We start from the raw sequence: 72089 nt of genomic DNA, 5'->3' as shown, positions 1-72089 counted from the left end.
GACGTGACCTGACGTCATTCTTTAAAGATACTACGACAGTTGCGGCAACAGTGTGAACCCGGCCTTACACTTGCCATAGCTATTTATGCATGATTTGTATTTCTTGTTCAAGAAGCCGGCAGAAGTGTCCATAAAATTTCTGGGTCACTACTAGTCTGCTTACGTGATTTGAAAGCGAATGCGTTACGGCAACGGGAATGGGAATCGGCGGGTGCCTCTTACGGCAGCTGTCATCTTCACTCTCCGATCCTCCGAAGTTGTATGAGGATATTGTGGATGGCTACGTTGAAGTTGTGGCAGAACGGGAGGCGTATTTGAAAATCCTGGCCGCCTATACGCATCACACGGTCGCCTCTTTCTCTCGTCGTACTAGAAGAATCGAACAACTAATAAACGCGTTGGTAGGGTAAACTGACCTATAGGATACCCGCGCAAATGTCACGTGGTTTGGATTAGCGGAGAATACAACAGGGCCTGGGAACGTGTCAGGGGGAGGGCGCTCCTTGGTGGTGACGCATGAGACGTGTGAGGGAAAGGCAGTGAGAGAGATGACGTCGTAGCCGCATCTGTCGTATTCCATCTCACTCTTCGCTAGACGCTCATCTCCATTTTCTTTCTTTCGTCGCTGCTGCGTTCCCTCACTCGGTTAAGCGGCCAAAACAGACTCCGCTCCCGCGAGGATCGGGTAACGGCTGCCAAAGGGGAGGCACCTAAAACGACCGAAACCAGCCGTCGCCGTTTCCGCAGAAATTCCACTTCACCAAGTAGCTGCAAATCCCTCCCGGCTGACAAGAATGTTGTCTAGTAGGAACGGGGGCGTGAGCCCATATTTCTCTTTTAGCTTCGATGGCCTCCTGAGCGGCATTTTCGCCGGCGTCTTTTACGCTTAAGTATGCGCCGTCACCGCTTGCCGGTTTATGCGCGCACTGTTTGCGGGCGTAAAACGGGGGGGGGGGGGGTGCACACACAGGAACGCTTCATGCCGCTGCCCATAAAATTCTGCTTGTGCTAGTGGGAGATTTAGATGCCGAAATTACATGGTTCAATGCGCTTAGTCGGCTGTCCTCCTTAATCGAGTAGTTCGGTGTGGGTTGATGAGTTGTACAGACATCTTACAGAGACAATAAGATGTCTACTAGGGGGAAGAGAAGCGTACAGCCACATGTTTGTACGCGAGAGTACAGCTAAAGGGCTTCCAGATAGTAAATCTTCACGGAGCCGTATGCATGCCGTTCGTTTGAAGGCAGAACAAGAATCGAAGTGTTGTTCCACACACAAGCGCGAACGGGCGCGAAAACAAAGAAAGCTGCTGGCGCAGCCATTACCGCCTCAAGTTCAGCTCGTCAAGTAGCGGCGAATCCCTCCCGTATGAAGAGCAACTTGCCCGCTTGGAACGCCGGCGTGAGCCAATATCACTTCTTCACAGGCCTTTCAGGGGATACTATAGACCGCGTCTATCACTTCCAAGCACGCGCACATGAGCGGTTGCTGGTTTATGCATGCGCAGGTTTGTAGTGGAGAATAGTGGGAGGCAGTATGGGAGAGCGTGCACGAGCATCTAAAGGTTTCATGCCCGTAATGATGGATGGCACGTCCGTTGTGGTGGTGCGATGTTTAAATAAGGGCGTTAAACGGCCCGATTGAACCTGTACAGAGTCCTTAGAGGTAGAGCGGATTGTGTTTGTGTGTTACGCAAACACTAACATCCTTACGACACGGGAGCGATACAGGCAGCTCCATGTTTGTCTGCAAGTCAAAGCTTGGATCCTTCAGAGGTTCATTCAGCTAATTGGCTAGGAAATATCCTTCATTGCAAGTTACAACAAACGTGTTTTGTTTCGTGCACTCCGTGGATTGCGTCCAGCTTTGCAGGTCATCCTTCTCCACAGAGTGGAAGGGCACTAATTTTAAATGTGTGCTTTATTTTTTCGTTTTGCTGTTCACCGCTCCCGTTCGACGAAACTCTCTAAAGTCTTTGGTTTTGTGTATAGGGTCCAGCCCTATCAGTTCCGTCGCCCTCTTTCCGCTCTCACTCTTCTTCTGGCGTCACGCTGTTACTTTCGGCCTCAACTCTCCCTTCGCAGGATTTGCATGCTCTGCTTCCTGGCAGACGACGACGCTCGACAAAACCCGCTGAAATGTGTAGATATCGTCCCCAAAAATAGATACGCGCCGTTGATTGTATACTATCCGGCCAGTAACGTTTTCACAAGAATGGTGTGACACGGACCGCCTCAAGGGAAACTGTCTGCCGCGCTGACGATAAATGAAACGCACGGTCATGCAACGCCTCGTTCAAAACAGTCTAGCGAGCAGACGATAACTGAAACCACGCTCCGGTTGCACACGGATAGAAGCGTGGTAGAACCTCGGAAGCCATGTTTAGCGAACCACCTAAAAAAAGCGAATTCGGGAAAGACATCTGCAGTGATCTTATTGCGCACATACCGGCTGACTGTAGACTGGTGGCGGTCGATGGCGCGGCCCCTACCAACGCTTCCGTGGAAGGTGGCCGTCCCACAAAACCAAAACGCACACACTTGCTCCTTGGCGCTCATGGAGCCAAAGCTCCCTCCAAGTCGTCGCAAAGGTGGTCGGTCGGCAGATGACTGCACAGCCAATCCACAGTACTTTTCGAGAGACAAACATGAGCTGAAAGTTCGTCCTCTGCTAAATAAAAGTTTCTGGCAGGCTAGAAATACGCCTGCTACGGCGACCGTGAACAGTGAACCAGGTTGCAGCAGCCGCCATCACGAGCCTCACGAGTTCAACACGGCCGTGCAATATCAATTCCGAGTTTCCTCCGAGTTTTCGTGTCAATCAAACACACCCAGCTCATTCGCTGGCGCGGCGTAGCGAGCGAAGCTCCACCCAACCATGGCGTTGACTTCGCCGGTGGGGCGGCGTCGCAGCCATGAATTCACTAGCATTTGATGCTCCAGTAACAAGGTCAGCAGCAAACAATGAACGAACGAAGTCTCCAGACCACCGACAGTCAATGCTGGCACAGTCGCCGGTGTGTTCGGTTCAAATTAAAAGTTCGCTTTACTCGAGACGATAGGAGTGGCGAAGACTGCAATATTTTCCCACTGCAGCCGTCTTCATACACAGTGAAAACACAATCTGTGACAGATGACACGACTTCAACACCTAAAACACGCTCGTCTATGTCCAAACACGCTCATGGTACGCTGAATTGGGACGATTTCTGATACTACGCCTGCCGTCCGCACGTAAAAAAATTCGGCCATGTTTGACAGAGTTGGAAAAAAGGCGCGTTCCCATCGCTACAGCTAACTCCTTCGCTTTCTTGCTTGGGTCTTGCGATTAGCTGCACTGGAGCTATTCCCAAACCAGGTAGCGAACACAATTCAGTGGAAGAGCACAACACCGAGTAAATCGGCGCCACCCGCCACACAATTAGGGGTCGGAGCTTTAAAATAAAGCTGTAGCCAGGCCGGAACTTTGAAAGAAATAGCGGGGTGATCTACTTTTGGCAGCGGTGTGCATTTTGCAAGGGAATTCTAGGCGGCGCTGCACGAGGATATTTGCAAGAGCAGGGCTTGTTTATTGGGCGCGCTGATAATGCCACGCCTGCTCTGCGCGACTGCGCCAGTTTCGCTTGAGGTTTATCGGATGCTTCACTAATACTTCTTTGTTAACTCCAGCAACTGCAAACACGCGAGCGCGTTATCTCGGGCCTTCTGGAATAGCACCCCAGACTTAGCAAGGGTGCTTCGAAATCGGGTATTCGTGTGCCGTAGATGTATATTAGCGGTTTTAAACACTTCATACTCACCGCTTGTACCAGGGTTTAGTTCCCGTTTCCCGTGTTGTTTTTATTATTTATTATTTGGGGCCCGTGCAATTTTAGGACCATCCTCTGCTCACAAAGCTAGGTTTTTAGCCCGAGGGTACACGAAATGATTTCACCTTATTAATGCCTATTGCAGTGACCACCAAAGGCATGTTTTTTTAGCACCGACGAAGAGAGCCGAGGTCATGTCCGCGTTTACCAGACCGGGGGCACCATTCCAGAAGGCCCGAATTCTGCCTAGTCCCGAGTTTCCACCTGCTAGGGTGAAGAAAGTAGTTATAGTGGAGCATCCGATACACCTCGGCGAAACCGGTGCAATCGCGCAAAACAGGCTTGGCATATTCAGCTCACCGTATTGGGGCCGCTTACGTTGAGGAAGTCCGGCTTGCGATAACATCCGCATGCAGCGCTATCTGAAATTCAGCAACAGTATTCACTCCCTTGCATAAAATAGATACCTCCACTTCTTCATTCAAAACCCCAGCCTGGCGGTAAACTATGCCCGGCGCGGGTAGGTCCGTTTTTCTCGGTGTTCTGTAATCGACTGAATTATGTTTGCTACGAGGCTTGAGGGAAACCCCAGTGCAGCTCTGTTCAAGCAAAAACCAAATAAGCCATAAGCAAAAAAAAATTAGTACCCTTCCACTCTGGTGAAGAAGGATGACCTGCAAAGCTGGACGCAATCCACGGAGTTCACGAAACAAAACACGTTTGTTGTAATTTGCAATGGAGCATATTTCCTAGCCAATTAGCTGAATAACCCTCTGAAGGATGCAAGCTTTGACTTGCAGACAAACATGGAGCTGCCTGTATCGCTCCCGTGTCGTAAGCATGTTAGTGTTTGCGTCACACACAGACACAATCCGCTCTACCTCTAAGGCCTCTGGACAGGTTCAACCGGGCCGTTTAACACCCGCATTTCAACATCGCACCACCACAACGGACGTGCCATCCATCATTACGGGCATGAAACCTTTAGATGCTCGTGCACGCTCCCCCATACTGCCTCCCACTATTCTCCACTACAAACCTGCGCATGGACAAACCAGCAACCGATCATGTGCGCGTGCTTAGAAGTGATAGACGCCGTCTATAGTATCCCCTGAAAGCCCTCTGAGGAAGTGATCTTGGCTCACGCGGGCGTTCCAAGCGGGCAAGTCGCTCTTCATCCGGGAGGGATTCGCCGCTACTCGACGAGCTGAACTTCAAGCGGTAATGGCTGCGCCAGGAGCTTTTCGTTGTTTTCGTCCCCGTTCGCACTTGTGTTCGGAACAACGCTTCGATTCTTGTTCTTCCTCCAAACGAACGGCATGCATACGGCTCCGTGAATATTTACAATCTGGAAGCCCTTTAGCTGTAATCTCGCGTACAAACATGTGGCTGTACGTTTCCCTTCCCCCTCGTAGACATCGTATTGTCTGTGTAAGATGTCTGTGCAACACATCAACCCACACCGAACCGCTCGATTAAGCAGGACAGCCGACTAAGCGCATTGAACCATGTAATGTGTACATTTAAATCTCCGACTAGCACAACCAGAATTTCATGGGCAGCGGCATGAAGCGTCCCTGCGCGTGCACCCCCCCCCCTTTTCCGCCCGCAAACAGTGCGCGCATTAACCGGTAACCGGTGACGGCGCATGCTTAAGCGTAAAAGACGCCGGCGAAAATGTCGCTCAGGAGGCCATCCAAGCTGAAAAAGAAATATGGGCTCACGCCGCCGTTGCAACTTGACAAGTTTCTTCTCAACCGGGAGGGATTTGCAGCTACTTGGCGAAGTGGAATTTCAGCGCATACGGCGACGGCGGGTTTCGGTCGTTTTAGGGGGGGCTTTGGGAGCCGTTACCTGAACTTCGCGGGAGCGGAGTCTGTTTTGGCCGCTTAACCGAGTAGGGAACGCAGCAGTGACGAAAGAAAGAAAATGGAGATGAGCGTCCAGCGAAGAGTGAGATGGAATACGACAGGTGCGGCTACGACGGGATCTCTCTCACAGCCTTTCCCTCACACGTCTCATGCGTCGCCTCCAAGTTTCCCTGACATGTTTCCAGGCCCTGTTGTTGTCCCCACTAATACCAAACACGTGACATTTGCGCTTGAAGTTAAAACCCGACTTGAAACAACGTGCTCGCTGCTCCATTGTGCGGGGCTAATCCGAACCACGTGACATTTCCGCGGGAGGTTCAAACACGATTTGCAACATGCTGGCCGGTGGCTGCAGCGCGCTGCGAGGTAGCAGCAGAGTAGCGCATGCCGCCGGGCGTTCGCTGATCACGCGAAAACTTCCTGAGACGCAACAGAAATGCACTGTGACCGAGAAGACTGCAGCTCGCGCTGCGCACAAATTTCGTATTAGGGAGTATAGTAATCGTCAGTGCAATTTTTCACGCCCACCCGTGCTTCTGTTTATTTTTCGCAGTCATCTGATAACCGCACTACGGCCGTTAGCTGCCGACTGCGCAACTTGACAAAGGGGCATCGGTGAAGGCGAGGGGAAAAATAGTTGTGAAAGAGTTCTCAGCGTGGCGAGAAGGAGCCCGAGAGTGGTGCCGAGTAAATCGATTAACTGTAATGAGAACTTGAGGGTTAGACATATACTGCTTGGCAGTAAAAGTTCACTGCAACGACGGGTACGCGCCCTGCTCCCGAATGTCAAATATGGCTTCGTTTACACTTTAGGTGTGTTGGCACTGCAAGCGCTTATCAGAAATTGTACCAATTCAGTGAGTCAAGAGAATGTTAGAGCATTGACGAGTGCGTTTTAGACGTTGAAGTCATCTCATCAGTCGTCGGTTGCGTTTTCACAGTGTATGAAGAAGGCTTCCGTATGAAAATCTTGTCGTCTTGGCCGCTTTATCGATTTGGACTTGAGCGAACCCCAGCTCGGACTGGACATCCCAGCGACTGTGGCAGCATTGGCTTACGGTACCATGGCACTTCGTTTTTGTTTGGTGCTAAGTCCTTGTTGCTGCTAACGTTCATCAAATGAAGACTTCGTGGCTACGACGCTACCCCGTCGACAACGTGGGCGCCATGGTTGGATGGGTGTCCGATCGCTACGCCACACGCACGCATGGTCTGGGTGTGTTTGATTGACTCTAGAACTCGGAGAAACTCGTTAATGGTTTTTCACGACCCTGTTGTACTCGTGATGCTCGTGGTGGCCGCTCCTACGGCGTGGTTTAGTGTTCATGGTCGCCGTAGCAGGCATATTTCTAGCCCGATAGATCTTTTTGTTTAACCGGGGAGAAATTTTTAAATATTTTTTGTCTCAAAAAGTACTGCGCATTGGCTGTTCAGTCATCTGGCGACCGACCCCCGTTTGCGCCAATTTCGAGTTCCCTTTGGTTCCATGACCGCCGAGGGGCAAGTATTGTGTGCGCTGCGGTTTTACGCGACGGGCAGCTTCCACGGAAGCGTTGGTAGCGACCGTACCATCGACCATCGGCAATCAACAGTCAGCCGCTGTGTGCGCAATAAGATCACTGAAGCCCAATTTTTTCTACAAGGGGCGGCCTTTTGTATAGACTAGGTAGCGCCATGCAAATTCGTGTGTTCTCAGGCCTGGGCGACGCTTTGAGGGTTGAAGAAGGACGAGAAAAGCACTGTCGCAAGGGAGCCAGGAGACAGGCACTGCCCCCCGTCGTTTTGCTTGTGGATTTGCGCCCGTGCCACAGTGCTTTTTTCGTCCGTTTTCACCCTTCAAAAAGGTTCCCCTGCAAGAGAACACATGCATTTGCAGGGCGCTACCGCGTCGTTTCAGAACGACGGCCTCTCGTTTCAGAGAATCAATCCTGGAGACGTGTTTCTCGGACGTCGCCTTTTTTAAAGCAAAGCTTTCTACCTCTACCAGCGTACGGTTCCTTCATGGTGTGCGCAACAAGAAACTCCCAACGTGGCTGAGGAGGGGCAGGGCGCATTTCACTCATGGAGTCCAGTGCAGTTGGCGCGGCGAATGGTTACCCAGCATTCCCCCCCCCCCCCCCCCGCAGATGCCTCCTCACACCGCCGGGCGCGTCTGCGGGACGGCTTTGTCGTCGGCTTTAGTGCACGGTTGTTTTGGGCCTGTTTTGGCGCATCTTTGCGTCCATTGCGGCTTCCTTTGCACGGCTTGAATAACATCTTCCACAGCACCTCCTGGGTACCCAGACTAGACGGAATTAAGTAGTCATACTGCAAAGATACGTTAAGGATTGGTTTGCCGAGCGGCAACACAAAATGTAGAGACCACATGCAGACATCTAGCCGCTAGAGAAACCCTACCTTTTGAGCACAGCTTGCCACGAATGGTTGAGCGTTTTCTAAATTGGCGAATACCAATTCGGCTGTCTTTAAAAGGTATTACAAAAGGGGAAAGGAGCAATGGTTCTGACAAATAGCGATTACAAAAGTTCCCTCAACTGTGTCGCCATTCTCAAACGTACTAAACTCACTAGTTTAAATCGACATAAATGGGAATCACGAAGCTCGCATGCCGAATTGTTTCGGTGTCGGCGTTTGTGTCGTGCGGTGGTGTAGCCCCGAGCTAATATATCAGAATGGCTATGTTCCACTGTCTCAACCTTCGAAAGACGCCCCTCTCCGGTTTCTCTCTGCCGACGCATGGCCGGGCTACAGCGGCGGCGTCCGCCGCTCTAGTTCGGCCGTGACCGACGCTGCGGTGTTCGGCACGCCGCCCCCGCAAATTCCAGGTAACGGCTGAGAGAATCTCCGGTTTCACTTTTTGTAGAGCCGCGTGTTGGAATTCAAGTGACGTCGTATGGGCAATTGTTGTGGGTGTCGTTTAAAGCTTTGCTTTGCAACCACCTTCACAGCGTGGATTGGAGCCAGTTTTTTTAGGTGGTTCACCGGACGCGGCTTCCGGAGGTTCTACAACGCGTCTATCTGTCTGCAGCCGCAACGTGAGCTTCAGTTATCGTCTCTTTACAAACCTGTCTCGACCGAGCCATTGGATGACCATGCGTTTCATTCATATATCGTCAGTGCGGCTGACAGTTTCGCCGGACGCGTTGCATGTCGCACCGCTCTTTTGAAAAGGTTACTGGCGGGATAGCTGAAATATATATATATATAAATATATATATATGTGTGTGTGTGTTGCTTATTTGACACTTTTTAATGACTTGTTACTATAAGCAAATGAGCCTGCAGCAATTCACCAGTTTAAATTCTTCTTATTCACGGAATCCGCCGTTTCATGGAATCCGCCGACCTAAGTAACAGTGTGACGCCAGAGGGAGTGTAAGCGGGAGCGCGAAGGGGGCGAAGGAAGAGAGGGGAGCTAGGGGATTGGTCAATGAAAAAAAAAACAAGGACGGTAGAGAGCTTTGTCGAACAAAACCGGTGCAGATAAAAAGGAAATAAAAAGACATGTTCTGAATGTTCTTGTGTTGTTGCTATTCCTTTCTTCCTAGCGCATTCCAACTTGTGGGATTGGCTTTCAAGTTGGAGCTTTGAGCACCTAATGTGTCCGGTTTGCAAAATTCATAAAACTGTGAATTGGAAAAGCAAAAGTTGTAAATTAGTGTGTTCCGCGTGACACCGTAACGTTACGTGAGGCACGTGAGAAGGACAGGTGCACATTATCCGTGCAGAACCTCGATTCTAGGGAGGCTGTGGAGTGTGCTAGTCTTCTTGTTGACGTAATTCCCAAAGAAAGGAAATTGAAGAAATTGACGCAAATACGGAATATCAGAAAAGAAGCCAGTCAAAGTGATTCATGTCAAATCACCAAGAAACGGAAGCGAGGAAAAAGAAGCAAGTGCAATGTATCAGTAAAGGAGGAGAAAGAAAGGCCGGAAAGGCTGGGAGGTCAACCAGGTGTAGAGCCCGGTTTGCTACCCTGCACTGGGGGAATGGGGTTCAGGGGATAAAAGAGAGGAAGGGAGAAGAGGAAGAGATAGGAGGGAAGGCGCACTCTCTAGTCCTATTTTGGGCACTACAGTCCATGCAACTTCGTTTGGCTCAGGAAACGTAGAAGGGCTTTCGTCGCCTTGTGTGAAGTCGATGGTGGAGACCGATGACCTAGGATAGTCTCTACTGTAAGTGGTAGATAGTCCAATCGGCCGAGCACGGTGGAAAGCACGCTCCTCTCCGAAGAGTATTCAGGGCAGCGACACAGCACATGCTCTATAGTCTCTTCCGCCGCACAGGTGTCACATTGGGCAGTGCTGGCCATCCCGATGAGGAAGGAGTAGGCTTTCGTGAATGCCACTCCCAACCATAGTCTACAAAGTAAAGTCGACTGGGGTCGAGACAACCCATACGGAAGACGGCACTGATGAAGGGGATCTTGAATATAGAGACGGTGATTCAAAAAGTCCGGTGTGGTCCATGGCTTCATGGTGATTCTACGAGCAAATGAGCGAAGAGTCCTCGCGGCATCGGTTTTTGAAAGCGGAAGCAGGATAGTGCGTTCGCTCCTGTGGCCTGTACGAGCAGCTTCAACCGCCAATACGTTTCCGATGATTGCGCAGTGATCTGGAAGCCACTGGAATATTATGTCATGGCCGTTTTGGAATGGCTTGATGGAATTTTTCTCTAATCTCTGTCACCAGTTCATGGAGGCGGCCGTGGCGCAGGGCTGCGCGTAAGCTTTGTAAAGCAGCCTTGGAATCCAAGAAAATAGCTGAGTTTTGAGGAGTAGCTCCGATAGCGTGATAAAGATCGTCACGAATGGTTGCAAGTTCTGTAGCTATCGTGCTCGTGGTATGGGCAACATGGAATCGAGTTGTAGTAAAATATGCTGGAACAACCACCGCACCTGCCGAACTGGATGACGTTACTGACCCATCCGTGTATACATGTTTCCAGTCGTTGTACCGTTCATGCAGTAAAGATATTTTAAGGTTATGAAAGGCCAAGGATGGCAAGGCGGCCTTTCTGCCGATTCCCGGAACGCTGAGACAGATCTCAGGCAGTGCCAGACACCACAACTGGGAGGACGATGTAACCGCAGGGGCGTACCTCGGCTGAAAATGGCTGAAAACGTAGATCGTGGTCGATTCTAAAGAAGCTGCGCCAGATGGTAAGATGGCAGCCTCGTGAAAAGCCTAATGTATAGGCTTAGTGTTTCAGTTGCCACATACGTTGCTATTGGTTATTCCTGAGCGATGCTCAATCGGCAAGCAATTTCTGTTTCCTTGGAAGCCATTCTGCCGGGGAAAATTAAGGAGGTCAGAATTAACCACCCGAAGAATATTTTGGCTATTGACGTCGAGCAACGAGACGCAGTTGAAACAGTACATCAATTCAAGATGCTGGGACAAATGGAGGTTCGTGCCTACGTATCTCCAGGCCAGGGCGCTTCCCTGTGTGTCATCTATGATGCTGACGTATCCATGCCGGATGCCGACTTACTCATACTTAATAAACCGGCAACAGGTGGCGCAATCATCAAGCAGGTTAGTCGCCTGGGAAAATCACGTTGTGTTATGCTCGTGTTTCAAGATGGCACGTGTGAAGGTGGGCCACTTTCGGCACGCAGTGTGACCTTTCGTGCCGAAACCGTTGCAGTGTCGGAAATGCCTTATGGCCAGTAAAGAGAAGTATCGCCAGGCTTTCGCCTTCGAAGCACGTAAGCAGACTTACGTGCCTCGAGGAAATTTGCAATCGGAAAGTGGGCAGAAGGTTTCGATAACGCAATACCGAGCATCAACGATTTTGAATGTGGCGCGTTTCCACCCCGCGCTTTCTTTTTTTGCTAGTAGGCCATCGCCACGTGATTGCATTGTGTGGCACTGACGGCAGAAACTGCTTCTTATGACCAAACTATCTATACAAAAAGCTCATATTAACATCCGAAATAAAATATAAAAGACCTTTGTAGTGAAATACAGATTAATAAAATAAAAGCGCGATAAAGTAAAGCAGTTGGATTTTCTTGCCCCCACTAGCCACCAGTGCAACAGCGGAGCGAGAGAGCGCGCTGAAAAATGCCGCCACGACTTAGCGGCTGCCCTGGACCGGTTACGTCACCATTAGTGTTCCTTGTCTGGGGCGCGGCCCTCACGTGTCAACCCCCCCCCCCCCCTTCCATCTGACAGCGGTAAGCGTCAATCGCATTTTTAAAACATTGCAACTCCGGCTAGAAATATTACCATCACGTTACGGGGGCGACGCCAGAGCTCTGTATCCCGAATTTCGAGCAACCTCAGGCTTTATGGAATAGCACCCCAGGATAGCGCTAATAACTCGTTCCGCCTGTTTTAAAACAGCGAACTCGCTTTCCTTCTACATGATCCGCCGGCTCTTCACAGACTGTCAGAATAATGAAAAACAGTGCAAGTGCAAGCCACGTTCGGGACTAGCTCATCGTATGTTATTTAGAGGTGCAACCACGTTTTTATTCCTTCAGTGAACTCACCTCCAGGATGTCCGTCCTTTCCTCCGGCCGTTCATTTGTCTGTCAGTCTGTCTTTGAGGCACACTTTTATTACAAAACAGTTCTGGCTCGCTCTGTCACAGTTTGTCGCACATGTTGATCATGTCTCTTAAAGAAATGGTCCCGTACAACAGGCGCGGTCATGTCGCGATAAGTTCATGCCAGTTTTTCCTAGACTGGCCAAGAATTTCGCAGCTACACAAGAGGTGCAGTAAATAAATACCCAGTGCGGATGTCGGAAATCATTAAAAGTACGGTTTTTCGTGAATATGCTCATTACTTTTTTATTAGCAACAGCACATACGGCAAACAGTTTCAATCCTGTGAACTGGTTTAAAAATGAAGAAAAACAATGTCTGGTAAAGCCGTGCGAGAAGCAGCACGAAAACATGAAAGGAGGACGGAACACTTATGGTACAACAATAAATAAGGTGCCAACGTGAGCTTGTGACGCAAGCACAATGGTGGTAGTAGCGGACAAAACACTGCTATACAAGACAGATAACATGACTATTCACATAACAGAGCACTAGAGGTGAACCTAAGGTCCAGAAATACAAGCTTTGGCGACGTCTCAGGGAGAAGCGTTGCAGTTGTCAGCTAAGTTGACACAAGGACACTCAGGAAGCACGTAAAAGAAAATAGGACACTCTCCCCGAAACCACCTGCTTACTCGCAGTATTTCCTGAAAAGCGCGAAAATAACCGGATGCTTGTTAATGCAGTTTTACGATGTCTAGTACAAACGTTCCAATGCCTTCTGTTGAACACGGACATGATTTTAAACACTGAGGACATTGAAGTGTTAGTAAGCTTTGGTTTTGTGCATGTTTCTGGCATTATCAAGTTTACGGTCAAGTACTTTTAAAACAGATGGGCAGCTTTTCATCTAAAAGACAGTAAATTTTGTGATCTAAAATTACTCTTTTCTGCCAATCGATAATTGCGAGCCATGTTTATGAAAATGCCGTTCGCGGAAAGACATGTAAGCAGCACAGGCAAGCTTTTTTTTCTTTATTCTGACCTATTGAAGTCATCATCTAACTTGACACATTACATTCGCTTGACAACCAGTAGAAGCACGCACATTAGGACACTGTAGTTGCATCTTGTAAATACACAAAATGCCACAGCGCAGTGGCTTGAAGTATAAATGGCTGGACAAGAACAATGATAAAGTTACGCCGTTACTGCTCCCCGAACTGGGCGTCTCTGGGAGACGGGGAAACCCAAATGGGGTTTTGCGCCAGTTGCTTCAATGGAGGACGATTTTGCAGTTTTTCATGCGAACGCGCACTACTATATGCCTGCGTACTATTATAGTGGAGATTTCATGTATCAGGCGGCACACAAGCGTTGTAATATTACTCTTGCACATTGCTGCATATCTGCTTAACAAAGATTGGTTGGAAAACTGGCATGAAATAGATACATGGGAAATCGTAGCCGCTATGAATTGTCATAAAAACACAAACATGACCGATCTTGGGACATGTTCCTAGATATTCGGCAGCCAAATATCAGAGAGGCATTGTATTCTCTCCAGCTATCTTTCTCCGCTTTTGTTGTGCTACTAATACCTTTTTCTAGGGTTATTTACCCAGCTTTCCTCTTTTCCTTCTCTTGATATGCCTCTTGAGCTATAAACCGGTGTTGCAGGCTTGGTCCGTGCCTATTTCGAGAGGTTCCCAAATAAATTGTTTCGCCTCGTATGATTAAAATAAACCGAGCACTCAGCAGTAGTTTCCTGTATAATTCTTCTTTTTTTATCTATTTGGAAAATTGGTTTTATTGAAGTAATACCCCTATTTCCTCCGTAGTAACTGCTGTGGTACACCACAGCCCTTTGAATATCAAAATACTGTAATATTTTCACGGTACCACGTGGGTGTCTGCTTTATTTGAGGGGTAATCATTACAGTTAGTGCCTTTTTTATAATGGAGCTGTTATGCGTATAGTGCGCATGAAAACCTCGAGAAACCGCAAGACACCACTTTTTGGCGGAATAAAGAAAGTCTTTGATCGATATTAGCTAGAGAACAAAATATCAATCCTGCTTCTCCGTTGTTGTCATTGAGCAAGACTGTTATTTGGGGTTTTTAGTTTTGTACACAGCTATGCGTATTTAATTCATTCCGATGCCAATAACTAACACTACAAGATGTTCGTAACTTAACTTTCTTTACAATATGCGCTGCCACACCGCCTACACAAAACGAAAATATCTCTGGGATAAGGGCCTACATTGGAGCGTCCTCGTTGATTCTGCGGCTGCTTATTGTAAGAGCAACACAGCGGATAAAGCCCAGATTTGCACTCACGGCAAACCTTGACTATGTAACGTGATACGTAAATCCTTACTCTGCGAAAGAGCGACATAAAAAAATAATTAAAAGCGAGGCACTCTGTTTTCGCAAAATCCGAGAACTGGCTATCTGGTGATGTAGTCGATGATAGGGTGATAGGAGAAGTTGATTTTCTTGGCCACGTCCCTGGTCGTGGACGGCTCGGTGGTGGTTACCACTTGGAAGCGCTTGCCGTAGGGTCTCTGGCGCACAGGCTCCACCAACAAGACGTCGCCTCGAGAGGAGGTCGTCGCACCATTGCCGAGTCTCACGTTGGCCGTGCCCTGCGACGCTTGCCCCACGTGCGAGGACGGTCGCTCTCGCGCTGGTTTGTGGTACCTGCGCGACAGTGGCTCTATCTGCCTGAGAACCACGAACGTCGTAGTGTCGCCCCCGCTGCTTCTTCGAGTCGGAGTTAGAGGAAGAGCAGAGGCCGTGCCAGGGGAGAAAAGACGGGCAACCGTGAGTCAGGTCAGTGAGGAGGGAAGAAAAACGATTACTGTGTTCACAGGCTGTTATGTGTTAATATTATCAGGGTGGGACGTTCTCTACTTGCCTGTAAGAACCGAGTTAAATAAGGTGAGAGCTGCACTGGAGAAAGCGGGAGGTGTAATGTGAGGCATGCAGAATGACCACTTCCGCCGTATGCTTTACTAGATTTCTACAGAGGAACATGCTGGAGCACATCGAGCAACTTTTGCGAATTTAGGGGGGGGGGGGGGCAGATTTTGGTACAAGAAATGCTCAGGCTATGTGACAGAAAAGCGTGCTTGTTGTTGATATAACTCACGAATGCCAGTGTAATGGCAAGCGTAATAAGAATATCACGTTGAGGTTCTGACGTAATAACAAATGATCAGTGGAAGGAAACTGTGCAGGTTGATAAAATTGGGGCAACCGTGTAGTTGATTTACCTCGCCTCGAACGGCCGGTTTAATGATCTCTGTGCCTTGCAGCATGGGCTGCATAGTTCGGTTAAGGGCCATCGTAAGAAGGTACATGTCTTATGGACACTTCTCATCATCATCATCACCAGCCTATCTACGCCCACTGCAGGGCAAAGGCCTCTCCCATTATTCTCCAATTACCTTTGGAGTTGGCACAGGGCCGAGGTAATTGGACACTTCTGCGAGATATCAATTGCAGTTTCCCGCATGATATACAGATATCAGTAATTTTCCCCGTTTTTATTCGCGTCGCCTTTTAAGGGCTGCTTTAACAGAATGAATAAGTTTTGTGGCGGCCATAACTTTCTATACATTTTCAAGTGAGGTAGGCTTTTCATTTGACGTAGGGTCGATAGGTTTGAATTTGCGCAATTTTTTAAAATTTTATTCAAGAAGCTCACAAATTATAGTTAGAAATATATAAGCTCAAAATACCGAAGCTCACAAATTCTATGTTCTGTTGATATTTCATGACCCCGTTGATTTAAAAGAAAATCAATGTGTGGGGTGCCTTACGTGTTAAACAGACCTCAAGGAGAATCCGTGTGCAGGTGGGGAGCCACATACGAGAGTGCGGAATGTGCAAGAGGGGAAAAGGCCTCCGAGATGTTAATTTTGAATTAGTTAACCAGAATTAGTTGGCTGCCGGGAAAACCTAAGGAGAGAGACACAATGAGCAAATGGCAAACCCTTATAAAGACATAAATACATTTTACTTGGAGTACGTAAGTGGGTAAAGGCGGCCTGTGAATATTAAGTAACCCGATACTATACGATGACAAAATATAAATTTTACCACAATTCGGCCGCTGTCGCCTAAATTCTTAATCGTGTGATAACCCAGCCGCCAACACTTATGAGGATCACTCTCCTCACTAGCGGGTCAAAAAACAAACTCGTCAGGCTGCTTGGTGTCGTTCGTAACACAACTGTTTTTCACACCAATTTCTGCTTTTCCGAACAACCTTATAACGCTGTCAGAATTCCGTAACTACATTGCCTAGAGGTAACGGAAGCGCCACCCACTTTTATGGCTTCCTTCGGAATGAAATGAAAAAGCGGAGTCAGAATCCTACTGCTTATTCGGGGTGTAGGCGCCGATATATATGCGGCTTGGACCTCCGTGCGCACGTAGCGATATTAAACCAGGAGAGGCAGTATACACGACTCATGACCGACGGGACTGCGTGAAAAGCGGAAAGAAGATTCCGATACTCATGGCGGACAGAGAAGACACGCCACGCATTATTCAGAAGTGCACTGAAGACTCGTAGCGTGACTGCCTTCTCGTAGGAAGCACGAGACGCGAATCACTGCGTCCACATGACACTGCTACACTGCTCCTCACCAGCATGCCAAAGAGCGCAAGGAGCAGGGTTATGACCTTGCTCCTCTCGCTCCTCAGTATAGACTGCGGCGTGGAATCCCGCTGTTCATTCGAACCGCACACCTCGCGGACACAGAAGCCCACACACAGGAAACCCTGTGATAAGTACCCCCGTACAGCATGCTTTTTGCATTAAACCTCGCCGACAGCCCTACCGCAGTAAGTAGCCCCAGAACTGCTGCGTAACGTAACCTGCACGCTTTATGATACGTTACAACGTCATACTTTTCTGCTTGCTGCGCATCCCATGTGTGGAAGGATATAAAAAAGCATAATTAGGTACCTGGTCAAGTGCACACTGCGCGCAGCCTTCCCGTTACACCGTCGCTGGGCGAGCGCGGTACGCGGGCCTCCAAGAGAACATGACCATCGACTCGCCAACCCCATCCCCCGCCTCCCCAGTCGCATTCTTCTAGTAAGCACGTTCGCAGAGCCATTAAGATTGATACACATGTCGCTAGGTGCAGTGACCGCGCAGCAACCTAATGGGTAGCACATGCTTCCTGTGGCCTCCTAGACAAATCAGGGGAGGAGCACTGCAGTCGCGGAAATGAGCGAATGAGATCAACACCAACGCCATTGAAATCCCAACGCGCCGCCTTCTATAAACCTCTCGTCTAGTGCAAGGCGCCGAATGATTTCGGTGTAGGAAGCATGGGCACAATGACGTGTTTCACTTCCCATCCACAACCGCACACAGCAAACGACATTGGGCAAGCACATGAATATCACTTGATACATCATCTGGCGGCTCCCAGAAATTTCTTTTCTTTTAAAAGGCACGCCTTCTGGGGAATAAGTTCGCGCTGTGCTGGAGGCTCTAAACAGGGTTCAAGAGGGAGTGGGGTGATGTCATTTGATTTAGTCGCTATGTAGTTTGACCCTGATACTCACAAGTCTGAGAAGTGCAGTGAGCATCAGACCCTAGTCCTCATTCAATACGTCGATGCATACGCAGATGCGCGCATCAATATACGAGCCTGCCACCGTGAAAAAAATGTTTAGCATTTAAACTCACTGCATGGTACAAACAGTGTCTGGTTTTAAATTTTCATCTCTGCGAGGTTAGTGGGCAAACTCCTTCTCACTCTCACAGTAAGGCTCTAACGCAGCTCAGCTCCCCTCCCCCGTCACCTTTTTCTTCCTCTAAAAAAGTGTGAAGGTTCCACGAGCCAAAGCTACACCTGGGTTTTAAGGCGCGCCCTAGTGGGAGGGCTGCGAAATAATTTAGGCCCCCGGGATAATATTTAGCATGAGGAGAAATATGGATTGGCGGCTCTCTTTTTGTATGTAGAAATTATGCGTACATATACACGCACGCACAAACAAACACACGCACACACACATTATAATATTGTAAGAGGCATTCAAAGAGGTGTCGCTCGCTCATAGAGCAGGGAAAGCAGACACCGTTCATTTGGCGAACGCGCAGTAAAACCAACCTAGCCTCAGCGATGATAATGATCGTGTACAGGGGAAGAAGATAAAAGATTACTGAAAAGGATGACATGTGATGCTGATTACACAGAAGATTGAAATAAGTGAATTAGTGGGAAGCGGAGAACTCCAGTACTTACTATATATATATATATATATATATATATATATATATATATATATATATATATATATATAAATGTGTGTGTGTTGGTGCAATAAATATAACAATAACCACTCATCTCTGTGTGACATATATGCACTAAATGTTATCATTGAATTAATTGTATGATTCGAATTCTTAAAATTACCAATTCCCGAACCATTATTTCATTACAGTGCCAAGGAACAACCATGCAACCATGCGTTCTTGGGGCTGGTGCACCTTTCCTGTCGACATGTATTACAACATGGACTGGGCCACCAGTGGCAAGCCGCAAGGCTCCGTTGTTGGGCCTCTTCTGCTTTCTGTCTTTATTAATAACGTCTCGCCAGCTAACGTTCATCGCTGTTGCCTTACGCACAAAAAAATTTAAATATTTAAGGAACTCCACGTCTCACACTGCGCGCTTTTGAAACCTGCAATTGCCGTGTTTTGGGAGTCGGGAAACGCACATAGGTTAATACTTAAAGGGGCATTAAATTGATTTGTAAACATTGCGAGGTTGCTGGCGAAAATTGTAGTCTGGAGTCTCTAGGCCATGTTTCGACCACTTTCGCTGCGTTTACGCGACTTTATTCAGTAGAAGAATCAATTCAAAAATTCTGTGCTCTTCTCTGCATCCTCCTTGCCGATTTGTACGACGTTTCGCATGACGTCAAAAAATATGGCTTGGCTTGACTGCGCTACTGCCGGGATCGCTGACCCACCGACAGAATCAGTCGGCCGACCATTTAGTCGGCCGGCCGCCAGCGCGTCGTCGCAGTTTGTTCGCTCAGTTGAAACTAAGCCACGACACGATTTCTGCCTGGAGTATTCTGCTTTTAGTTTGTTAGTTTGTAGACTGTATTAAGCTCTAAGTCCGAGTAGTGCCATGCAAGCGCACATTCCACTCTTCGCTGACTGGTACGCTAGTGGAAAAATCTAAAGCCAATTGAAGGCGGGAGAAGAGTCATCGAAGTTAATATAGGTACTAAGGAAATAAAATCAACCGAACCTTTTTACCGTACGTCGCAAAACTAGGGTACAGGAAGCACTTTTTTGGCGCAGGGTGAACAAGAACAGCGGTCAGCAGCAGGACCCCACATCTGCAAACGCTTTTCTAAGAAATGCAGTTGCTGGGCATGAGGTACTGTGCGAATTTGGAGGACGCTTACTGGACGAGCGCAATACAACAAATAGTCATCTAAGCTGCTTGAAATGCTAAAACTTAATAAAAATTTATGCTGGATATACATTATGTACTTTAAATTTCCTACCCTGGCAGCGCTGGCTCGTGGCCGAGTAGTCTGGAGCTGAATGTATGTTTTGCAAGTCGCAAGTTCAAATCTCCGAGAGTGCATGCATTTTTTTTTTGAAGCTGATTTCTTTGTTTTTGGCCGATGTTTTCTATACTGAATTCAACATTTTTGCGCTGTAACGTTCATTGCTCTACGAACGAGTTCGCAGAACGCGCGCAGACTGACAATGACGCGCTGGCGAGTTCTAGTTGGCGTGTGGTGCTGCCATAAGCAGCGACTGCTTGCGGGCACAGTAACGAATCAGCCGAACTTCGGCCTGCGCAAACACGCCTGATACGACACAGGAACGAGCCAGGAAAGCTCCAAAGGGAGGGGAGGGGGGAAGCGCATCGCATTTGAGCGTCTCCGGGGGCGAAGAGGGCTTTCACCCAATGCGTACGCCTCGGCTAGTGATTGTTACGATTCCAAGCCGTGATGGTAGGCTTATCTGGCGCAGTTTACAGACGACAACGCGGAAGAAGTGCGGCATGCCAATCACTGAGGTGTCGAGCATGCCCACCCAACGATAACGTCGGATGCCATGCATGTTGTTTCACAGAACCGAAACAGAAACTTGTTTGAATTCTAATCTTGGGCATCGTCCAATCACGTAGCACATTTTACTGACGTCACTGCGGTTAGTTGGTGTGGCCGCCGCACACCGAACATCGTAGTTTTTCTTCGTTCAGGCTTTATAAAATGAATACCGCCTTATCGCCCGGATGAACGATGAAAAGCGTGTTTATTTGATCCAGTCTACGCAGTGCAAGAAAAAACAGGAACTTGACAAATATACTTCAGCGTTCAGCCTCCCTTTAACTGAACAAAAACCAGAGGGGTGTCATACACGCGTAGAATAACTGATATATGATATCTATCCTGTATGTGTCGAAGTGTCCAAAAGGGAGTTTTTTTTAAAATTAAATTTGCTTTTACTTCTAGCTTACCGTTACACCCCGTACTAACCAGATTACCCGTCGTGCGTTACGCACACAAGGTGCCAAACCCAGTATTTCCAAGAGTTCAACTATCCAGCCACATTGTTTAAGCTCTATCCTTCGTTCTGACGCTCTTTATTAGAATATGCATTGGTTGCATGGAACAGAATGCATCGATCCAACGCGGCGGCCATTCAGCGAGTGCAAAAACATTATCTCCATACTAAAACATGTGCGCCACGGCGAAGGGTAGAGCTAGACCACTTAAGGAATCGATTCCGTCGCCTAGCTTCCAATTGACCTATTTCCCTGCCCGAGGACGAAGTCCGACTTGCTATTTCCCTATAAACTTATGCATGCCCTCATTAATTGTATTGACCTGCTGGATGCTTTGCCTCTGAGAACTTCGAGAGGTAACATCAGGGTGTCTAGGCCGTTCCAGGTACGAACCCGAGGCGTTAACCCGAATACCCTAGAACGTAATGAGCTCCTCCACAATACGCTCGCGGAAAGATTCGACGTACTCAATCGTCTCCTTTCAACGTTTCGTAAAGCACTGCTCTCCTTGACCAACAAAAACAATTTGCAGGTCCGAGACCGTTGCGTAGGTACTAAAGTACACATCTCAAGTGAGCTGATTGTTTCTCAGTTTCTTTTTGTGTTCAAGTTAACGTATTTCCTTCACATGAACGTGGTTATCAGCGGTTATTTGGTACAGCTTATTTGTTTATTCTCTGCAGCAGTGAATCGCGTTTTAATTCAGTCTGGGTTTGCTTCCAACGGGTAGCCTCAATTTATGTTTCAGTATGCTTTGTCACGCTGCATAATATTACGCTGGGGTTATCTCTATTCGGCTACACTGATACGGGCCATTTGTGCCTTTCTTTGTTTTTGTGTTGCTCTCTTCCACCCCCTTCAGTTTCCTGGGCCCCTTCGCCATGTGGAAATTTGCGCCACTGCAAGACCGCCTGTTTGTTACTGGCACTTTTATATAATATTTATAGGATTATAATATTAATATTATTGTGATTAATACCCCGAAGAAACCATCAATCAGTTCCATATTTATGAATGTTCAAAAGTGCAGGGGCCATTTATACTGTCCTCTGTTAGGGATTCTTATCCCAATGTGCACACGCGGGCAGATTGCAAATGCTATTGTCCATGGTTATTTTCTGCTTGTTAGTGTTCTAGGCTATAGAATCTGCTAATTTTACACAAGTTATCTTTTCTGGCGTAACAACGCGAACCGTATCTGAAAAGAATTTCAAAATCTTTTTTGTACGGTATGCCCATAGACACTAAGAACAGTGTGTTTTCTCTTGCGCGTATACAAGTTTGTACTTCGTTATGTACTACAACTGTCGAGAGGACTTTTATTTGGTCAAGAGAGTTTTCGATTTTTCTGCCTGTAGTCGCGCACTTCGTCCTCGTTCGTGACCGACTTGTTGTATCCCGGGCATGCGCACGATACGGAGAACGTGCGCGTTCTTTTTGTTGTTGTTCTTTCTCTTACCCTAAACGAATCCCTTGACAAAATGTTTAGAGCGACTCGATAGGAGCGGAATAAATCCAGTCTTATACAGTTATAGACCGAATAATATCGACATCTATATTGTACTGCTTCTAATTGCTTTTTTTCTCTCTTCGTTTCCCTCTTCGCTTTCCTCTACTGTACTATGAAGTAGTAAAACTCTTACGGTTTTCGTGCTCGCACTGCCGACACCCATTGTTTTGCTTTGGCAGGCCTGAATTTGTGACGCGGTGTTTTATGAATGAAGGAACATTTTATTAAGGCGAAAGCCTTAGGTTTCCCATGGTGGGAAAAAGTGCCGCCATCGTTGTTGTTATTGTTTGTTGTAATTGCCCGGCCAAGGAAGTGACAGCCGCTGTAAAGCTTAAATACATGTGCGATCCAATGGGATTTCAACTCGGGTCTCCGCACTAGCAGTCCTGTGCTTCACGAACTGTGTTATCTCCGAACGTTGCGAGCGTAGACCAAAAGTTGTCGCTGTTGTTCCTTTCCTCGTGGTACATACACACTGAGGGATTGGATAAGAACCGCGACTTTGAGGGGTGATGTGCCACCTTCACTAAATTCGCAAATCTATAGTTTCGAAACGTAACAGCTGTAGAGTAGTGCGCGCCTCGTAACACGAGAATGGGATGACACGTCAGTCGAACAGGTGCACACTAGCCGCGCAAAACCCTGACTCTAGGCAAGCTGCGAAGTGTGCCGGTGTGCTTACTGACGTAATTCATGCCGTAAGACGCAGAAAAAAAAGTCAAGAAAGAGACGCGTACCCGGTGTAGCAGGAAAGAAGCCAGTCGAAGTAATTCACACCAAAAGACAAAAAATAAACACAGAAAGAGTTGCAAATACGATGTAGCAGTAAACAAGCTGTTAAGCGTTTCCAGGCTTTATCCTCAAACACGTAATCAGACTTACGTGTCGCGAGAAATTTTTGTCATTATTAGTGTTATCAAATCAGCAATATTATTAATATTACTATTATTTATATTGTATTTGTTGTCCTTATTTCTGTTGTTATTGTAATTTAATCCGAACTCCGTAACAAGATATAACCTAATCTAACTACCGGTCTTTTCCCGCCTGTACAATTTGCAATGTTAAGTTCAAATTTATCTCTAATGTATTCAGAAAAAACATAAACGTATGTATACATTGGGTATAATGTTCAGGAGAGGTTCCAAGGTTGCCAAACCACATGCGGAACCTCCTAGTTGTCCATACTTGTATGCACACGTTACTCTGTCGTCCCTTCGCAGATTTCATTTTTTGCTCAGACCACATCGTAGCCCCTGTCATTCGACGAATTCCCAAATTTAGGAACGCTGATTTGTTGTCCTGGAACGTTATAATGAACCCGACCTGTAGCTGCTTTTAGAGGGTATTGTAAATTTTCTACAAGAATCGAACTGATTTTCTTGTGTCGTTAGAATATAAAGCTTCGCCCAGTGGCGAAGATTACTTTATGTAATGAGCTACAAGTATTACCCCTTAATTCGCTACCCCCTTTCAGCTTTGCTAAAGTACTAACTTTGATTAGTTGCGGTGTTTAGAACTCTAATAATGGTATTTCGTCCTTTTATGTGGCCTAGAAATATAAAATACAACATTATGTCAAACGAGGCTTCACATTGAATTTGATTTTTTTTAAACAAATGTTTTGGTTTGTGGTGTCGAAGCAGCGGCTCAGCTACGAAGAGCGCTGGGTGTTTAATGACACCCATGTATTTTAAGCCACACAGGGATTCTTTAATCTGTATGAAACCGTTTTCACACGCACAGGCTTTCCTTGTTTGTTTGTCCCCAATGGGCATGACTGCCGCAGCAGCGGGGTTTCACACGTGCCAAAGTGCTTAGGCTACATGCAACGGGCCTGGCTCTCCACTTTGCACGACCGTCAATCACTCGCACCATTCCTCTCAGGATGGTTTAGTGTAAGTAACAGCCTCGGTTGTAGCATCACGAATGAGAGGAGCTCCTGCCTTCATTGTGGACGAGGTCCCCAGAGGAAAACAAAGAGTTTCTTTCAAAAACACTTTTTACCGAGATGCGGACCTATTATTTATTTGCCTGAATCCATAAAGTAGTGTCCTAAGACATATACATGAAAAACAAAATGCGCTACGTTTCCACTATAGAATATTTTTTTCTAGTTTCAAAGCGACCGATTTAAAAACACCAGCGAATTTGTTGCTTCGAAAGCCAAGAGATAGACGCTGATGTTTTCCTGGGAAGTAACAACACTGAAAATTTGTACGACAATGATCGGGAAACGCCGTGATCAAACGCAGCTTTTTCACTCTTTCCAGCAAGTTCTCTCGGGGCGTGCTGTCATTCGGTATTACGTGCGCCCGTGCTTTTGTGAAACGACTTCGCCTAGAGATTTACTGCAAGTCAATGGCCTTAGGTAAGAGAAATAGACGTACCTCCCGCGCCTGATTAAAGGGACCCTGCAACACTCTTTGAGCAGTGCAAGTAAACCTGCGCGACGTTTAGATTACACTGCCAGGAATACCTGAGCCAAATATTACACGTGCACGTGAAGCGGTGAGCGCGCAAATCGATGTGAAAGACGCGGAAAAACCAACCGCTCTCTCTTCAGTTGTCCTCATTATGCGTGGCCTAAGGGACGTCACATAGGCCATGGCTGCCCGGTCGGCTGTCACTGGTCAACTTCGCGGCTAGATTGTCCCATTTCCGTCGTCGTCATCACTGTGTACGAACCTCTTCTATGCCTGAACCTGTAGGCACAGTTTTGCCGTTTCTTTTGTATTTTGAGTGCGCGCGGAGTTTGAGTGATGAGCTCAATACTTCCCTTTCAACGGGACCACTCGACTACAAACGTTTATTGCTTCAAAAACGCCCTACCAGCCCGAGCGCGCACTTGCGAGCAGGCACCTATGCCTGCTTTTTTGTGGCACCAGACCGGAAATAGGCCCCTCCGCGTTGCGGAGAAAAGGAGAAAACTACTCGGCATGTGATATATCGAAGGCCGCCGAAAAGAACGCCGCGAGCCGCCCCCCTCTCCGGGAGAGAGCGCGCAGCTTTCGTCGCGTGGTTCGCGGTCGAGTTGAGAGGGAACGATTATGCGCGATTTCTCATCGCGCGTGATTTCGTTAATTGTGAACGGATTTTCATAATTCTTGCGGGAGGAGATTTCTGGGACAATATACTTTATCCCAAAACACATTACTAGTAGTCGATGGCAAGTGTTGCAGGGTCCCTTTAAAGTTTGAATCTACACGGCAGGCTGGTCGTTACTTATGTGCAAGACAAAGTCTTCTTGAAGGTTCTGCTAGCACTGTTAGTTTGTGTGACTCCTTTGTTCTTCAGAAATCTAGCAGATAGGCTGGCGTGTTCAGGATACGACACCGACAGATCCTCGAGGTTGTAAAAAGAAACAGCATCGTGAAAAACACCAGTATATTCTAGGCTACAGGAGCCCAAGAATGCTGCGCTTTGAGAAAATACGCAAGTAAAGTGTACTGTATACAATAATGATCTTTAACTGTGCTCGTAAATACCAGCATAGGCGGTGCATACGTTTTGACGAAGAAAAATTAAGGGCTTCCATTCATTCAGTTGCATATGGCATCTCGCTTCTTTCCGAAGGTAGGTAGAAAACGAGATGACAGGGGTTTATAAATGTGGGAATGTGTGACTGTTTTACATAGTCTTGAGTCGTTACAAGTATACGTAAGGAAGCATATAAGCATGATATCAAGTTCTAATTGATATCGGACCTAACAGAGTGTTTTTTTTTTCCTTTCGAGGGATCAGTGTGGTACAACGTGACTGATTTTATCGCAAGTGTCCTGCTTTTCACTGGTTCCTAAAATACATTCACAGTATTGCTTGCTATCACACCCATATTTCGATTAGCGAATGATAGGGATGGAAGGACATCGGAAGGCTATTTTGAAGGAGGTTTCTCCATGGCCGCATTACGTCCTTCTGTGACATTTTGTTAATGTCCCTTGCAGCGGCCATGAAAACAAAAAACAGGTTTGATTCATTAGAAACACTGCTATATCCCTAAACCAATGATCACAATTTTATTGCAAACTTCGAATAAGTAATGGAGATACCAAAAAAACATGTGAAGCAGGGGCGACTCCCTATCAACTTTTATGCACCTTCTTTGTGACGTCACAGAATCTTGTTTGTGCAATTAACGGCCGCAGAACTCACCCATCGTTAAGACACATTACTCTACGATTGTAGTGGGGACTCTAGTACTGTGACCTTATCAATTGAATGCTAACGTGCGGTGAACACACCGAAAATTATGTTTTTAGTTCTGGCTCATATGACGTCTCTGCTGTTCATAACGCGTCACTGTAGCGCGAAATCTGGATATTTTTCAATACTTCTTGCGTTTTCTCGGGTGAAAACATTTTTTGTCGCTGGAATAGAGCGAGTGAGGTACTAAAGCTTAGTTCCCTCAAAATAAGCAAAGTTGTATTTTATCTTCATGGCCCCTTAAGAGGATAACAGGAAAGTCATAAGCCCTTCACGCCGTTGCTGCAGTTACTATGCTCTCTAAATTCTTCTGGAGGGAACCCGTTGACGTAATATTTCCTGTCTCATTCAGGGATACGCAAGTCCACTACAGCAGTACTGGACTTGTCATGAAGGAGATTGGCTTAGCGCTTGCTTGCCCAGTGGGGACCGAATTCACGCCTTTCGACAGGCGGGGGTTCGGTCCCCACTTTGGGTGCGTGTTTTTTTTCTTTCTTTCTTTCTTATGTATATTTAAAATGTTAACTTCACTAACCGTAGTAAAAAAGAGCCTAACAACACCCCTATGCCTCCTTTGGCGTTGTAGACTGCCTACCTATGTTTCTGTATTTCCGTATTTCATCAACGAGCCCCTTATTTCCCAATTATATAATATATATATATATATATATATATATATATATATATATATATATATATATATATATATATATATATATATATATATTTATATTTATATAGACAGAAAATAAGGGTTGGCAGTCAAGAAAACCTCGGAAAGCAAAGGGGAGGTTGTGGTGGGTCATAGAAACAGATGAATTTTTTGAGTCAGAAAGAAAGTGGTGAATATATATATATATATATATTGCTGAGCACGAGGACGCGGGTTCGATTGCCGGCCGCGGCGGCCGCTTTTCCGATGGAGCCGGAAAGCAAAAACGCCCGTGTAAACGAGATTTCGGCGCACGTTAAAAATTCCCAGGTGGTCAAAATTAAGCCGGAGCCCTCCACTACGGCCCGCCTGATCGCCTGTGTTGCGTCGCCCCGTTAAACCATACAATCATTCAATAAATGAAAAGTCAAGAATGCGTCCGATGTCGACCAGCTCAGGCTTGGTACGTGTCTTTTTCGCTGCTAATTTGGTGGCGAAGCTCTACCAATTGAGCTACCGCCGTGACGCAATCCGCCTCACATTTGTTGTGTACTTTTGAGTATAGATGTACTTCCTACATTCATTGTTCTTTGCGAGGGCCGCTCCGACAACTTCGCGTTGTGAGGGATCACCTTTTTACGCCCCGCAGTAGTGACACGAGTGTCTGCGCCGTGTCAGTACTGAGTAGCCGTCCGCTAGACACGAACTCGCGTGTGCTACCTGTGCCACCAAGACTGGCCGAGCCGAGGCCCTTCGCTATGCATGTAGCGTTTGATAACTGCGAATAAATGGCTGGTTGGGTGAACATATTCAAGAACGCCAATGAAGGCTGAAGAGATGTCATTGTTCTGTTTTGTGTTGGGCTAGAAATTTCGGGGTTGTAGAGAAGAAGGAAGGAACAACAAGATTGCTTAACATTTTTCAACTTCTTTCAGCCTTCTATGTTGGAGTCATTCTCAAATATATATAGCCACGGGGAGAGGAGATGAACCACTCCCCCATATGTAGTCTCAATGGCGTTCTTGATTGTATGGTTTTCTTACTATGTTCATTCAACAAACCTCTTATTCTCTTATTCCCAAGCTGCCGCCTTTGGATATCCGTGCGTAAATCCCCGCTATCTTATACGCCCGAATGTCACTGTTTTTGGTTCCGGTACTAAATTGTTACAACTCCGCCTGTCCGATTCGCTATTGGCTCCTGACTTGTGAACCTGAGTTTCTCAATCTGCTCCTTCGTTTTCCGAGATCGTTCACCCGCTGTTGTCCAGGTCCTCCCCTTTATAGCCTTCCCCTGGGTCTGTTGTTATTTTAGGTTGCCGTTGAGTTTGTCTGCGGTTTTAACCTCTTCCTCTACTCCACGAATTTGTTCTGCAGCATTTGTGGAAACTCTTCCAATCTTTCTGTCACTGATTGCATGTTTAGTTTCGTTCATTTAACCGGTTTCACACTTTCTCTTTTTCATTCTAGTCTTATTCTGCTTCTTACCAACCTGTGATCACTGACTGCTCGTGACTTTGCCTAGCACTTCGACATCCTTAAATCCTACGCAATTCATAGATTGGCAGTTAGAGGAAAGCCAATATCATTTTTAGTTATACCGCTTGGGCTCATCCATGTCCGTTTCTTGCCCATTCGCTTGCAGAAGAATGTATTAATTTCCTCGGGTTGTTGTTGTTTCTCCCCGAAAATCCAACGAGTATATCACCTCGGCTATTCCGATTACCCCTTCCCAAGTGGCACAACTGCGCGTTAGTCTACCGGCTTCTTTTTTCTACCTTTGCGTGAAATTATCTAATCACAAGTGTGTACAGTTCGCCCTATTCACCGCCAATTCGACATCCTCTAAAAACTGTCAAAGTCTCATCTGTGTACGCTAGGCATTTTTGAATAGGCTTGCACAACGTTTGGCTCGTAGCCTCCATTTAGGTTGACCGCAGCGGCCATAACCCTATCGCTAAAGCTGTAGAATTATTTCCCATTCCCTGCATTCTCTCTATGGACCAACAATATTATTCCCAGCTCCTTCCTCCCTTCATGCCTTGTGTAGCACACGATATGCCCACTAGTCAGTACCTTAAAAGGGCCATGAAGACAAAGTAAGAGTTGTAACATTATAAAAGCTGCTCTGTCCCGATAAAAATTATACGAATTTTATAGCGATCTTAGAAAATAGTGCAGATATTAGGGGAAACAGGTCCAGCAGTGGCGACTCCCCATTATCTTTCCGGCAACTTTTCTATGATGTCACAGAATCTTGTTTGTGCGATTGGCGGCCGTCGAACTAATCCATCGCTAACTAACATGACTGGGCTGTGGTAGTGGGGCCTCTAGTTCGATTTGATCGCATCAGTTGAATGCGAACGGGCAGTGAACACACTGAGAATTAGGTTTTTAGTTCTGGACCATATGACGTCTGTCTTGTTCATAACCCGTCACTGTAGCGCGAAATATGAATATTTTTCAATACGTTTTGCGTTTGTTCCGGTAAAAACGTCTTTCGTGGACGCGATGGAGCAGAGTGAGGTGCTGAATCTTTGTTCTATCAAATTAAAAAAGTTGTATTTTGTCTTCATGACCCCTTTAAAGCCCTCCCTTGCTCTTTCATCCACGCTTAATCCCATGATATCCCATTTAATGCATTGAAACTCCTCTAGCGGCAAAGACACACAGCCCTTGCTCGGCAGAGTCTCCGTATTGAGCGTCACCAGGTACAAGTTCCAGCGTAGTGAAGGGGAATACAGCCGTTCCGGGAGCCGAATTAGTGAGGAATTGGGCGCGTGGTACCAAGGTTTTGTGTTCGGGTCCCACCCGGGGGGCATGTATGTCGCCATTTTTTTTATTTCAAACAATCCAAACGTTTCTATTCCTACACATAAAAATGACGAAATACTGCCCCGTATGTCGTGCTTGGTGTTTCTATTCTGCTTGCTTTTCTTTCTTTACATATGTACACCCGCCCAAGTTTTTACCAATATCACGGGAGCGTCGACCGTTCGGTCGATCAGCGCCGCGTGATGGAGTGATACGGCAAACTCGGCTAGAGTAGCCGCATGCGCACTAAGCAAAGGCCGCTGCTGCCATCGGCTGCTAGGCTGTACCAAGAGCAGGCGGCCGCCCCCGATTTTTGTTACTTGCTTATCACACTGCCTAGCTGCCATACTCGAAATCTTTCTTCAAGACCAGGCACGTGGCGCCAACTGAAAACAGAGTAATCAGCGTTGCCAAAAGCAAAGTTCGTTCAGCGCAAGGTTCGTTCGGCAATGCTGATTACTCAGTTTTCAGTTGGCGCCACATGCCTGGTCTTGAAAAAAAATTTCGAGCATGGCAGGCAGTGTGATAAGCAAATAACAAAAATCGGGGAGGGCCGTCTGCTCTTGGAAAAGCCTAGCAGCCGATGGCAGCAGCGGCCTTTACTTAGTGCGCATGCGGCTATTCTCGTCGAGTTTGCCGCATCACTCCATCACGCGGCGCTGATCGACCGAACAGTCGACGCTCCCGTGATATTGGTAAAAAATTGGGCGGGTGTACATACATACATGCATACATACATACATACATACATACATACATATATACATACATACATACATACATACATACATACATACATACATACATGCATACATGCATACATGCATGCATGCATACATGCATACATGCATACATACATACATACATACATACATACATACATACATACATACATACATACATACATACATACATACAGATCCATAGTGTCTGAACAGAAAGGCCGCTGCCAAGGGCGGGGAATAATAGGATGAGTATAAAGTCTCTCGCAGGTTGGAACCACAATATCGAAATTTATTAGCGCTGTGCTGACCCTCCTCGGAGTTCTTCCGAGTCTATAACTAACCCTGATGAAGGCGAGTCCCCTGGCTGAAGCGTTAATAATCGCTGCTTTCTGAACTTCAGCTTGAAGTTTCATAACTATATTCCTGTGTCTACTAAGGGAAGGGGATGTTCTTGCGGCCTCCTTAACGAAGAAAGAATAAATTTCCTCAGACATCCACTTTGCATTACTCGAAGTCAACTACAATACGCTTCTGAGTGGGACGCCAAGAACACCGGGGGGTTTCTTTTCCGCCTTATATCCTTGACGAGCAATGCGACCGCCTTAAACCAAAGCAATACCCTTGACTTCATTCAGCAAAGCCTCTACGAGGCAGCTGGCTTTCCTACATTGTGAAAGTTCGAACAACGCCGGGGGCGTGGAGAATGCGCCAATGTCGCCGACACCGCTTAACAAAAATAACGCGATTGAGGCCTTTTTTATCGCCCTACGACTTTTGGCGAAATAAAATTGGATGGATGAAGCCAGCAGTTTTCAAGGACCCCTTGGCGAATGTGTCTTGATTGGCAGGCCTCCAAATTTAGCGTTCTAATTTTATTTGCTATCCAATCTTTTGGCCACAGCGCATCGTCCTTTATGGACGTCCTTTAAACTCGGCTACTCCCAAGGCCTCAACGATCAATACTCTTCCCTGAGGTGTTCTTGATTATTTTTATAGTAGATTTGGAAGCTCTTTGTGGCACCTGTTTGTGGTTTTAAGTTCACAGCGTGCGGTGTCTCGAGAATCCCATCACGCCCTGTTAGGACACGAAGCTGGTCACACTGGCTGACCACCCTGTAGCGCTGCAGTTTACTGCTATCATAGAGTAGTAAATATGCCTAAACCGAAATTTTGAATCAGAATAAAATCATGTCTTGCGGATGTGATCTGTAATGTTTGCAAGGTCTTCTGAATCTGTTTATGCCAATACTGGCTAACCCAGGGCCATACCCAGAGGGGGGGTTTGGGGGTTCGAACCCCTCCCGAAATCTTTTCCAGGCAGCACGTAAGCAATACTTAATGTTGCTTTCAGCAAAACTACCCCCTTCCCAAAATCCATAACCCCCCCCCGAAAAAAAATTTCTGGGTACGGCCCTGGGCTAACCTTCTTTGATAATCAGGCATCGAGACAAAATCTCCTCTTGCTTGGAATGTCACGCCCCGTGGTAGCCTGTAGCTGCGAAGGACCACTGTTCCTACTTACGAGGGCACCTACCCGGTTCCCCCGCAATGAGGCTGCTGCTCTGATGAATGTTACAAGCAAAACAAATGCTGTCACACCTGAGCTATTCACTGAAAATAACATAGGAAGACGAAAGTTTCTTATTGCCCCTACCACGCATCTCTCCCCCTCTCCCCGTCCTTCCCTCTAGCTCTTCCCATGAGAAACACAATCCTGGTATTTGTCTTTAGGTGGTGGTTTAGCATGTGGAGTGAGCCCCGCACTGACCACGTGTTTGTCCTAGAGTTTGAAATTCCGTGTTTAGGTTAAACACGTACGTTTTCATTGAACGCTTTGTGTGGTAGGTGCGCGTCATTCTCTTGGTTAATTGGTTGGTAGCTGTTTTTGCATAGATTAGTTTGGCTCAAAGTTGTGAGGGTGCTGGGAGGGTTTATGTCTGTTACGAAATAAAATTTAAAAAGTCCGTACAACTGTTACTTACAGCCAAATTTTGATAATTAAGGTGTGGTGTTGTTAAGAATAACATCGCCAATAATGTATTTCCATTAAATTAAAACAGTGGCACGACCGGGTGGAGTTTCAACCAGTCATAAATGTCGATGTTTTGTTTTCAAAGTTTTGCGCTAACTTAAAACTCAACGACTGAGTTAAATAAAGAAGAGTACGACTGTACAATACGAATAGAGTTGTGTTTCATAAAAATAGGAAAAACGCGGACGAAGTTATGACATCAGAATGATCTGACAAAAAGAGAAGGTAGAGCATGCCGTCGGAGCTTCCTCAGTGCGTCCTCCGTCGATTGCAGTCAAGCGGAAAGGGGTTGGTTCAATTTAGCGACAGACAGACAGACAGACAGACAGACAGACAGACAGACAGACAGACAGACAGACAGATGGATGGACGGACGGACGGACGGACGGACGGACGGACGGAAGGACCACAATTTTCGCGTTTAGGTAGCCCAGGAAACACTATTGTCTTTGAAAACGTGCACATGTAGAAATCTCACTGCATGTAACGAACCCTGGCGTTTAAAACTACCGCGCGCCCTTCTACACCATACATCTACTAGTATGTCGCCACTCAAACCCTCGTGTGTCAGGCGTTAAATATTCGGTTGTTGTGATGCCATCGACCTGGCGGCGCATGCGGCAACGGTACGGCCCTGGACAGTTGGCGCTATCTCACCTCGTGAACAGTGCCTCCTCTTCGGATGCCTTGAACGGTTTCTGGTAGTAGCGAGGCCTGGCGTTCGGCGGAAGGGCTTCTTCGGCCTCGTAGTCGCTCGGAGGAGGTGGCCTTCGGACGCGGTTCGGCCGCGCGTACTTCAGGCCCGTGGGCTCATCCCAGCGAGGCGGAGGAGGCGGTGGAGGTTGCAGAACCGCAGCGGCAGGCACCACATGCTGTGGTCGGCCGTCCTGCGTCTTGTGGGCGTAATTGACGCCGTAACTTGGCGGTCGCTCAGCGGGCCTGGCGTAGGGCCGCCGGTATTCGGCCTCGTCCGCCTCGTTCACCAGCTCACGGATGCGCTCCCCCTGTGGGAACTGCTCAGCCAGGTGCGGGTACTGCCTCAGCTGTTGCACCAGCCGCTCCTGCGTGTGGGACGCAAGGCAGAAATTGGTCGCGCGCACTCTCGCGACTATACAGTCTGCACTCTTGCAATCCATAGCTCGAGCAATGAGTAAAAAACCGGGCCATCTCCACTAACCTGAAACCTGGGGAGGGGTGAAGGATGCAGTGTATAAGTGTATGATGCGGTTTCGATGATGCGGTTTCGATGTATGATGCGGTGTCGAAGTTATGAAGTGTATAATGCGGTTTCGATGCTGAGCGCTCGGCGTCTTAGGCCTTGGAACTTTGGCGTTTTTGCCCACGGAGATGAAACCGTTGGGGAGTAGAGGTATACAGCTTTGCTATAAAAGTCTCGTGTCATTGATGCCCGAAGCGTACTAGCGCGAGGCGTTGGCAAATGAGTGTCCTGGTGTGTTCTTTTAGTACGCATTACGCCCTAGCGCGAGGCGTTCAAAAAAGAGTCTCCCGGTGTTTTAGTACCAGGACTACATAAGACGCCGACAGCCCGAGTCCCTAAGTTGCTTCGCCCCTAAAACGTTCCAGCTCGATAAACCGCGAACTTATGCCGCAAGCCTTCGGAAGGAGGGCCCGGATGTTGAAAGCAGCGGGACACGCGATGTTACTGTCACCGATGCCAAAAAGTCTGGTTTGTCGTTTTTGAAAAAAAAGGGCAGAATTTCACAGACCCACACTTCATGATGGGCGACGTTATGTAAATAAAGTGCTGAGAGAAATACTAGAGGAACTCAGTTCTGCTTGTAAAAGGCGGTCCCGGTAAGAAATTTTGAAATCGTGCAACAGAGTGACTTGGACCATTTAAATTATTCCTCGTTCTCCTCATTTATATTTGGTGCATTCGTGGAAGAGCGACTTTTTCTGCTCCCCAGTTAAGCCTTTTCTTGTTTCGGTGCGATTGGCTCTTTTTTTATTAGCTGGCATATCATCGGATAGAAGCATCGATCTTCCTCACAAAGGCAAATTAAGTCGTCGTGTTACCTAGCACACTCAGATACTCAGCTCTCCCGTTGAAGTGTTCACGTCATCGTCCGCCGAAAGATCGGGCTCCACCTATCGACGCTCTCTGTACCCCCTGAAACTCGCCAATACAGACAGGAAGGTATTGGTGCAAATCAACCTCGCGGGCCTTTCCTCCGACATGCCATTTCTTGTGTTTTTGCTTCGGTTTTGCGCGCGTAGCCGACACCAATGTTGAAGGCGTTACCCCTTCCCCCCCCCTCCAAAAAAAAAAAGAAATTAATTGAATGCCTTGCCGGTTACCTTCAAATCAAAGGAACGGGGCTTACAGCCATATGCTACCTCCGATACGAACCATTTACAAACACAGAAAAGAAAACAGAAACAAGTTTCGTGTGTTACTTTGTAGTTGCTATTTTTTTCTCGTGAATTAAAAGTGCAAAATTTTTGTAACCATCGGCGACAAGCATTATCTTAATTGCTGGAAGGCGAAAACAATACGTTCACCCCAGAAATGAAATTTATAACCGGAATAGTAACCACCAAAACTCAAGTCAGTAGGTGAGGAAGCTTCGCAACAGCTTCGCTTGCTCGTGCCTAAATAGAGGCTGGGAGTAACAGCTGGAATAAAATGAAGTGGATAATGGGGAAGCAGACGCATTAGCGCCTTCATTAAAATTTAATTTATGACGTTAATTTGTGGGCCTTACCCGCCGAGGTGGCTCAGTCGCCAGGATGTTGTGCTGCTGAGCCCAAGGACGCAAGTTTAATTCCCGGCCACGGCGGCCGCTTCTCTCATGGAGGCGAAAAGAGAAAGTGCACGTGTGTTCGAGATTTCAGCGCACGTTAAAGATCCCCAGGTGGTCAAAATTAATCCGGAGCCCTCCACTACGGCGTGCCTCATCGTCTTTGTAGCGTCGGAGTGTTAAATCCTACAATCAATCAATCAATCAATCAATCAATCAATCAATCAATCAATCAATCAATCAATCAATCAATCAATCAATCAATCAATTGATTGATTGTAGGGTTTAACGCGGCGACGCAACGCAGGTGATGAGGCGCGCCGTAGTGAAGGGCTCCGGATTAATTTTGACCACCTGGGGATCTTTAACGTGCGCCGAAATCTCGTACACACGGGCGTTTTTGCTTTTCGCCTCCATCAGAAAAGCGGCCGCCGCAGCCGGGAATCGAACCCGCGACCAATCAATCAATCCATCAATCAATCAATCAATCAATCAATCAATCAATCAATCAATCAATCAATCAATCAATCAATCAATCAATCAATCAATTTGTGGGCCCCCGTGTTTTCGCGTGCGCGCGTGTGTACGTTCGTGCCCACGCGCATGCGGGGTGCTTAGTTAAAGACGGGTTAAGGTGAACGCCCGTCTCTCGAAACGCGTGCGCAGCGACAGAGGCACTCGTCGGGAAAACTTGCGCCTTTTTACTGCGAAGCAGTATACGTCTGCCCCCCCCCCCCCCCCCCTCCTCCTCCTCCTCCCCAGTTCTCATTCCGGTGAAGCCGATTTACTCGGCGCCTCTGCGGCGCTCCTCCTCGCCCCCTTCGACACTGCTTTCACAACTGCTATTCCCCTCGCCACCATCGATCTCTGTATCACAAGCGGGGCAATCGGCTGATAATGGCAGAAGCGCTCTTATCAGGCGTTACAGAGCAACTGGCCCGATTTGAACGCCGACGTGAGCCGATAATTCTTTTTCAGCATAAAAGGCTTTCCGCTGGACAGTTTCGCCCATGTATTTGACGCCTGAGCACGCGCCCATCACCGGTTGCAGGTGTATGCGTGCACTGGTTGGGGGTGGAAGCCGGTGGGCGTGCATGCAAAGCTACTCTTCATGCCGCTACCGATGGCATACGCATTGTGCTCGCAGGAAATTTAACCTGGAAGTCTCGCGCCTCAATGCTACTTGTCAGCTTTCCTCAATGGTCGAGCGGTTTCGGTTTGGGTAGGCGAGTTTGTTTACGCCAGGCTAATCACTGAACTGAAGGATTTGTTTGTTTAGGCAAGGCTAAAGGCTTCCGTAGGCCGTTTTGTTTTCTCTTTCTCACCGTCGGGAGTACAAAGTTACCTTTCTATCGTTGGCTATCCTAGGCTACCTTGCTACAGCAGTAATAGAATACTAAAAACTAAAAAAAATATTAATAAATTACTTTTTGAAGTCTAAGTTTAATCGCGAAAATTTATTTTTGTAATTGCAGCATGCCGAAACTGCGCCCGATAGTACGACTTCGTACTCTCGGCGCAGTTCGCAAATGAAAGGCTGTTGAGGATTCCAGAGGTCAGTGGTGGTGCTCGTTTGACTCAACTGGCATTTCAAATCAATGCCTTTGGAAAGCGCCGTGTAACAGATCAATGGTGGCGTTTGAGTGAAATGGTGTTCCGTTCAAAGGTCTTTGAAACGCCCGTGTAATAGTGGTATGAAACCTGAAGTATACCCGTGAAGTGCTATCACTAAGCTCCTTCGAAGTCGGCTTCACTACTTCCCAAAAATGCTTTGCCGGTGATGCATTTTTATGCCAATTTTTAAGAGGTCTGAAACCAAAATGTCGTGGTGCTAGCAGCGTTTATTAATAGCATTTTTCAACTCGGCGAAATTGGGATACATCAAGGGTTAAAGACGGTCAGAAGAGTTGCTTTGTCGAGTCCAAATATACGTGTTTAAGCATTCAAAAGACCGACAGTGATCGCATCTGTCAAAAATACCCTACATGCTCATTTTTCTCTTCATAAACGTCGCAGGAGGATAAAAACGGCTCTATTATTAGTACACAATTAGACAAAGCTACCGTAGTAGCAAAGCGAACACATGCAGAAGATTATGATAAACTCGAAACTTAAATTTTTCACGACATCGATGGTTGCGCCTAGGTTGTGGACGTCTGCATTTACCCTACGCAGCAGACGTGAAGTGGAGCAGATACATCGAGAAGATGAATATCCTTCTGTTTACCATGCAAACAGTCGCAAATGTTAGTAACGAAAACCGCGTTAATTTGGTTGTGCCCCCGTCATTGCTGAGCGTGCAAACTGTTCATAACATGGGAAAAATCCCATACCTCCTACTTGCTTCACTCCACAGGACCAAGAATCGGTCAATAAAATGCATATACTGCTTCAGCTCAAGCATCGCCCAGCGGGGTGGATCTTAGAAGATGGAGTACCAGTGATAAATATGCAGCGGCCTACGCGCTACAGTACCGACGCTCATTTTAAATTCGACGGCTGCCATTTTTCCACCTCAAAGAAACTACTATGCATTTTTTATCATCTTCCGTGGGCTTGACTTGTTAAGAAAGTATAAAAACAGGACGTGCTATCCAGTTTTTCGATAAGGCTGAAACAAAAGAAGAGCTGTTGGAAATCACAAAGTTTCGTCATGTAATGGCCACTTTATCATGAGAGATTACTTCGCATTTCACAATGTTTTTGGCCATAATAAGCACCTTCACTTTGGGATTCAAAACTACGCGTTGTGTGACAACAATGCGAACGTGGCGTGCACAAGCCATAGAAGTATTTTCTTTATACGCGTCCACTGCGCCGAAGGAACACAAGTACGATTGCAACGCCTATGTCAACTGGTTGCACAAAAACATTCCAGCAACAGCTCTTGGTATCATCAGACTATTTAGAAGCTAGCCATCGCCAAAAAATGCCCTTGTCTTCCCGGTGGCCATGTAGGGGTAACGGCTGATGATATGCACACAACGCCACCCTATGCAATTTGCTCTTCCAGGCATGTTACTCAAAGGGGACATTAGCATTTGTAAATGGAGAACAGCGAACGGAGAGAGAGAGAGAGAAAATACTTTAATTTGGCCCGGACGTGGTGAATGTCTAAAGCAGCTCAAAAGAAGCAATGGGCTTGTACTACCGGCTGCGGCGGCCGTTTTGATGGAAGCGAAAAGCGAAAACGGCTGTGTGTTGGAGATTTCGGCGCACGTAAAAGCTTCTCAGGTGGTCAAAATTAATCCGGAGGCCTTCTCTACAGCGCACCTCATCGCATGTGTAGCGTCAGCGCGTTAAAATTCATAATCAATCAATCAATCAACAAGAATAAATTGATCGCGAAAATCGAAGCTTGAGGCTTGCTGTAAATTCGCGCCATTATAAATTATCTGTTATTGCACAGCAAAGATCGTCGAGATAGTTCATGGAGCCATACAGTGCACTGCTGGCCTCAAAACTGTTGATTCCGCTGCTGTTACCAACAAAATTAAAATTATAATTGCTGGCTTTATATTTTGCTCTCCCAATTTTTCCCACAGACGGCCGGCTGTAGGACCGAGCCAATGTTCGTTTTTCTCTCTGGAAACTGGTTTTATTGAGAATTTGTCAAGAAAAAGAAGAAAAATAGAAAGAAATGAAACCGAAACCTGTCCCAGTCCTGACTGCTCCCACGGAATACTCTGCGAGATATGACATTATCGTTTAGTGTCAATGAGTGCTAAACTTGTCATACACGGGAGTGCTCGTAGAGCCGCCGTGAAGTGTGAATAAAGATCCCTGCTGGTCAACTCAAAGTTAAACTCATGATTGTAGCTAGAGGTTGGTGCATAGCCTTGTATCACCTTTAAACTGTGCTTGGTGTCTGGCTTGATTACAACGCTGCGACCATTTTGCGCATGCTGAAAAATTCCTCCCCACCGCCTGCTACCACTTTGGGGAGCCAGAATGCAACCCCGCGTTCCCCATTTGCTCTTCATAGCGCAGAATATGTGCACCATTCAATTCCGTGAAACCATCATCTGTCCTTCAATCCTCGCTCAATCCTGTAATATCTAATTTAATACCTGAGAGCTTCTTTAATAGCACGGCTAAGCTGACCCCTCTAGACAGAGTTCGCGCGTTAAACGTTGTGAGGTTTCCATCCTGGGGGTGGCCTCCCCGCACTCAGGGATTCGTATCACCTCTGCTGTATCGCCGACTGGTCAGATGCTCTACAGGGGCTGAGCTCTGAGGGCCGCAAGTTGGGTTGTATACGTTCGTGGGGTTGGAAAGATCTTGTTCTGTGACGTACTGCTGCCTGTGTTCCCCAGAGCTTCTGGTTTCAGCAATCTAGTTTAGACTCACTGGTACCCGAAATGATGCTTTTTCTAGCGAACCACGTAGCTCTCCAAAGCTGGCGGTGCGGTGTCGACCGTCCCTGTTCCTCGGGGAGTGTCATTTTTAAGGGCAACTCGAACGTTGCTTCCCGCGTTGCAGTAGGGTTGGTATAGAGGAATTTTCCAGCAGTACGGTCTGTATAGAATACAATTCATCTGATCCAGGAACGCTCTAGTTAAACAGAAGTCTTTTGCTTTTTAGCTCGGGGAAAAGACAAGAACCGACAAGAAGAATCAAAAAGCCCGCCCTCAGGGGGCGCAAAGGTGCGCAAAAGGGCGCCTGAGCCGCGTGTATTAGTATATTGCGCTAAAGAGGAAGCAGTCATCCAGGCCGACAGCATAGCAGCAGCGCGCAGACACAACTGGCGGGAAAAAGCACTAAATTCCTGCCGAAGAGAGCATGTAAGGAGGACGCGTCTCGCACGACACGCAGAAAAGGCCACGTTATGACATAAAATGCATTGTTCTATACTCAGGTAGTTTTAAATCCTACTTATCATTTATTTTTGTTGCCACTCTTTGAAGCAATAATTCTTGAACAAGGACCAAACTTCATTTGTGTCCTCAGGTTGGGAATATGCATGTTCCTAAAGAAGGATTAGGGAAAGAAAGGAGAAAATATTACGCGCATATGAATGTGCTGCAAAGCTGTTCGCGCATTATCTTTCACTTCGCTCAAAACTCAACGCCTACGGGAAACAGTGTTGGAGCTTGTAATTTGTAACGCTTAAGTTACGCGATACTTAAGGAGCAGGTGAAACGTTTCCCATAAGGGATGTAAAAGGCTGTTTCATATTTTTCCTAATGATAGCACTGTGCATTCCACACTCCAATTTTAATCGCAAATGGATGATATCTCGCCTACATGTGCAATTTTCATTCCAGCGAACCGGCGAACGTTTTCTCAAGCCGTTGTGTGATATTAAGCCACTCGCAGGCGTAATTCTAAAGTGATTCCCAAGCAGCAGCTGAAGGAGCACTCCCACTTCGATCTTTGCTATCTTATAATGAGTCCATCCACAATAATGTTCCCATTCATTCTTAGATAAGCGAACTCAGAAATTTTTGCGTGAACACTTCCACTTAGCGACACAATCGGACGTTCTGCTTCGTTACAAGCGTAAGGCGAAATTAGGGCGGGAAGTATATATCATAAGATTATCGAAATACTCATGGGTCGGCGCGTTTACAGCTGCCTTGGGCGACATATACGGCAATTAATCGTGTAAGCTGAATGAGGGGCCTACATATATTTGTGGAAAGATGTAAAGAATGGCTTAACTTGTTAACTCATTCTTAAGCCAGTGAGAGAGATTCGCAGTACAAAGAAGACGCAAACAAAAGAAGGAGACGAGAAGCTCCGTCAAGAGTAACGGACTACCATAAATCATGGCTGCGAAAGGCAAAGTGGTGAAAGGGGAAAAAAGCCGGAAGGATCAGCTGCAAGCAGCGGGTGTGAGCAGGAGTAACTACTCGGCTTGATGGTTGTTCCGTGTACTCTGCATAAAACTTTGATTTCTACAATGCCAATTTTTTCAGCTTTCTTTACAAAGCCGAAATTGTGGCATTACTAGGTTAACCTTTGTTGACACTCGCGAATCGCACATCTTTCTTTGTTCGAATGTATTTCTTCTCCTCATTTTTTCTTACCTCATCCCTCCCGTCTCTCTTTAGCCGATTCTGTTATCCTGGTGGTCCACTGGTTCTCAGTTTTCCGCATTACTTCCGTGGCGCAACTCTGGCTTTTTTTCTGGTTATACGAGCCAGGATGTCTTCTACCCGAGCTTTTTCCGAAATACAAATGATCGTTTAGTATTTCTAACGGCTAAAACCGCCATTCTTTCTTCAATGGCTCGTGGACTGACCTTAGATTACCTTCGAGGTGTTTGAAAAAAGACCAAGGTTCTACAGCATTATTCAACAACAGAAGTAGGCGTTGTACTTTTTTGTTTAGAGGCAAATGTATCCTACTGTTCATGACTTTGCGTGCAGGCAGAATTCCCCCCGCTTAGCATTTCCTGCCTAATTTCCTTCTCGTTCTTTAGGTGGGCCCTGTGAACTTTCCCAAGATATTTATGTATATCACCTCTTCTAGTATTACCTAGACTGAAGGCTAGCTACCTACATGTTCTTTAATATTTTCGATTTCTAAATATTAATCTTTAATCCTGCAAGTAAGCTTTTTGCGTACTGTTTCTGATGGATTCTTTGTCGGTCTTCAACCAATTTCCGAAGCAAGATGACGTCAACCGCTAATCTCAAGTAGCCGAAATAATCTTGATATATTGGTATCCTGGTTTCTCCCAATCAAGCTTTTGAAATACCCTTTCTGAGAGGCTGGGAGTGCCTCTGAGAAATGGTGCCTCCTTGTCTGACACCCTTCCGTCCCGACGTGAAACTTTCCACAATTATGAAGGATCATCCCGCCCGTACATCTGTTGTATATGACCCTATGTAAGCATCCTCTACTTCCCTGGTCTCTCAACGCTTCCATTACTGTGGCTGTGTCTACAGAATCCAACGCGTTGTCGTATTTTATAAATTCCATGTAAGGGTGTACTTATTACACCCCGTGAACTTTTCTATTACCTGATGACTTTCATTCATTTTTCAGTAGGTTTGCCTAAATCCAGCGTGTTATCTCGGTTATTAAAAATCTACAGTGTCACGTGGGAGCGCGGGTTTCTCTATTACCGTGGCAAACAACTTGTGTGCAAGAGACAGTGGGCTCATGGACCTGTAATACTGAATCCATTTGCAATCACCTTTCCTTAATTCGCCGTATTTCTAGTGGTACTTTTAATATCTGATGAGGTATTCTGAAAATATATTTGCCATCTTTCCTACTACCATAACCGCTCGGTCGTACTGTAGACCGGCGGTTATTCCGTGTCTCTGGAGGCTTCCCCTCTCTTTATCCCCCTTGATCGCCTTTTATACATCGTCGGTAGTTACTGTTGGAACCTCGCCAAGCAAGCTAGTCCGTTTCCCTGAGAAAGGGGGGAGGCGGTAGTTAAATAGTCCTAGGCGGCGTGTCCGAGCAGCTCGTGAACCTGCAATAAACGGTCCTGCAGGACTATGTTGTATTTGTACGCGCAGGTTAAAAGAGTGCCAGGCTGGGAATCGGGGGGTATGCACGTCGCATGTAAAGACATTAACTTAAGCGTACATATTTCGTGCATGTATGCAGCTATATTAGCTGAATATCCACGATTTGATTCCAGTTGCGGCACGATAGTATGCCTAAATTGTATTGCTGAAATAAAGTTACTCGTTTGCCTATAAAGGAGTTTACTCCCAGGATTCTCGGTGTGAACTGCTTTATAGGCCCTCTTTCTCGAAGAAAACGCCTGTCGTAATTACTGCACAGTATTTTAGAGAAGTGTTTTATTCGAGAAACAGCGCTCCACAACCTAATATGTAGGCACAGTCAGGCCATAAAAACACAACCCCAAATTACTTCATGGTTACGGCGCAGAACGCTTAAAACCGCATGAGTTGAAGGACAGATACGAAGGCGTAATGCATTATAATTTTTCACTTTTGCACTAGGGGATCATATTGAAGGGTATGCAGCGCTGAACGTGAAACAGCTTGATTATTGCATCTGTAAAGCCCAGTTTAGAGTCGTTAATGTTTACAGCTACATAATTTGGCACTCCTCCGTACATACCTTATCTCTACTTGTATGCCGAAGCTTTCCCAACTCTATATTAATGCCATTACTATACTTGGATGTGTCAAAAAAAGGCAATATTCTGACTATGTTATAGCAGTCGTCACTCCTGTTGCAAAAAGCGAATAAGAAAACGCCGAAACAAAGTTGTCAATATGCTTTAAAAGAACCATTTAACAGTTAAGTAAAGATCCCATAGCAACTGACAATTGCAGCCACAACGGCACAAGTATTCAGTCAAATAAAAACGATGGAGCACATGTACCAAAAAATAAGATGGGACTAAAGCGCTACAAGGTCTTCACCGCTTTGAGAGAACGTACACGGAATAACTCACTCTTCACATTGCTTCCGCCAAGGGAGCTACGCCCCTTTTGTCGACCATTGATAGCAACGCATTTATGACAATACAAGACGCTCATTTATGCATTCTTTGAGGGTTCTTCGTTTTGCAGAATGGCCAGGAACCTGACGAAATGGGATAAAAAAGTACAACGTGCTTCGAAGAGACGCAAGATAAGTACACCTGCTTCAAGCACCCAATTCCATAACGTTCGTAAAGGGAAGGCTGTCTCCACAGGAAAGCATCTGAGAAATTGCTCGGGTTAACAATGTCGACAGCAGACGTATAAAACGAGAGGCGATTTCTTGAAAGCTTCTGCATGTCCCAAAGGAACGTGGCTCCAACTGCCGCGACTATAAAAGCCCGTTCGAAAATGTGCCTGCGAGCAACAAACACAAAGGGGGGACCAAGGAAACGGGCATCCTTCCTTGCCAAGACGCTCAAGGTCCTATCCGAAAAGCGATTGAAGATCCCCCAGGAACAAACGAGGGAATCATGCGGACAATCTCTAGGCGATGTGCGGGCTATACCCGAAGGCGGCGTATTCATGCAGTTTCGTCCGCGCCTCCGGGCGCTGTGGTGTCCGCAGCTCTCTCAAAGATGTGATCTGTAAGAGTAAGTTTAGATGCTGCTGATTGTTTTGTTTTTGCAACCTCGGAATGCGTGAGAAAAAAGAAAAAAAGTGGCTTGAAAGAGCAAGCATAAAACCTATTCAAACGTATTTATTTGCGGATGAAGCTTCAGTAACTAAAACAAGCTGCCGGTTCGATTTTTTCGTTGATTTTAATTGCCATCTACACTTTGGAGAAGGCACCCGCACCATTTTACCCGCATGTATCTTATACGCTTTCTCGCTGCTCGTTGTTTGAAAGTACTCTTCTCTGATGAACCAGATGGTTTGGGATTATATAGGCGCATTATAAGAAGCCTTGCGTGTATGCATACAGCACCTTTGTCTCGGGGTCGAGCTCTTTCCCGTTGCCCAGGATGATCCAGAGCGTGTTGTTCGCCCTGCGGCCAGCGCCACTGTCCGGTTCCTTGGCAGCAGTGAGGCTCGACGCGCTGGTGTAGGCCGTGCGGTCGTACTCGTAGGGTGGCTGCTGGCGCGCAGGTGTGATGGGCTCATCGTGTCGCTGGAAGGGGCTGAAGCCCTTCACGTGGCACGAGCAGCTAGACGGCACGCGGAAGATGTCGATGTGAAGCCCCTTGCCCTTCTCGAAAGTGAGCAGCCGCTGGTAGCTGTACACTTGGCTGCACGAGCTCGTGTACTTCTCCAGGACGTACGAGCACGGCCGGTTGGGTCTCCTGCGGCCCCCAAGGTGTGCATACGGGAGGTGGTTACGCCAGTGAATATCAAGAAATCACAGAAGAGCAGAAGCATTGGCCAGTTGGCTTGGTTTCATTGTACAACAAACCTAGTTAAGCCGACGAAGCGCAGAGAAAACAAAGCACAAGACAGACAGCGCCTTTCCTGTGTCTTCCTGTACGTGTCTCGTCAGTTTAAGATGTTTGCTGTAGCAAGAAAACACACCCTGCTCTTAAGTAATCAGCAGCCACAACATCATCAGTATGTTGACTGCATCATCAGTATCAGTTCACTGCAGGATGGAGGCCTCACCCATGAAAATCCAATTGGTACTATCCTGTGTCGCTGAAATCTATGATTTACTTCCATAATTGTATTGTCTCATCTTTCCATGAGCTCTCTGACTCCCCGTATCACTTATCTCGTATCCACGTAGCCCCACGTCTGCTTGGGAAGTCAGTGTCGGTCTTCCGAACCATATGCTAAGCATAACGTTGTTTCTCATATTTGAGCTAAAAGGTCTTCTCCACGGGCTTTTCCCCCGTAATTAATGGCACACGCATCCAATCCTTAAGCATTGCACGTATCCTTTTTTTCCATGGCTGTTCGGCCTGCCCTATGTTTTCTTTCAGGGTGCTTAGTAAGGCTCCACTTTTGGCTCCAAAATGACCACCGGAAGTAGTAGTTGTATGCTATACCTCTAAGTCAATTAGTTAACGGGGTCCATTGCTTGAAATTACTTCCGAAATTCACATAATCCATAACTGTTGCTACGTCTCATTTCTTTCTCACTGTTTGGATGGGCATTGCATGGTTGTCCAAAGTAAACATATTCATTCAAACCTTTTATCATTTAAAGGGGCCCTAAATAGCTTTCGATCATTCCTCGCGCCTCAAAGCGCTGTAGAAGCTACGAGCTGATAAACTCGGAGCAAGACAACCTAGAGGCACTTTTCAGGGCACCTTCGCTCCGAAATAAGTGCAGCCATTGGCTCCGCATAGCGGTACGTCACGCTTTTTTTAGCAGCCGGCGCGCATGCTCCGCCTGGCTGCGCGGCACCGTTTTTCCCGGCGGCCGTGCTAGCGTCAGTACGTCAATTCTAGAATAGGGGAAACGAGAGTTTGAAGACCAGATAGGGAAGCCCGAAACACAACATGCTTGCTCAGGACAATAATTGAAGACTTCCACCAACGACTAGCGGCCCGCTTGCGTTTCTTATATGTGGCGTTGTCGCAGCAAACAGGTCCCTTCGAAATCGGGTCGCGCAGAAAAGGCTTAGCATCGCCGCAGTTATTCGTTCACCGCTTTATGAAGCCGAGCCGACGGCGATCCTCAGCGCAAACTTCCGCCGCGCTATCGCCCCGTTTCACGCATTTCTAAACTAGTTTTCAGCAATAGTCCTGCTCTACGTGTTGCGACAAGTTTTAGCTGCTGCGTTGCGTGTCCAGGTCACGCGCGTAGCGTTTCCCCCTGTAGAAGGCGCTCAGTACTTTTCAGCGTTATCCAGATCTTGTAAGCAACGCGCTATACCAACAACCTCAGCTAAGCTCGTGTGACTGATGGCGACGATTGACATTCGTCCCTACAAAAACACGCCACACCGGAGTGTCGCTCGCACAGACACCTCCCTGACCGCCAAAACCATCGGCGGCTTGCCCCCAGAGCTGGAAACACTGATTGGCTGCAGCATTTAATGGAACCCGCCAATAGCGGCGCCGTAGCCTTCTGCGCTATCTGCGTCATAGAGGCTACATCACAGGCGAAAGGGTACGTAAATGCTTCCTTGAATGATAAACGACAATTCACATGTAAACAAGGAAAGAAAAGAACACCTAATCTAGCGATACCGCGCTTGAAATCGCGACCACTTTTAGCACCCGTTTAATTGTCTAGGGTGAATGGGTGCCTGTGTACTTGGCTGTTAAATTTTGTTTTCACCTTCATACTAATCTTAAAGCGCACCACTGAACTCGCCCCACACGGGACCTGCACGATTATTTGCAGTCCCTCTTTAGGCTCAGTAAACAAAGCGATGTGATCCGTAAATATCAACTACCCAGGCATTCTCCACTTACTCGTATTTTCGCATGTCCCTGTCGAGCCTATTATCATCATCATCACCATAATCATTATCATGATGTCTACGCCCACTGCAGGGCAAGGGCCTCTCCCATATGCCTTCAATTATCCCGGTCATGTGCTAACTGCTACCAATTTATCTCCGCAAACTTCTTGATCTCAATTCAGCTCCCAGTTCAGCTGTAAATAACGTAAGGATATCACTTACTTCTCCTTCGCGACCTTCCTAGTAGGGAATTTCTTGCCTTTATTACAAAAGATGCACAAGATGCCCGCCATCGGTTAAGAGCCTTAAGCAGCCCCTGGTACTAAAACCTTGCAATTGTAGTTAACGCTGGTAAGCAGGGTGTGTTCCTGTATTCCTTGTTCTTTTTTCATTGACCAGAGATCGTTTTTCTTTTGTTTCATTTCATTTAGTTTATTTCATGACTGAGCTGCTAGACCATATCACTTTTCCCTCGCCTTGGATCTTTAAATCATTTTGCGTTCCTGAGAATCATTAATTTTAGTTTCTTGTTGGGATGAGGCTCGAAACAAGTATTGTCGGCATTTTCCAATTATGTCGAAATGTTGTGTTTACAAAGACAACACCTTTTTCTCACAAACTGAAGATGCCGTGTTGTAGCAAAATCGGTGCATAATAATGCACACAAACAAAGCGGTTACTTAATGCTGCGACTAAGGTTACAGGACATAGGCATTTATTGCTAACCGTCGCACGATCTGCCGCACGATCTAAGTACTTGCGCGGGCTGCTAAATATCGGAACCAATTTTCTTGAACTCTTTACGCTCCCCGATGTTACGCTAAAAATATACAAGGCCAGCGGTCTCAGTTTCCTGGCGCATTTCCTTTTAACAGAGTAACTACGTGGACAGGTTTTTATGGATGCTCTGCATCCCAAAATCTGCATCGCGTGACCAAAGCAACAAACTCGGTTATTTGTCTCTGAATATTAATTTTAAAAGTCCGACCTTAATTTACTTGCTTATTATACCTACTTGCGTATTATTCCTACTAACTCATCTTAATTACATGATGTTGTGAGAATGGTAGGAACAAATATTGTTAATTTTCTTTAAATTTGTCATTTTTTCTGTACTCGTCTATTTTTTCTAACAGACTTACAGCAACTTACCGACGTTTTGACAAGAAGCAGCCCACATCCATCTGATTCGCTGTCTTACTGTAAACTTCGTACCAGTTATCTCATGCCCAACGCTTTAAATATAGCTATCGCCCTTTTCCTGGTGGGCAAAGCATCGAAAAGCTATCCATCACCGCTGGTTCGGTTCCGACCATTGATGTTTACGTATTCTGCTAGTGTCTACTTCATTCTTTCCGAGCCCTATCTATTATTCTAGGCGTGATTCCGAACGCAGCGCACGCAGCTTCCTCGTGTAGTTCAGTCGGTAAGGCTCCTGATTGCCCCCGGTGAGTCGCACGTTTGATTTTCGTAACACCATTGTGTTCTTACAGAGCAATATTTTTTTTTACAGGAACAGGAGTTGGGGCGGCTCCACGACATGCGCAGCGCACAGTTCCGGCGCATTCAAACCGGCAAATTTTCGAAACGAAGGACGCCGCACCATCTGGCCATCTGTGAATGCAGCTTGTAACAATCGTCAGCGCTACCACGCACGCCTACTGCAAATATAAAGCAGCAAATAAAATAATAAACACTCGTTACGTGCGTTCCTGACGTCGTGCAGCCGGGAAAAAAAAAGAGGAAGAGAGCAGAAGCCGAGTGGACTCATCTGGCGTCTCAGAAACCCAGTATTCGGGGCGAATATCTTGCAAGTGCGAAGTACACGGCTGTGCACACTACTTTAGCGCATACGAAACTACCACCTTCGTGCCAAAATGAAAGAAATGGAACGGCGCACATTCTTCTTAATAAAATGCTGTGGGCAATTTTATTTCTTTCATGCACTGTCCACAGCATTGCCAGACGTCAAATCAATTTAAACCATTTGTTCTTGAGCATAGTTACATCCAAACCACCAGATCATATCCTTCTCTTTTGTTTCCTCCAAAAGTACTGAGCATAAACCCAGACGAAATCAGTGCTCATCGGAAATACGGCAAGAGCTTGCACCTCATATTGACACGTGCCGAGAAAGTATGCGCCAGTCAGCTACACTCGCAAAACTAAACGTTCGTTAGCCTCCTATTGCTTCCTTTCAAAGTTTCTTTGTGTTACCTTTGTCCTCTGCTTTTTTGTATTAAATCACCACAGTCTTCCGTCTAATGATGACTATACAATGATTTTGGTAACCGTGCTTGGTGAAGTTGTTTTATAGTAAGTTCCAAAAGTGCGCCTCTGTTTCGCAAACGCACGCGGTGCATTCGCAAGAGCGATGAGCATTGACGAATTGATTTTCTTTTCAAACTGCGAATAAAAGCACACCTAACGCAGCGTCATAATGAAACTACGTCGGGTTATGGATTCATCCCAGCGGCCAAAGACGGTGTAATTTTCTCTAGGATATGCCCATGTTAACAACCGATGTACAGTGGCTTTGGCAAACTATAGGATTTTTGGTGGAACGACGACCTCATTTCGCTTCAGAATAGCTATTTAAAAATTGAAAAACAGGAAGACAACCCCGAAACAAATTTTCAAAAACTTTCTTTTTTCAAACGTGGGGCATACACTTTGGGTGTAGCTTGAAACATCCTCTTTTCCGTAAAAAAAAATGATATTGCTCCTACAATCGGCCTAAGGAGGTTTGGTGCGACCGCACGTCATGGCCAGGATGCCTTTTAAGGTAAGCGTAAAAGCCGCCCTTCTCCTACGCGGGTGTTTGGAGAAAGGTTTGCATCTTACAGGCATTTCTCGAGACGCATAGTCTGGCGGTACTCGGCGATGTTGACGATGACCTTCCAGACGCCCAGGTGATTCCGGGCCCGGCGCGGCCGCTCGTACAGGATCTCCGAGGGGCAGAGGAAGCCGCCGTCGGGTGCGTAGTCTCGGGGCCGGTTGTCGCGCTCGGCACCGAAATAGTGGCGGGATGTGTACCGCTCCTCCTGCTTGCGTGTTACACCGTCCACCTGGGCAGACCGGTCCCGCACCTCGGCGTACATGGTGTCGAAGCGCGATCGCTGCCGGCTGATCGTGTCCAAGATGGCCGCTCTGCAGGTACATGCAGGCACGGTACAGCAAGCCCACAAACAAAATGAATCAATCAATCAATGCTACAGCGCTCAGCAGCAACCTAACTGTCTTAGACAGGGAGTATTTGAACGGGCTCTGAGTAGACCGACATGTCAGGCGAAAAAATAAGTCTTAATGCACACGGACTAGGGTAGGGAGACGGGAGTAGGGTGCACTAACTTTCAAATTTTCCAGCCCCATCATCAGTTCTCCCAATGATCCGCGTTGATAATAGGCGGATTGCTCAGATACAATCCCACCTGATCAAATGAAAAGAATACGAAATTTAAGAAACGCGTTGCTATTGATGTCATAATGCCGCGAACCATACATTGGGTTTGTTTATTTGTGTTTTGCTTTTACCGCCCGGCTGCGCCGGTCTGTGTTATCTCTGCGCCAAGGGAAGCGCGTGTTCCATTCTTTCTTTCTGTGCCGCATGTGTTATCTGTTGTGATAGGGAGAGCATTCCGATCTAACGTGAACAGCCCAGAATAATCTCCTTGGATCTACTATGTTCTCGATGCGAATAGACGCTTCGAGAACCACGCGCGCCAAAAGATAAAAAGCCTGCAGTGCGGACGCCGGGGCATTCGATTCGACGACACTCGCCTGTGCAAGTCACTTTGTTGACCGCTGCTTCGCCGCCTCTGTATTCTTTTGAGTTGTTAGGGGAGCACAAGTTCGCTCCAATAAACGTGTTTCTCATTCAACACAACTGCATCGTCCTTGTCTTCATGACAATATTATGGTAAAAGCGCTATGCACGTAGCAAATACATATCTGTGATCGCACCCTCAGCCCGCGTGAATACTCGCCCGCTAATGTGGCTGGAAAAATTAACCCAGCTAAAAAAAACGAAAGCACTAAGGGGAGAAGAGACAGTACGCACGCCGGACTAAATACTCAGTCCAACGTGTGTGTTGTCGCTTCTCCCTATCGCGTTCGCGTTTTTTTGGGGGGCTGGTGTTTCCCAACCTTCATTATGCACCAACTGACCGTGCAAAGCCATACTTCGGCTGACGGGGGTCTTATGACCTAATCTCAGCCAATCACTCTGAGGTTGAGCGAGGATCCGGTTGTAGTAGAGATTAGTACAAGGCCCAAGATCACCCAATTCAGTGTTCTGCGTGGGCACCACCATCTGGTTATTTTTAGTGGGCATCAGGAAATATTGGTTTGAAGCAAACACCCCGTAGATCTGTTTCCTATGTTTTTGTGGCAATAGATAAACTCTTAAACCCGAACTGTACATGAAGTCGAGAGCATGACTGAATCCTGTCTGACCGAATGGATACATTCGGAACAAAAAAGGGACGCCGGCCAGTCGAAACAAATACGTACTGACGTTTCGGCTTCCGTGCTGAAAGCCGAAACGTCAGTACGTTTTTGTTCGGAACGGTCAGCGTCCCTTTTTTGTTCAAACTGCACAGGTAGCATCCCCGAACACCGCGCGCTTATTTTCACTTTATTTAGACCCGCTACTGCTTGCAACAGTTAAAAAAACAACAACAAAAAAAATACGCTAAAAAAAACTACGGCGCTGACAGCCTTTTCAAAACACGGAAAGGCAGTACGTATCTCTAAATAGTGATGTAGTCAAAAGCACGGAATTCTGTTGCTTTCTTCACATAAGGGAAAATTACCGAGCATATCCGGCATATATTGCGGATGGAAAATATCTCGCCGGCAGTACTTCGCCGGAAAAGATAGAAGCTGGGCGCGACAATGATCGTACCTGCTTTGCTAAGCTACATTTTAGCCATCATTTAACTTCTGTTACCCGCCGCGGCGTCTTTAGGGGCGAAGGAGTTGTGCTGCTGAGCCCGAGGACGCGGGTATGATTCCGGCCGTGGTGGCTGCTTTTCTGATTGAGGCGAAAGGCGAAAATGCTCGTGTGTTCGAGATTTCGGCACGCGTTGAAGATCCCCAGGTGGTCGAAATTAATCCGGAGCCCTACGCTACGGTGCGCCTCATACCCGAGGCGGTAGCTTCGGCGCGTTAAACCCCACAGCCAATAAAGTGGGCTCCGTTACTGTCTTTATGTATTTCGTTTTTGATATATACGTTGCGTATATATTGTTCTAGGCATATTCTTACTGTTCTTGCCAAGATAAACTTTTTGCCCGTATTAAGCTTGCATGCTTTCTGGTCGCGTTGCGTACGTGATGAAAAGAATACATGGCAGTTTTACCTGCCGTTGTTCTCATGGCCTTGCCTGCAAAAGAAAGGGGTGCTATGTATTTTAATTATTCAGAATTTCCCCTTCTCTCCCCCTCCCCCCCCCCTCCCCCCCCCCAAAACAACTATATTTTCTTCTACGCGCTTTTGAAGCACCCAAAAATGCGCAGTCATTTGCGTAAGCGTGTGTGCCAAAGTGATAACGAGCTCTCAATTAGTCAACGCAAGGAATCGTTTTGTCCGGCTGGCGTTCAAATACATAAAGCGAACCTTAGGGAACGAAGTTGCGTTGGCTGCCCCTCTAATAAACTGCATACTTTTTAATTATTATTACTTCTCATCCTTCACGTGTTTATTTTCTTTTTTATTGTTCACAGTACTACGTGCTTCGTCTTCCGGGTTCTTGTATCATTTCCTTAGTTTCCAATAGACAGTGCGCAATTTCTTCCATTGTTCCTATCTAAAAATTGTTCAAACATTTTTTACCACGAGCAACTATATCATTTTTTTATCTTTTTGTTTGCGGTGCTTGTCCGATGCTCTATAGCCAATTAATTTATGTTAAAACGTCCCGATGTAGTCTTTCAACATCGGGACGTTCCGTACGGGCTTTCCTTTTTTCTACTGGCTTTCCTACGGGCTCCCCTTTTTTATACTCTAACCTTGTTATCTAAGGTACTCATTGATTAATATGCTTTCGCTATGTCGTTCACTGGTGTCTGCAAAAGCGTTGATGGTACACGTAGCCGAAAAGCCGCAGTCCGCCATATTAAGAAGGGAGTAAAATTACTTAGAAAAGATTCATAGATTCATAAACGTCGCAAAAGCTGTTTATGGTTATTTTTTTCGCCTCCATCTTATCGCTAATTGCCGTGCGGCAGCGCACCATTTTGTGTACTCGCGCGGATAAAACACGGTTGCGAGCAGTTGCGCCGCCCGTGTGCTCGGTGCAGGCATAACTCCGTTCCACCGGAGCAGGCGGAAGCGTTGCAAGGAGTGGCCAAAGAGCTTGCATACCACCCGCTGCACTGCCCGCGCTATGAGCCGGTTACGCGAATGAGAACGGCGCCCGTACTAGTGGCTCTCTTCTTCTTTACACCCGCGCTCGTCTACTGTGTTAGACGGCCTGCTACCTCACGATGGAAGTGGCGACTGCGCAACGGCCTTCGAGTTTATAACGAACACTGCCAAAGCTAATTTTCGGCTATAGCGAACTGAATACGATCTTTGGTTGATCACGTTTTATTTCAATGGCACTTATTCTTTTATAACGAAACTGAAACCGTGAGCCACGTGCGATATCAGATATAACGAAGAAATATTTGACCAGGAGGCTGAGAAGCTACTTGGAAAAACCCTCCGGCATCCGAAACTGCAGAAGTATACAGGCCCTTTAGTTCGTAGACACTGTGAAAAACTTGATCCTGCTCAGTGCTATGAGTAGCCACCAGATGAAGACCACATCCTTCATCAAATAAATACAGACGCAGGGCTGTTTTGTGAACTAAACTTTGTTCTGTTGTAATTTCACGTACTCATGTCCCGGTTCCTTTCGCTTGAAATGCAACAAGGAGAAGAATAAGGGTTACCTTGTTTATAGTGGGTTGGAAGCCTAATTAATGCATTTTTGTGTCAAGTATTTTTGCGCGAGCCACATTGCCAATGTGTTACAGCCGATTTTTACATTTACTGTTATAACGAATATCGGATATAACGAACTGATTTGCTGTCCCGGTACTACATCGTTATAACGAGGTTCGACTGTAGTTGCTGCCGCTTGAGCGCCACAGGATGCGGCAACAACAACGCTCTCAGCCATAGCCTCCTTTATAACGGCTTGTGCCTGCTCAGTGCCAGAAATTCCGCCGTTCTCTCTGGTGGCGCCCTAATCCCAGGTTGTCCTGTGTTGGCGAGGGCACAGTAAACATTTGTCTACGCACCTGGCAACAATGAGTGGTTTAAAAAGAAGTTGTCAAGACCCTTTGCAAACAAAAAATACGTGTTGTATAAAGGGGTTTCTGGCTCTGAAATTCACGAGGCCAGAAATAAAGCCATCTAGCTAGGGTGACGCTAGAACTTAATAGTGTAATTATAAAAGAGATGATCTTTTTCGGGCTATCTTGTTCGTTCGTAAATAATTTAATGAAAACATTTTTTTTTTCTGCGTTTCCCTCGATTCGGCCAGAAATCCTACGGGTGAGTTTACTAGTGGGTTTGTGACCCACTGGGAATTGATCGGTTATTCGGTATGTGATTGGTGAGGTAAGAATGAATGTACCGGGGAGAAGTAGCGAGAGAAACAAGCTAAGTGCATGCTGAATGTTTATCCTAAGCGTATATAGGGGTTCTCAAATACTGAGCATCGCCTTGAGCTAAAGCTTGAAGTCGTCATTATTTGCGCAGCAGAGCCAGGCATTGCTGATTACCGCGTCGTCAATATATCTACTACATGCGCGATTGCAACATTTCCTGGAGCAGCAGCGACGGAGAAATAGGGAAGGGATGGAGGAGGGTGGGCGCGTACCTTTTCGGGGACCCAAAAAGTATTAGCCGCAGAACAAGACTTAATGGACTCGTAAGTAAAAAAAGGGAGCTCAACTGTTTGGACTTCTTGAAACAAAATTTAATTATTATGACTCAATTATCACTAAACATCGAATCTAGAATCATTATTTTTCACTTATCAACTTTTCACTTATCAGCTTTGGTCTTTAATACTGGCTCATGAAGTTCAAGCTCGCCGTTTTGCGGACTTTTGTAGCTCGAAGACGCCTTCGTGTAGCAGACGACACTTAGGTGCGTTTCAGTTCACCTCCGCCTGAAACAGTAGTTTGCATCGGCATGGCCATCGGAAAACCTGGGAACTTGGCGCCCCCACAGTGAACGGGCTGCTGCAATGGGTTTCGGGGCGATAGAGCAGGCACAGTAGGTTATATAGGAGGCTATGTCTCAGCACAACGACAACGCTCTCACACCTAGACAGTCGAAGTTTGAAGAAGACGATAAAGTCTGGATACGGACCCATTCGTCGGCAGGGTTTGTCGGAAAAACTGCTCCGGCGCTTTTTTCGAGCCTGTACAAAGCAGAGGAGTCAAGCGGCGTGAATTCGGAAGTTGTTCTGTGCTCCTCTTCTTCCCTAGCGCTCCGCCAGCCAGGAAGTAATGCACTTGGTACGCATGAAGCTGCATTTCTCCCGGTGAGGAATTCTGTGACCCCCAGCATACACAAGTCAATTTCTAATCTACACTTGACCTACCCAGCAGGAGCAAATGTTCTGAATGCACCGGTTCTATGAATACCAGAGGTTTAAAAACGACGACGACGAACTACACGCCTCGAGCGACGGAGAAGAGTGAAATTCTTCGAACTGTTTTTGTGCGAACGAGCCCCTGCCAAAAAGCAAGTGGGAAAGAAAACCAGTGCAGCGCGTGGCGGGCGGGGCCAGAGATTCTGGACTGAGTTGTAGGAGGCACAAGTTCGCCTTAAAAAAAATATGTTTAATCCCTTCACTCACACGGGAAATTTCGCCTTCATTCTTGCTACTCCATATTGTTTACATCGCATGCTTTAAGGCGGCCGTAATCCGTTACTGTTGCATTTTGTAAAACTTTTTAGGAGGCCTTGTTCCAAAATATCTGTCTCCAAAATTTCTCACGCAGTCCGGCTAATTTCCCTTTTTTCAAATCACCAATAAGCGAATGCTCGCCTCTTCGCCTTTCCCCTCCCTCCGGGTTTTCTTAAAGAAAACACCAGCGCAACTGCGACAGCCACGTAAGAAGGAGAGAATGATACTTACGCGGTATGGCCGGCCGGTCTCAAAACAGGCAGATACCCGTAGGTTCACGGGACAGTACGTGGGAGAGCAAAAAACTGAAATATGCACTTCCTTCTCTCCCTCCCTTTTTTTGAGCCCATATTGAGTATGCATGCCAATTAAACTGCGCTCCCGCAAATTTAACTACTTGAAAACATCTTAGTTTTTTTGTATAGCTTCTGTTGTCCCACTGTCCTCTCGGAGATTTATGTCACAAGCATCAACCTTCCATTAAAAAAATGTTCCCTTTGGTACTATTCCCTTCTTCATTAAGTATTTGATAGTCATTTTCTTCTTGTCGGTCTTCTGTCTAACGGGTTTTCTATTTTTTTTAGAAATTTCATTCTTTCTTTCTCTTCCGGCTCTTTCTGCTTCTCTTTCTGCTTCCGGCACTTCTCTTCCATTTATATGTTTGGATTTGGTTTCAGTTTAGTCGCACTTAGACTTTTCCCGTCGTGCAAAATGGGTCGAGTGAAGGACTAATTATTCCCACGTTATCGAGCTTTTTGTCAAAACGAATGTTACATTTATGATACCGCGTTATTTATCCCGTCTGAAAAATCTGGGAGCAGGGACAAGCCTGACAGCCGCTGATAGAGTCATCATCTAGGAGCTTCTCCCATATTTGCGCAGCGGGCAATGCTCATTTGAAGCTGCATTCATCCGGATACTACTGACATGAGCCTCATCGCACCGGGGCCTGTTTGCGGCATGGTCCAATGAATTTTTCTTTTTGTACGGCTGGCCTCGCTTGAGAGCCTGGCGTCCTTGGAATCCAATTTTGTTCCCGCCGCATGTGCGCTCGATTCCAATTACAACAAAGAATAATCGAATCATAAAAGCTACAGTCTGTGCAAGACCCAAACCAACGCATAGGAGGATCAGCGGCGGCTGAACACCCGAGCGACTCAATAACAATGGGGCACAGTCGTAATCAGCGAGTCACTTGTATAATCAATATGTGCCATCAGAGGACTTCTTTTCCCGGTTTCTGTGAGATATTTCCTGTCGGGTATCAATAACGTTATGGTATACCGTTCTCTGACGGTAAAATAACGGCGACCCCTTCGCTTAAACTTCATCCAGGCTAAAAATACCCCCTTTTCGCTTTCCACACCTCCCGGAGAAACTAGATAAGCGACGTCGACACAGTCCGCTTTCCAAACAACAGTGTGAAGGTGTAAAAAAATCAGTTGGCTCCGCTTCCGTCAAGCGTGAGGGAAATGTGGGCTGGCTTCTAGGAAAACCAGAGAGCTCTGTCTATTATAGCAGTAATCCGGAGTGCGACCGACTTTTGCAGCTTGTTTCCTGCTGCTTTCATGCTCGTAGATTCCGCTGCCTTCTGAGTAAATTCTTCTGTAAGAAAGCAAAAAAATAAGAAAAGGCGAAGAACAATTCTCTTGGAGCGGTTGAGGCGCGAACTTCCTTAGTATTCAGCGTGTAGTTTGCAGCGGCCCGAATTTCATACTTCAGCGTCGCCTATGACTCTTAAGCGAAGCCTTACTTCATTTCGTCAAAATATAACCATAAGATCCGGTACGAAAACGAACAAAATAGTACCTCCGTCGCAGCAACAAGAAAGGCGCAAATTTTGCTTCATGATGCTGTGGCTCCATGAGGAAGGAGTTTCGAAATAAGAGTAGCGTGGTTTCTTGCTACTGGTACAATTTTCTTTGTGTCGTCCGCATAGGGACCCGAAAAGTAGATCAACAAAAAGTCCCGCATGACTTCCTTGCCATGCACGCTCCTGGTAAAGCAAAAACAAAATGGAGCAACAAAGAAACTGAACGAGAGGCCCACCGGCGGAGCCCGTCACCGGCAGATGTTGCCACTGGAAGATCCTTTTAGACTACGTGATATTGCATCTTTCTCGCTTCTCCTGGAGGTCTTCTTTTTCTGTCTTTTATTTTTCTCATCCGTCTGGCGCTAACGCAGGTAAGGCCGAAAGTCGAAACCGATTGAATTGGCGATAGTCGCAGCTGTTGGCGAGCTACATTTTGAGCAGTCGCACGCCGAAGCGTCAACTAACCGCCGTTGCTACTGTCGCAGAGGCAGCCGGAATTTCTCATATGGCGGTATTAAATAGCTAAGAAGAAAAGAGGGGAACACACAAAATGGCAGAAACTTCGCGACAAGTGTCGTTTTGATGCATGTTGTCTCCTTCCAAAGTATTACGGCGTCCGTCTTCATCAAATCGTGTTCAGGCAAAAAGAAAAATCTCAACGAAAAAGACGCCACCTTTTTCGGCTCAAAAAACGTGAGGTGGCACAAATCGTGAAGTGGACTTCCCTCTTTTGTGTGTTTGTGCGCCTGTCTTCTTGATACCTGACGCGATGCCTGAAATGTGAAATGCCACATGAATCTGAAATTCAGAGTGAAACTTGTGTATGCCAGTGTAAGAGCCGGCGTGAAAACCCCGCCTTCCGCCGCCGTCAAGTACCGGAGGAAAACCTCGCAGATGATAGGTCCCAATCTAACACGACCTACAGCGACAGTTGTCGACGCACGGCACGACTATTCGAGGATAATATTAAATACGGTATGGCCTACATTTTTCTCTTTAGAACGAGGAAAAAACACGACCTTGGGCACGGAGCATGTGTGAATATGTGGGCACTAACTTGGGCATTGTGAGCATTAACTATACTAGCCCGGCCAAAGGTGCGTAAGCACCTTAGGCCGGGTTCAGACTGTTGTCGCAACTGTCGTAATAATTTTAAAGAATGACGTTATTTCACGTCTCAGTCAACAGAACTACATGATATGCCGTTTTTTTTTACGCCCATAGATCACCATATGGCTTTTAGGTCAGTAGTGTGAACATAGCCTTACCTCAACTATACCTTCCCTTTTTTGCACATGCCGTCCAAATAGAGCGCCTTTTGTGTGCAGGCGCGGCCGGGGAACAGCAACGGCATGAATTTCACATGTTGATATTTCCATGTGCAGATAAACCTATAAGCTTGGGGAATTTTTCTCCATCTCCTGGGCCTAACAACGGGTCACAAACTCGAACACAAAACGCCTGGTTAACGCCAAAAAGACCGGGCCATCTCCACTTACATAAAACCTGGGGAGGGGCGAAGCATGCAATGTATAAGTGCAAAGTGCGGTTTCGATGATGCGGTTTCGGTGCATAATGCGGTTTTGAAGTTATGATGAAGTGTAAAATGTGGTTTAGATGCTGAGCGCTCGGCACCTTAGGCCTTGGCGTTTTTGCCGACGGAGATGAAACCGTTGGTGGGCAAAAGTATACAGCTTTGCGGTGAAGGTCTCGTGTCTTTGAAGCACGAAACGTTCTAGCGCGAGGCGTTGGATTACGAGTCTCCCGTTGTTTGATTACCGTGACTACATGAGACGACGATGACGGCAGACGCCGACAGCCCGAGCCCCCATGTGCTTCGCCCCTAATACTTGTGACCGAGTCGTTATTATGACGCGCAAGGGTGTGGGTTCGCTTCTCAGAAATCCCGACTGTCAAAACCATTTTGCTTTTCAGTTTGCCCATTTGTGCTGCTCGCCACATACGCCATGTTACCAATGATGCCCTCAAGGCGATGATCACAGAGCGATACATACACGGTGTCAGACACATCCACAGAGAAGTGACCCTCATAATTAGCTATCGCCAGCTGCCACTGTGGAAAACGTCACGGCTGAATTAATCGCACGCTGCAAAATGCTCGCACTGGGTAGGCGTTGATGCAAGAGCTGAGCAAACGTTTACGCTGGGGGGAGGGAGTAAGAAGCCACTTCAGTTGTGGGAGAGTCGGGCATGAGCCTCGCATGGCAATCGCGCACTCTACTCAGTAAAACCTGTCAATGGGTTGAGCTGAAGTGTCACGTTTCCTCGCGAGAGGTTATCGCCTGGCGTGTTATTTTTGTTGGCGGCGTCCTCCCTTAGTGGTAGCCGGTTGGATAACTAAAGAAAGCCATGGCGTCGCGGGCACTCCTGAATTCTTCAAGTAGTGCCAACGGAGCCTTTTCTTATAGCAGAGTATCTGGAAGGCTCTCGAGTGCTGCACGTAGCACTCGAGAGACTCGGTTCTTCGCATCTGCCTGGGTGCCGCATCTGATAGGCCGCTGAGACGCTCTCGTTTTCGGTATTCGCGCGTGATAACGAGCTGGTCTTACGGCACAGTCTACTAAGCAATCACTCCAGCCCAGATGGTGCACGGCTGTTTAGCTTCACCAGGAAACGTTTACAAAAAGCGTAAGCAGATCTGTTCAAAATACGTCTCATGTAAATTACTTGTACTTTATTTAAGTTCTCTGTCATTCTTATGCATGCATTTTCTCTACATTTACAGGAGGTAGGAATAGGTGCGTTGATTTAATTTTTTTCTCCGAGATACACACTAATTTGTTCCATTCAAGTGGGCAGAGGCTTATATAGAGCTGGGAACGAGTCACAAGAGTGACCACGGGACTGCGCTCTTGCGTTTATTTTACACTGTACTCGGGCTTGTTATAATGCACAATATCTGCAAAATATCTTTAAAATGAGGCTGGGGGACTGGCGTGGATTATGTGCGTGCGTGCGTGCGTGCGTGTGTGCTTGCGTGCGTGTGTTCGTGTGTGTGTGCGCGTGCGTGCGTGCGTGTATGTGTGTGTGCGCGTGTGTGTATGGGTGTGTGTGTGTGCGTGTGTGTGTGTGTGAGAGAGAGAGAGAGAGAGAGAGAGAGAGAGAGAGAGAGAGAGAGAGAGAGAGAGAGAGAGAGAGAGAGAGAGAGAGAGAGAGAGAGAGAGAGAGAGAGAGAGAGTATAAAATTTTATATGGAGCAAGCGCTGACGTTGGGGATTCCACCCACTGAGGGGCCTCGCCACCAGGCGGGCGCCCCAACATCAGTGCAGCATGCGAGATACAGTTTCGCATTGAGACTTCCTTGGGCGTTAGTTCTGAACTAAAAATAAACACCTCTGTTTTCCCCCTTTGTCGCTTCTTCCTCCTTAGAGGTTATAAGACTAAACCTAACGCTGCTATATAAGTTCATAAAAAGCCCTTGGGCTTAAGGGTCCAGAAATTATAAAAAAGGAAGATTCTTAATGGTCCTGGTTACGTTTTACTGTTCAATGTAAAACGTCTTGTTTACTTTTTGTTGCGTGTTATGAGTGATAGAGTAGCGAGGGTGACTGCTGAGGACTTGTAAATGAACATTCCTCGCCAAACGGAAGACCCCAATAAGCAGCTTGGTCTGCTTATGTAGCAGAACACGTAATTTGGTAGATAGCGAACCCATCTAAAGTACGGAACTGTCAGGGGATGCGACAGGCGTGATTGGCGAGCAAAGCGTGCCGCGTAGAATTACCTCAGTGAACGGGAACTCGGTGTGATGACGATGCGCGTGCCGTGCTATTTGAAACCAACTCGTATGCGACATCCTTCATGAGCCGACAGATCAAAAAGATAATCCTTAGCGTACAGTTCAAATTGCGACGGGGTTGTCTACAAACCGTTACCAGAAACGAAGACGAATTGTTTTTTTTCTCTAACTTTCCCTTGGCTTTCAATTCAGCAATAAATGATACAGTTTCATTGCTTGAAGTTTGTGCGCGCAAAAGTCTAGGCAGACTAGCCTCCTAGATCAAACGCGACATTGTTATCGCGTAAGAATTCTGCGGGATGGAGGCGTCCCAATTTGTAGGGGCGAAGACCGTTAGGGGCTCGGACTATCGGCATTTCCTGTCGTCGTCGTCGTTTCATGTAGTCACGGCACAAAAACACCGGGGAACTCGTTTTCCGACGCCTCGCGGTAGAACGTTTCATCTCCGTGGGCAAAAACGTCTACTAAAAGAACACATCGGGGCACTCGTTTTCCAATGCGTCGAGCTAGAGCACTTCGTGCTTCAAAACCACGAGACTTTTACAGCAAAGTTTACCCGCCAATGGTTTCATCTCCCTGGCCAAAAGCGCGAAGGCGCCAAGAACAGATTACAATCTCCATGCTTCACCCTTCCCTAGTTTTCACGTTAGTGGATATGGCCCGGTTTTTTTTTCTTTTCATATTTTCAACGCCAGTACAAGTCAAATCGTTACGCATTTCTGGACGGGATAAATGAATCGTTAGATTTAAAGATCGTGTAAAACGGTAATTATCACAAACTCAGAGAAACACGAGGGGTACTTTGTCCTTGGCTTCATTAACTGAACATTTTACCTGCAGTTTTACATCCTACGAGCATTACATTTCTCGTTTTATTGTAACTGTTTCTGTTTCCAGAAAAACGTCCGCTTAAATGAAGTATTTATTCATCCCACAGGATGCTGCTCATTCTCCAGCGGTAACAAATTTTCTTGTTGCTGAATTCGAACTATCAATAATAAGGAGACAAAAAGACTACTGAAGTGGTCACAGTTTCGGCCTATTGAAATTTCTGGTCGGTGTATACTGGACGTGTAGAATACGCACATCCTGCGTGTGCGTTGTTCTAGTCCATTTGGAGCACTTCCACGTGTCCGGAACGGCGCGCCTGAACAGCACAAGAAACGCTTGGAAGACCGCAGTTTGCTCTAGAGAATTTTTTTTAAAACAATCGCTGCTTATTGGACTTATTAACTTCTCATTTTCATGACACTGCGATACCACATGGCCTGTTTCGCGTTTGTATGCGTACTCTTCGATGAGAAGCCGCTCATGCCCACGAGGGAACACAATGCGTTACAACGCTACCTCTCAACCCGTTTAACGGATGCAACACCGCTTCTCTGCGCTGATACACCATCATGCGCGTCACGGTATTTCTCTACTGTTTCACCGGAAAACGAGGGGAAAAAGAGGGGAATCAACACAGCAAGCACTTTACACGCGGGGTTTGACTTATTAAAGAGAATATTCTATCTTGGGCTACTTAAACCCAGAAGTTTTGGTCTGTCTGTCTGTGACTCGATTCAGACACCCGGTGAAAGTGAAAGGAAGTCTGTGCAAAAGTCATATACTCACAGCGAAATCTAAACGTCTAAGTCCGGTTTATATGTTGATACTTGCCAACATTGTTGAACAAGAAAAAGACATTACGCAAATATAAGAGAGAAAATTAATATATAAGGGATATTTACAGTGTTTCTTTAAAAAAATTCATAGATACTCGATATTTGCGAAATGGAATACTACGTATACTGCAGAAAAAAAATTCACTCTGTCGCCTGCTGTTGCCCGTGCCACTGTAGCTTCTGATGGCATTTTAAGAATTCAAGCGGGAACAGTTACAAAACGTTCCACTAGATAGGTTCCACGTTCTGCTTGTAACGCACGTGGACTAGGGCAACGCGGTTCTATAAACGTTGAAGTAGGGCGCCTCGATTGACGCGTGTCTCCACCGTACGGCAGCGCTAGCATCCAGGCACCCGGCCTGGAGCAGTGGAACGCGGTAAATATAAATTGACTTGAGGAGACCGTTAGTGTTTTTACCTTGGGAGTAGCGCAACGCAAGAGGGGCAACACGAGAGGTGAGCGGGGAAGTGAAGGGAGGCATTTACTTAGCAAATGTCGACAAAGACAATCGTCTTTTTTCGACATTTGCGACGAAAGGAGCAGATACGCGGCCACTTTTTTTACACCAAGTATTCTCGGCTAACTTAGTGTCCCAAAGCTATACACGACACTGACGTTTTCCCTCAACTGTTTCATTACGGGAGTTGGGCACCCTACTACCCCCATTTTCTTTTCTCCTGTCTTTCTAGGTTTCGGTTGGTTTGTTTCTTTTAGAAGCTGGTTATTTATTCTCGTGTGAATTTGAAGTCCCTTCCTCTTTCGAAGGCATTAACACTAATTTCATTATCACATAGCATAAACAGCTTGATTCTTGCTGCCTGTCGGCACCATGGTGAGCTTCATGCTCTTGCGTAAACAGTGCCACGCCAATCATAAGCTGTTTTTCCGCGTGCACGAATAGAAAAGAATTTCGGCGCGAGCTATCTAGTTCATACCGGCCTTAAAACTTTGCTATTCCTTCCTAAAGAAAGTTGAGAGAAGCGCGAAAGCTTTCTAACACCAAAACTGCGTGAAAAGTGCGTCAAAAACTTCGGAAAACTACGTCCAATCTTCTCTGAAAATGCGTCTAATGGATCATCAACCATTCAAAGACCCAAATCACAGACAAAGAACGAACCCGTTCGACGATTTCTCCCGCACTAAGTAAACGCAACTACCAACGACCTAAATGTATGCCGATACGTGGTTTATGGGATAAAGGTATACTATTGTACTCCTTATTCATGATTGATGCGGGTATTGTCTTATCTACGTAGAACAGTTCATTTTTCGCGATTTTCCAGTAACCGTTTTGACACACTGGAAACCCGGTTCCACGCACGCGCAGTGTCTCCAGAGATCTTATCAGAGCTTTTCGGTCGACCAACCGGTCTATGGGGAAATGCATTAGTTTTTTTTTTACAGGACGCCAATGGTCCCACTAAGAAAGTTATCGCCTTAAAAAGAACTCCAGCATGGACAATGCGGAACCAAGAGAAACTAATTCGGGTATGTAAGCTCACTTGTGTGTCCGTATTCGTTTTCTCTTTATCCCGTCATGTTCGCGCTTCAGTTTTTTCTTTCCCTCGTACAGTCGATTTTAGAGATATAGTTTTAAACTCAGGAGCTAAATCTATGCGTGAATAAAACATTTGTACACTCTTCAATCCGTTGCATTCTGAGTGCACAGTGCACTGTGGTGAAGCTGAACCGCAGGATTGTCTTAGAGTGCACCGAATAAATAGACGTTTCTAAAGCTTGAATTAGTAACCCGACCAGTACATAGAGGTGTAGGAATATCAATGACGGGTACAGCTATAATCGAGCACTCGAAGTTTCGCACCCTGGTGACCTCGTACAATGAGAGAACTTTCTACGTATCATGATTTTCAAGCATGAAATGAGGCCTTCAGCTAGTGCACTTAGTGGAACAAAATATTGATTCGGTTGAGGCAGCCTTCAGTCTTTACTGGATATTATAATCATTGCGTTAAATATATCCTAAATTTCATTCCTACATTGACCACTGGAGATTTTTAACGGCCGATTGAACTAGATCGGTTTTTGTCCCGAACGACTATAGGTAAAACGTGTATATGGGTTGCCGAACCTGAAGCGACCGGTGCTCTATTCCCTATAATTATATTAAGCGCATGTTCTGACGAGCCAGTGGCCGATCACTGAGGCAAAGATCAGTAGAAGCGATAGCTTCCTCTCGCTCCCAATCTCTTTTCCAGCCACTGCCGGGCTCCATCTCGATAGAGTCGCCAAACTTTTGAAGTGTACCGCTTCTCCGCGCAAGAGGGCTAATTAATTACACCCATGCGATAAGCGCAGTACTAATTTTCGCAAGTTTTAATGGGGTAGAAATTTTGCTGTAAGATTTCTTTTTCACCGCACAGGCATGATCTCTCAATACAAAACAACGTGCCCGTCCCATCGTTACGCATACGCGAACGCATGCACATCCACGCAATGTCCAGAAGTACTTTTTGTGGAAATCTCACGTGGGGTATTCGAAGTCATCCAGGCAAATGTCTTCGGAGAAGCGGTCACAGCGTGGCTCTTCCGTCTTGGGGCGGCTCACACGGCTCGGAAGGTGGGCGCTGCCAAGGCTCATGGGTGGACGCTGCGGCGTGTACACCGCTTCTTGCAGGACGTTGTTGGCGGGTGGTGGAGGCGCCAGGGCAGGGGCGGCCTGAGGGTGCCCCAGGGCACCCTGTGGGTACGATGGACGAACTACGCGCAGCGGAAGGCCCGGCGGGGGTGGCGGAAGGACCGGGAACCCGCCACTCTGCACATGGCAACAGCGGGAAGGGCGAGGTACACACTTTTTGTTTTTGTTTTTTTGTTGTTGTTGTTTTTGTCCAGAGTAATTTGCCCAAAATGCAGGCCTAGGACACGGCCAAACGAGATTCAGACTCCGGTGCCACAACAAGACGCTCTTCTAGCACTTATGTTGATTTTGTAACCGCAACCAAACGCTAACCTGTAGCTATGCGATAACCCATCTTGGTTGTCCTGCCCTTTTTCGCGGAATCTGGAACTGCCTTTACTCCTTTCATCGTGGTTAACAATGAAATCAATGTCTCTCAGTTATCTTTTGAGTTGATCAGTTAAGACAGAAAATTGGGCTAGTTGCTATCCAGCATAGTTAGACATGATCACTAGCGTAAAACGACACGGACATAAAGAAGAAACACACAACCCTGCTTGTCATCTCCGCGGGAGCAGGAAACCACAGTGAATTTGATTTCTGTGCTCCAGACATACAATGTTTCTAATGCGCGCGCGCAGAACCTGCAATTTGTGTTCAAATTTTTTGCGCGTCGAATGTAATAAGATCAATGGAGGTTTAGAGTAATCACGTGTTTCTCCTTTATATACCTGGTCTTGAAAAAGAGTAATCAGGTCTTATTATGAGCTCGGATCTCACATATTTTTAAATTTCCTCATACTGCAAGAACACAGTTACTAGAGATAACGCACACTTTTTCAACCAATACGATGCCTACACAATTCAGTGGCGGCCTGTCAAAGCATTCTTTTCAGTGAAGTAACCTGTCACACTTCCTCGTTTTTTCCCGAACTCAATTTTCGCGCCAATGTTTACCCTCTGGGATAGTGAGCATTCACCTTGGCGTCTTTAACGCTTCTCGTGGTAGGATGAGCTTCGTGCTTCAGTGCTAAGTTACCTTCAAACCCATACACGGGACCGGGCTTGGCCAGCTAGTTCGACCACAAGTTTAGCCTGTGGATGACACTGTTGAAAAGCAACCTTTGAATTGTTGCACGTGCTGGAGAAGAAACGGCGCGAAGCAGCACGCACCTCTGGTCTTTGCACCGGTATGCGGATGACCTCTTCGTCCTGGCTGCTGCTGTCTTCGATCGAGGACAGGGACGGCGGCGGGAACACAGCTACAGGCCCCGCGTAAGGGAATCTTCCTGCGCACAAGCCACGCCCAGCTGACCGTCAGCAACAAGCGGCGGGCAGAAAAAACAAAAAAAAAAGAACTAACTTCCGTTCACAAAGCACCTGCTACAATTGATGGAGCATCGGATGTCCGCGAACATGCTTTAACACATGAACCCTGCCGGAGCCGTGGATAGCGAGCTCAGCGTCCATCAGTGGTATATAAAAATAGGAGTACGGCGCTATAAAGAGGAAAAACAAAAAATAATATCGCTATTGTACGTCGTGTCGCAACTCCGCCACCGGTTTTCTCCTCGCGTTCGATTTCTCGGATGCGACAGATGTCCTACGGTCCCCTTTCTTCTTTTCTTCATGCTACCTTTCACTCTTTGGATAACAAACGGGAAACGCTGCAGACGTGACCGCAGTCAATCGCTAACTTTGCGCAAACCGGACGACGTCACATAGCCATTTATCTTCGCGCTGACGCAGTAAAAGTAGCTCCGCGGGTGGTCGAGCCTTTCAGTGGTCGTGAGCGTATTGGCTACATGTCTTTCCATCTTCCGGCACAGATAAATATATTGCGAAGCACGAAGCAATCAGGCAATCGTCTAAAAAAGGACACATTTTACTCAAGGCCAGTTGAATTCTTCCAAAATGGTAAGTAAATTAATTTATTGAAATCCTCGTCATAGTGGCAAAACGTGGCTGTGTTGTACAGATGAAATACGTGTCAAAAAAATGTTTACCTTAACCTAGTACATACGTAATAACTGGCCCCCGAGAATGGCAGCCCCTGCTTCTGTGCCGCGCCTATACTTCCAAAGACACGCGTACCACATAAATCCTGTATGACTCTTATAGCAGTTGCGGCATTGAAATTCGGCGCAAAATTGTCTATTTGCGTACTTTATACCTACACGGTAGGAAATAACTTCATTCAAAACGCGTTATTCTAAGGGTACATGATCAAGGTAATAAGGCTAAATGTAATTTTATAAAAGGAGTGCGCAGAAAACGATCCCTAGTGCGAAAATAGCAGCATTGTGGTATCGTAGAGTTTATGGACGATTTTAACACGTCGCTGCTTTTAATGTTTTTAAAAGGTCTGAACACACCTAAACGTTCCTTATGGGTTGTACATGTAAACACATTCGAGTGGGAATGTTGACGTCGCAGCCAGAGCCTCTGAAAACAGCTGTCTCGTCCCGGTACAGTCCCGCTCAATGGCTATGCGAGCATTTTCGTTGGTCATGTCCACGACGCAGCCAAATTGTAATTAGCGAAACTGCCGTGAGCCTCTCTTGCCAGCTGTCATAGATATTGGCCGATCCATTTGAGGGGATATGTTGTTACGCCTATTTCCCCATTAACGTGTGGTTACCTTAATGCTGAGCTTAATGTTGACCTTAGCGTCCGTAATGGAAATTGAAAACAAATGACATTTCCCTTATCATCAGCATTTAGTGTTGCATATGAACAACCACAGCTGACTCTAAAGCCACATAAGCCTAAAAGAACTTCAACATTAAAAGAATGTTGAAAGGAAGCAGCACATAAGTAGTGCGTAATGTGTTAAAATAGCTTATAATGACAACGGTTATCTACGAGTCAGTATTGAGTAACACGTGAAACAGCGGCCGCTGGTCTTGCGCAGATTTGTATCAGCAAAATGACACTTTGCCGACACATACCGGTGTAATGATGTGTACTAAATCTTGGCACAAAATCCACCCCAATTTTCTTAAAGAGATGATGCATTAGAGAGTAACAAACATTGCCTATCTCAGACTCAATCATAAAGTTTTCTGCAGCTCCCGATTTAAAAGTATTTATATTTGCTCGAACGATTCACCGGCCTTGAGAACCAGCTCCACTTGTTAAAGCTAGATAAACAATTGCGTTTGAGATGTCTGGGCTCTTACCCACACAGTACAGCCAACTTTTGGTTCCACGTGTTATATGGCCACCCAAATGCGGGAAGGTGCAAATGCTATTGGCGAAAAAGGAAAACCCCATCCACTGTGCATCTTCAGATAGACAAGACAGTGAAATTACGCCATCCCTTAGTTTCATGAAAGCTTACAAGAATAATGCTGCGCCCCAATGAACGTAGAATGCACTTAGCATACAAGGCATGTCTAATTAACATCGTTGGGCGCGCCTATACACAATGCACATGAATGACCGCACATTAACGTCAATGGTGCAAAGTAAGCTAATTACGGGGCCCATCATACCATTCGAGTCGCAAAATGTACTAGGTGCTGTGCAGGATATTAAGTACTTCAAATGTGAATTTTGGACTTCGTCATGTAACTACACTGTTGGAATTGTTATGTCGACTCGTACATCTGGCGTTTTTGCTCGTCCAATCCGTTCAATTGTCTTCGCAGATTTGTCACCCAGGTGCATTGCCTTAACCCACGGTCAACGAGCGTATCTGTGTAGATTAAGATGTCGACATAGACATGCTTGATATTTCCTGTTCAGAATATATTATAGTGACAGCCCAGAACAGGTTCGTGGCTATCGTTGTCTAGAAATGGCGCATACGAGAAAATGGATACCAGCAGGTAACGGCTTCAAGTGAAGTATTAGTCTTGGTTTGCCTTTCTTTCGCTCCTCTGAAGTTTTCTGTTTGAACTTAAGAAATTTCATTCCGAAAACTGAATTCAAGTATACGTAATAGCGTAGGAGTTGCCTTTAATATTGTACGGTTTCCGTGCTTCGTGGTGTGGTTTGTTTTAATGAACTGAGCAAAGAGGTGTGCGTTATGGCAGCCCATAACAAATAATTTGTCCTTCCCAAAATTGCAGCAGCGTCAGCAAAGAAATCTGACTATATCTTCGACGTTATGCGGGTGCCCTGTTCAAATCTCGATGAAAGGCTTTATCTGAATATTTATTGCAATTTCCTGCGGAGAATGTTTAAAGACAGCACCGAAGATTTGTTGGGAATTTTCATTGGCTTTGAGTATACGACATGGCGGGATTATTGCTCGACATGATGGCCAAAATATACTCGAAAAATTCTACCTTTTCGTTCCGCACTGCTCATGGTACACAGCACGATACTCACTTCTCACTGGTACCACAAAAGGGTTTCTGAAGATTCTTCTGAACGGGACTCTTCCGCTTTCTTTGAAGTCTGCTCTCCTGGAAGGGACACTCCCTTCTACAAAATGTGGGATGGCCACAAAGCGGACAACTTCTCCTCCTTCGTCTGACCCACCGTGTCGGCCTTCGTACTTGGTGGGCTCTGTTTCGTTGCTGGCAACGTGCTGCGTTCGTACACCTTTCGCCACATGCACTCTGGCGGGCACGTCGTTGACTAGACGTCGTCGGCCGTTTGGCGTTTGCACAGACTGAGACAGTTCGAGCTCGTCTTTCTCAACAGTTTGCGGGACATTGTCCCTGACTACTGAAGGCAAGGAGTGCATGGGCAGTCTAGGTCGTGGACCAAACCCTGGAGACAAGTCATCGCTCTTGTAGCGAATGCTAGGCCTTCGTCCTAAGGGCGTTGACAGCAGTGGCCGGATCGTCGTTGATGTCGTCGTAGTGGTGCTTGTCTGGCCGTACCAGGACGGCACTTTACGCTCTCCAAAAATAAATGGGCGCCTTGTCGACGTAGTGGTCGTTGTCGTGGAACTGCTCGTTGAGGTAGTACTGCTGGTCGACGTTGTCGTCGGCGTCGGGGCGGGTCGACGTAGGCTGGGGGGATGGTACTTCCTCAGTACCGTTGGGGGCCTCACAAAAGCCCTTTTCGTCGGAGTCGTTGTAGGTGGCGTGGCTTTAGTTGGCTTACTTCTATAGCCCCGCACAAGTGACGGCAGCTGACGACGCGTCACCCCAAACTTTCTTGTCGTATGCGCGGTCGTTGAAGCTTCTGTCGGGCCAACGGCTGCGAACGGTGCTCGTTCTTTAGTAATGGCCTCTTGTTTGGGTCTTGTCTTACGGCGCCTTTTTGCCTGCAACCTGGATCTCTTTGGGAAAGGTGGACTCTCTTGCACGGCCTTCCACGCGCTAGGGCTTAGCGGGTCCACCTCTGGTGGCTGCCCATGCTTGAAGTAGACGACACTCGTAGCCACCGATGCCGTAGTGGACGGAGGGGGAGCAGGTGTTGTTGTGGTAGTAGTCGTGGTCGTTGTCGTAGTCAGCACTGGGGCTCGAGGGCCCGCGGGAGTCGTCGTTTCCCAGTCTGGCGAACTCACAGAGTTAATCACTTTGATGAACGACGGCGGCAACAAAGAGTCGGAAAGGCGAGGCCTCTCTTTCACACCGTCCTGCGGCCTGTTCTGTGCGAAACCTGGAATGGTGGATGCCGTGCTATGTTGGTACACGGGCCAGGGAATCTGATTCGCGTTAGCGGAAGACTCTCTGTTGGGCCTGTCGGCCTGGCCAGCTGTGCTGGATATGAAACCAAGGATGAGGAACACCATCGCCACGGCCGCAGGATAGCAGTCGTTGCATCGCCTCCGTCGAAACTGAAAAAGAGGACCAATATATAGAAAAGGTTGCGTTGGCAGCGCAAGCTTTCACAAAAAAGCACTGCAAAAGATTTGCAGAAAATTCTACGTGAAAAAGACATTCATACATTCATTGCACTTTTTCACGAATGGCTTGCTTACACCCACGTATTACCGAAGCCTTTGCCACAGCACTCTCAACAGAATGAGTTATCATTACTTAGAAGCGGCTGCTGGTAGTAATGGTTTATCGTCATCAGCCGAACAATACTTCCCATTACTTCTGAAGAAAATGCTACTCATATATACCTTACTTCCGAAGAACCGCACCATAAAATATTGCTTACCGGTTTA

General features: G+C 46.7%; 1 protein-coding gene across 1 annotated transcript; it reads right to left on the bottom strand.

Moving 5' to 3' along the window:
- Positions 1 to 12498: 12498 nt before the first annotated feature.
- On the bottom strand, positions 12499 to 71739 carry LOC144151959 (uncharacterized). The gene is made up of 7 exons (XM_077683147.1): positions 70349 to 71739; positions 67184 to 67299; positions 65862 to 66148; positions 50065 to 50370; positions 44799 to 45153; positions 33343 to 33746; positions 12499 to 14943 (listed from the first exon to the last, which is right to left on the bottom strand). The coding sequence occupies exons 1-7, from the start codon at positions 71706 to 71708 to the stop codon at positions 14628 to 14630; spliced, it is 3144 nt and encodes a 1047-aa protein (XP_077539273.1). The 5' UTR covers positions 71709 to 71739; the 3' UTR covers positions 12499 to 14627.
- Between the last annotated feature and the right edge of the window lie 350 nt (positions 71740 to 72089).

The sequence above is a fragment of the Haemaphysalis longicornis genome, unplaced genomic scaffold, assembly GCF_048455015.1.
Source record: "Haemaphysalis longicornis isolate Haplotype H1 unplaced genomic scaffold, Haemaphysalis longicornis Haplotype H1 scaffold_1, whole genome shotgun sequence".
Taxonomy (NCBI): Eukaryota; Metazoa; Arthropoda; class Arachnida; order Ixodida; family Ixodidae; genus Haemaphysalis; species Haemaphysalis longicornis.
The sequence above is the reverse complement of the archived record's forward strand: the minus strand, read 5'-3'. Positions and strand labels throughout refer to the sequence as shown.

Coding starts and splice junctions, on each gene's coding strand:
- LOC144151959 (XM_077683147.1), bottom strand. CDS start 71,708: ATGGTGTTCCTCATCCTTGGTTTCATATCCAGCACAGCTGGCCAGGCC. Junction 67,300..70,348: donor TTTTGTGGTACCAGTGAGAA/GTGAGTATCGTG, acceptor GCTTGTGCGCAG/GAAGATTCCCTTACGCGGGG. Junction 50,371..65,861: donor GATGACTTCGAATACCCCAC/GTGAGATTTCCA, acceptor ATGTACCTGCAG/AGCGGCCATCTTGGACACGA.